Consider the following 72,089-nt stretch of genomic DNA (forward strand, 5'->3'; position numbering starts at 1 on the left):
TAGGACTGCCTGATGTTTTTTATGGTAAACAGCAAGATTTTTTTCCTTTAAAAATGCTTGCTTGTTATATTTTCATTTGAGACCAAGGTCCTCTGGGAATAAATCACAGTGCATTAGTTTTATTATGTCACTTTTGCGCAAAAAAACACAGGGGTGGACCTTTTCTCTCCAACCTAATGATCCATGTTTAAGGTCTGTAGAAGAATTTTTTCTGCTATGGGGCTATTTTATGACGATCCTGATTGAATCTCCTCTGCTGAGGCAGAACTCAGGCGTTTCAATCAGGGGTCAGGTGATGTTGAAAATTATTGCACACACTTCAGAAGATGGGCCTCAGAAGTTAAATGGAATGATCCAGCTCTGAAATGTTTATTTCTTGCTGGTGTGAGTGAAAGGGTTAAGGATTTGCTAATTGCATTCCCTGCACCTGAGACTCTACAGGATGCCATGCAATTAGCTGTTCCTGTGGATAGGTGACTGAGATTTAGACAGAATGAGGTAAAGACTCCTGTAATGCCAGGTCCTAGTCCCCAGAAAATCTGCTCTGACGGCGGAGAACCGATTGGAGGTTGGGGCGAAGTCGCTCCCCTCTCAGGAAAGAGACCGGAGGTTCGCCAAGGGATTGTGTCTTTATTGTGGTAAAGCTGACCATTTGATTAAGTATTGTGAGCTTCGTTTAAGTAAAGAAAAAAAAAAAAAGTCAGTTACGCCCGTATAGCTTGTTTACGCTCTGCAGGAGTATTTCTTTCTGGGAGTACTACTTTGCAGGAAAATTTGATTGAATTTCAGGTATTTGTGGATTGTGGTTCAACACTTAATGTGATTGATGAAAGGTTTTTGGAAAACCTTAAATTGAAATCCAAACCTTTGTCATCATCTATTTCTGTGATTGCAATTGATAACACTCCCTTGAAATGTATTACTCACAAGGTTGCTGCATTTCCCCTCACTATCAGTGGAGTTCACCAAGAAATTTTGGACTTGGTTGTATTATATAATTTACCCTCTCCAGTCATTCTAGGATTGCCTTGGTTAAAACTGCACAATCCTTTGCTGGACTGGTCTACTAATGTGATTAAGTCTTGGAGTCCGAAGTGCTATGATAAATGTTGTAATGGTCGCATTGCGGCTGTGGAAAAAGGGGAATTACCTGTACCCATTCAAGATTTTTGGAGGTTTTTTTCGGAGGAGGAGTCGCAAGTTTTACCTCCTCATAGGGACTATGATTGCACCATTGAGTTTGTTCCTGGAGCTACTCTTCCCAAGAGTTGCTTGTTTAATCTGACTATCCCTGAAAGAAAGGCCTTGGAGGAGCACATACAGACTAGCCTGGCTGCTGGTCACATTAGACCTTCTAAGTCGTCTGTGGCAGTTGGATTTTTCGTTGTTAAAAAAAAGGACGGGGGTTTACTTCCATGTCTGGATTTTCGTGAAATTAATATGATTACCGTAAGCAATTCCTACCCATTGCCGTTAATTCCTGACTTGTTTAACCAGTTGGTGGGGGCCAAGTGGTTCTCTAAAATTGATCTCCGGGGGGCATACAATTTGTTACGAGTGAAGGAGGGTGATGAATGGAAAACTGCTTTTAACACTCCGGTAGGTCATTTTGAGAATCTGGTGATGCCTTTTGGTCTTACCAATGCACCTGCATTTTTCCAGAACCTTATTAATGACATCCTGAGACCTTTTATTGGTAAGAATGTGGTTGTGTATTTGGATAACATTTTGATTTATACACCAGATCTAGAGTCCCATTGACAGAGTGTACGTGAAGTTTTGCAGTTATTGAGTAAATTCACTCTTTGCTAAGCTGGAGAAATGTGAGTTCGCTGTGCAGAAAATTAGTTTTTTGGGCTACGTTGTCTCCAGCGAGGGCTTTGAGATGGACCCGGTGAAGGTTCAGGCTGTGCAGGAATGGCCTAGGCCTATTGGTTTGAAATCTATACAGAGATTTTTGGGTTTTGCCAATTATTACAGGAAATTCATTAAGAATTTTTCTGTAGTTGTTAAGCCTCTAAATGATCTCACCAGGAAAGGTGCGAATATGGTCCAGTGGACTACTGAGGCCATTGAAGAGTTTGAGTATCTCAAAGAGAGGTTCAGTTCTGCCCCTATCCTTATGCAGCCTGATGAGATCAAGCCTTTTTTGGTCGAGGTCGATGCTTCATCGTTGGGGATCGGAGCAGTTTTGTCTCAGAAAAACAAGGGTGGAGTACATCCTTGTGCCTTCTTTTCAAAAAAAATTTCGGAAACCGAACTGAATTATGATGTTGGAAATCGGGAGTTGCTGGCTGTTAAACTCGCGTTTGAACATTGGCGTAAATTTTTGGAAGGCGCTATATTTCCTATTCAGGTTTTCACAGATCATAAGAATTTGATCTATCTGGATGTTGCCAAGCGCTTGAATGCCCATCAAGCTAGGTGGGCACTTTTTTTTTCTCGGTTTCATTTTTCTGTTACCTATATCCCTTGTACTAAGAATGTTAAAGCCGATGCTTTATCTCGCAGCTTCTCTCCTACGGTCGGTGCCGAGGATGAGGAGAGCATTTTACAGAAAGGAGTTGAGGTGGCGGCATTGGACTCCGTTTTGGAGAATGGGATTCTGAAAGCTCAAGATGATGCTCCATCTAACACTCCCCATGGGAGGTTATTCGTGCCTAGAACCTTTAGGAGAGATTTGTTTGTGGAGTGTCAAGAGTCTCGGTTGGCAGGTCATCCAGGAATTTTGGAGACTAAGAGACTTATCAGTCGCAGTTTTTGGTGGCCTGGATGGCAGAAGGAAGTCATGAAGTGGGTGCATCAATGTACTGTGTGTGCTAGGTCAAAGGCTTCACATACTCCTGCTGCGGGGTTGCTTTGCCCTCTGGAGGTTCCTAGTGTGCCTTGCACGCATCTCACAATGGATTTTATTACTAATCTTCCTGTGTCCGAGGGTTTTACTGTCATCTGGGTGGTCGTGGACTGTTTTAGTAAGATGTGTCATTTGGTCCCATTCATTAAGTTGCCCTGCTCCAAGACACTCGCTAAGGTGTTTGTTAAGGAGATTGTCAAGCTCCATGGCGTTCCCACGGATATTGTTTCTGATACAGGACCTCAGTTTGTGGCTCGCTTTTGGCGTGCATTTTGTGACAGGTTGGGAGTCCATTTGTCATTTTCGTCTGGTTATCATCCTGAGTCTAATGGACTGAAAGAAAGAACCAGGATGTTGAACAGTTTTTGCGTTGTTTTGTGGCGGACAATCAAGAGGTGTGGTCTGAGTTTCTGCCTCTCGCAGAATTTGCTCTTAACAATCATACATCCTCCTCTTCTGGGAGTTCTCCTTTTTTTGTTGTACTGGGAGACATCCGTCTTTTGGTTCGTTCTCCAAATTGCGGTCGGCGGTGCCGGAGGAGGAGAATTTTTCCGGTGATTTGGAGAGAGTTTGGACTAATGTACGTTGCAACCTGCAAGAGGCTAACAAGAAGTCCAAGAAGTATTTTGACAGGAAACGTAAGGAGGTTTTGTTTACTGTGGGTGACATGGTTTGGTTGTCCTCAAAGAACCTGTGGTTGAGGATTCCCTCTAAAAAACTGGGTCCTAAGTTTGTGGGTCCATTTAAAGTGCTTCAGGTTGTTAACCCGTCTGCTGTTAGGTTGGATGTCCCTACTTCCTGGAAGATTAATCCTGTGTTTCATGTTTCCTTGTTGAAAAAGGCAGACGTATCAGATAGCGATGCCACTGTCTCAGCTCCTCTTGTGGTGGAAGACTGCGAATATGAAATTTCTCGTATCTTGAATTCTAGATGGCATAGAGGGAGATTACAGTATCTTGTCTCCTGGAAGGGTTTCGGTCCTGATGACAACTCCTGAGTTAGGACGGATGATGTCTCTGCTCCTAGGCTTGTTAAAGCTTTCCACAAGAAGTTTCCGCATAGGCCTGGGCCTGGAGGATCCGGAGGATCCTCATGAAAGAGGGGTACTGTTAGATCCCTCCTTTTTGTTTTTTCCATCTTGTGCTTTGCGGTCACGTGACCATCTGCCTTTATATTCCAGCTCCGCCCTTTTGGCTGTGCTGGACTTCAGTGTTTGACTGTTTCTCTAGCCAGTTGCTTCAGTGACTTTTTCTTTCAGTTCGTTTTGTCCTTCTGGGACCTCTAGTACATTTTGTCTGTTTGTCTTTTTGTGTTCTGCAACAACTTCTCTGTTTAGGAGGTGTCCCATTTTTGTCACAGTCCTTAGTTCTTTTAGGGACCCCTCCCCTTATGCTATAGGTCTTTGCTTAGACTAGCTGAGGACTAAGGCAGGTCTGTTTTCGCTAGGAACAGGCAGCCCGCTACATCGTAGGGATTCAGCTTAGTTTTACAGTAGGGACAGTTTTCCCTTATCTTTCCTTAGTACATGTTGCAGACCATAACAGAATGTTCCTTAACATTTTTTCCAGGAAAATCCATTTTGGCTTTGTTTTTGTATATTTTTTGTATATTTTATTGTCAGTCCGTAAAAGTGCATTAATACTCTGAAAACTTTATTCACAGCAGTGACCTGGGAGTCAGAGATGCTTCCAGGGGTCTTCCCCATGCTGTTCCCATGTCATTTCAGCACTGTTCTCATCGATTTGGGCAATTTTTAGGTCCCCTCAGACCTCTGGGGGGGCCGCCAGAAAAAAAGTTTCCCATTGACTTTATTGGGCTTGTTTATTGGGTCAAGCAGCCGAGCATTGCAATTTGCTTGACCCGAGCAACGAGCACCCAAGCATTTTAGTGCTCGCTCATCACTCGTCACACTAAATATTGACTTGATTTAAATTTCTCTTTTGTTAATTCATTTTGCATTTTGTTAATTGATAAAAATGAACTATTCATTTTATTTTTCAAAGCATTCTCACTTTGCAGATTTTAGTACAAATCCGCTTAATTCTTTTCCACAATACTGTATACTCAGAGTACAGTGTAAATTAATTCAATTAAATATTTTATATATTTAAAGGAGGAAAGGAATTTTACATGGAATTAAGGCTTGCTACCTTCTGTAGAGAGATAACAGGAAATTCCTTCAATGTATACATCGTATTTTCTTATAAAAGCCACAACAGTAGTATTTGTATCATTCACATCTGAAGTGCATATTTATAAGCCATTGAAATCTTGAAGTTAAGATAAAAATTCCATTCTACATGGAGATTTACTTTCTTTTGTATTATCCACATACAATATGATAACAATTTTATTCAATGTTCAAGAGCATTTGCAACTAACATAAAGTGCAGTCCTCTTCTGTCAAGTTGTTAACAATTACAGTATCCTAAGTCATATCTTAGCTATATATTTTTGGAATAGCCAGTATTGTTCAGGAGTTGTCATCTAGATTTTCTATAGCTTACTCCTCCTGCAATTATTAGGGATTGGGGCTATCTTCAATTCAGAAAATTCAACCCCTCAGTGCCACTTTCAATACCAGTATTGGCATATAAAGGGATTCTGTCAGTAGGATCCACTCTCCTAAGCTGTCTATATGGACATGCAAGTCATAGAAAGTGGAATCAAGTGATAACTTTATAGCTGCAATCCAATGTTTTATTCCAGAGTAATCTACATTTTTTAATATGTAAATAAGCTGTTAAGATATATTGGCCAGACCAAAAGATCCCCCTGAGAATCGGCCTCTATAGCTTATTTTAAATAAAAGTCAGCATTCACAGTGTGAGATATGTAATGACTGACAGTCCACTCTTCCAATCCACAAGTCTAACACTGGAATTGCCCCCCATTATTTAAAATGATCATTTACATATTGAGAAAAACATGGATTTCTCTGGAATAAGACATAAGATCTCAGATATCAAGGTATTGTTTTATTCGACTTTCTATTAACTGTATGCCAATATAGTCAGTGTAGGGGTTCACTCTCTCAGTTAGACACTTAGAACACAAAGCCACAGGGTTTTTATCTCAAAAATGGTATAATGTTTATTTCTAATGCTTGCACAGTACTGAAAACAAAAACATAAACATAAAATCTCTAGCCTTGTCCAGGCACTAACCAAGCAATACAGACTCTGGCTATATATACACGGCTGAGCTAGTCTCAGATCGGTCACACAAAACAGCTATTGTCCTTACAACCAGTGATGCTTGCAGTTTGGTGCACACGGTTTGTGCAGTCTCTTCTCAGAGAGATTCTGGCTTATCTCTGTCCAGCTCCAATTCAAACCACTCTTTTCAGCTTCTCAAAGATGACAGACATGTGAACACATGACCTGGTTCTAGTAATGGCTTTCCAGGTGCACCTAATCAGAACCTGTAGTGCTAGGATTTAACTTTAGCCTGCCTGGTTTCCCTACAATGGCTAAGGAGGCTTGATTCTGACAGATTCCCTTTAAAGGCTAGACAGAGGAAAATTGCTGTCTCTGTTACAGCTTTGGGAAATCATAAGGTGTCTATAGCTTGAAAGTTTTTTTATTGTTAAAAGTATACATAAGTCCATCGAGTTCAACTTGACATGTTCTTTGCTATGTTATATAGCAGGCATTTGTCTGTTACTACAGTAACCAGAGCTTGCACCAATCGCTGTAGTCTAACCACTTAAAGGGAATCTGTCAGCAAAATTTCTGATTTTCACATTCCAAATTATTTATATGTCTCACTACAAAATCTGAGGAATCTGCTCCACAGACAGTGAGGGCACCAGGCCTGTGATCTTACATGGATTACATGGGACCATAAATCTTTCAAACTTTCACACTAGTAATCTAATCCAATTAAGGACTCACTCGCTAAACTCAGTTTGTTTGTTTATTTAAATGTCAAAGTATTATGCCATGCATCTGCTTTTCTGTTTCTTCAGATACTTCGTTATACCATGCCTGAGGATTAGACCTAAGTTGTCTCAAAAGCTTGCCTTGTAACATCATTTATTTTACTTTTGTTAGCCATTAAAAGGTATCATTATTACAAGATTATCTTGTTTTTCCCACTGAGACCAAATTGTTTTATGCACATGCAGCTCTTTCAAAACAAGTCGAGCAAAACCTTTTCATGGACAGTCTGTTCTTTCTCTTTTGAGAAAACAGCATTCGGATCAATATGCAAACGAGGCTGTAAATCTGAAACCTCTGTCACTCCTTCTGCTTGATTGACCGCCTCTATGCTGTGTGGTTTCAGGCAAGGAAGCCATCAGTCAAGCAGGAGAAAACGGCACTAGGCATGAAATAGAGCTGGAGTGACACAAGTTTCAGATTCACAGACTCATTTGCATTTCATTTTAAACATTGATTTTTCAAGAACGGAGGAAAGGACAGTTCATGTAAAGTTATTGCTTGACTTGCCTTTGAAAGAGCTATATGTCACTATAAATACTCTGGGTTGTAAAATCCTGTTGACAGATTCCCTTTAAATGCCACCGTCAATCTCTGACAGTGGCATTTGAAGGATGCAAATATCAATGCGTGTTCCTAATGGCTCTCATCAGCCTCCCTGACATGAACACAGGGAACCTATTGGTTACCATGGCCTGCTGAAAGCCTTCCTACCTGCCATCTTGACTCTCCTATGAAGCTCAGCCACTGGCTGAACCTCACAGGAGAAATTCGATTTTAGCATATATTGCAATACTGTTGTGGTAAAGTATTTAGTATAAGCAATTAAATGAATATAAAAAATAAATCAAATATAAAAAATATTAACCCCTTAACAACATTAGACGTACTAATACGCGTCTGTGCCCTGGGACTTAAGAGCCAGACCCATATTAGTACGTCATCGCGATCGCGTGTGCACACAGGCTGTGCGGACGTGATCGCCGCCGGGTGTCAGCTGATTGTCATAGCTGACACCCGGTACTATGTGCAGGGAGCGGTCCCACACCGCTCCCAGCACATTAAGCCCCGCAATGCTGTTTTTTTTTCCACTTTTTCATTTTTACGAATCAATTTGAGAAGCACCTGGGGGTTCCAAGTGCTCACTATGCATCTAGATAGGTGCCTTGGGGGGTCTAGTTTCCAAAATGGGGTCACTTGTGGGGGAGCTCCAATGTTTAGACACACAGGGGCCCTCCAAACGCGACATGGTGTCCGCTAACAAATTGGAACCATGTCGCGTTTGGAGAGCCCCTGTGTGCCTAAACATTGAAGCTCCCCCACAAGTAACCCCATTTTGGAAACTAGACCACCCAAGGCACCTATCTAGATGCATAGTGAGCACTTGGAACCCCCAGGTGCTTCACAAATTGATTCGTAAAAATGAAAAAGTGAAAAAAAACACTTTTTCATTTTTACGAATCAATTTGTGAAGCACCTGGGGGTTCCAAGTGCTCACTATGCATCTAGATAGGTGCCTTGGGGGGTCTAGTTTCCAAAATGTGTTCACTTGTGGGGGAGCTCCAATGTTCAGACACACAGGGGCTCTCCAAACGCAACATGGCGTCCGCTAATTATTCAAGCAAATTTTACAATCAAAAAGTCAAATGGCGCTCCTTCCCTTCCGAGCCCTGCCGTGCGCCAAAACAGTGGTTTTTCCCCACATATGGGGTATCTGCATGCCCAGGGGAAATTGCACAACAAATTTTTGGGTCCATTTTTTCTTGTTACCCCTGTGAAAATAAGAAAAATTGGGTCTAAAGTAACATTTTTGTGAAAAAAGTTAAATGTTCATTTTTTTCTTCCACATTCAAAAAATTCCTATGAAGCACCTGAAGGGTTAATTAAGTTCTTGAATGTGGTTTTGAGCACCTTGATGGGTGCAGTTTTTAGAATGGTGTCACTTTTGGGTATTTTCTGTCATAAAGACCTCTCAAAGTGACTTCAAATGTGATGTGGTCCCTAAAAAAATGGTTTTGTAAATTTTGTTGGAAAAATGAGAAATCGCTGGTCAAACTTTTAACCCTTATAGCTCCCTAACAAAAAAAAATGTTGGTTCCAAAATTGTGCTGATATAAAGTAAACATATGGGAAATGTTATTTATTAAGTATTTTGTGTGACATATCTCTCTGATTTAAGGGCATAAAAATTCAAATTTTGAAAATTGCAAAATTTTAAAATTTTTTGCCAAATTTCCATTTTTTTCACAAATAAATGCAAGTGATATCGAACAAATTTTACCAAAGTCATGAAGTGCAATATGTCATGAAAAAACAATCTCAGAATCAGGGGGATCCGTTGAAGTGTTCCAGAGTAATTACCTCATAAAGTGACAGTGGTCAGAATTGTAAAAATTGGCCTCGTCATTAACGTGCAAACCACCCTCGGGGGTTAAGGGGTTAATTCACCACACTTGGATAGATTTTATCACTGAAAATTACAACTCATCCCACAGCAAATTAGCCTTCATACGGCTACAGTATGTCAATCAAAGAATTAAAAAGTTATGGCTCTTGCAGAAGGAGGGAAAAATTAAAAAATTCCTGAGTTCTTAGGAATTTCTATAAAAAAATTAATAACTTTTATTGTTTTTGTTTTTCATTTATTTTTTTGCTCAAGTGACCACATAATGAACTATTCCAGTCTTCACATTCAGTACAATATTGTCTACCACATGCTTACATTTATTTAAAAAAACTAAAGGTACCTTTAAAGCTACTTATGCACTTTTGTTGCCATATATGATAAAAAAAAAAGCTGTACAAAGTTGTATTATAATAGGTTTCAAATTTAGAGTACAGAATCGGGCCTAAAGTCAGGATAAATCTATATTTGAAGAAGGAAGAATATGAATATGGAAAAGCAAGTACTGTAATTTTATCATATTTTCAGAGACAAATTAACAGATTGCTCATTCATTTCCAAATATAAACGGGATGAGTTATGAGCAGTGATTATCTCAGGGAAACAGCTGGATTTTTGCAGACTTTTAAAGCCGCTCTTTTTGAAAAACATAAATTTCATTGCAAATGCTTGTTGAATAAAGTATCAGCTGTAGAGATACCAATCTCTCACTTTTTATGCAGTGTAGCCATATATTATTTCTTGGGCTGGTTAATATGCTAAAAATAGACAAAATAAGGCTTTTTTTTATTGCGTTTTAGGGCTATAGCACATGAAATGAAAACTGTCATGGAAAAAATGCCACTTGAAGTGTAACATGTAAAACTGTTTTTCCTTTTCAACATATGGGGAAAATTAATCAAAGCAGGGGGAAAAAAGTTCACACACCAACCAATCAGGGACTTAATTTTCATAACACATCCCAAAGTGTGATGCACTTTGAGATTCTGTCATGAGTTTAAAGTGAACCTCCTGTCAGTGGTGTTCTTCTAATGATATTAAAGTACTTTATATTTTATATGCATTTCAGCAGTCGTGTTAAAAACTTACTGTCTCTTTATGTATCTATCTGCTCTATTAATCAACGTTGATGGCTACCAAAATTTCTTCCAGTATCATCCAAACAGTAGTCTTCTTAAAAGCTCCATTGTCACATCCAGTAACTGCACTCTGAGGTTAAAGGGAACCTGTCACCATGAGAATGCAGTCCAATCTGCAGGCATCATGTTATAGATCTGGGGGAGCTGAGTAGATGGATATATAGTTTTGCTCTATAGCATAGTCTCCCTGAACCATCAAGGCTCATTTTGGTGATGAGTAATGCTTTTTTCAGAATGATAGAGCACCATGTCAAAAAACAAATGTGGCAACTATGTGGCTTGGTAAAGAAAGTTTTGGTCCATGGCCTGGAAACTCCCAAGACCTCAATCCCATTGATAACCTGAGGTCAATCCTCAAAAAGGGGTTGGACAGATAAAATCACAGAAATTGTAAGCAACTCACAACACCAATTAGTCAAAACTGGGTTGCCACTAGTGATGATCGAGTATGCCTCATTAACCCTTTTGGCGAGCACGCTGGGTTAACAGGCTAAGTGTCTAACAGCCGTGACACTTGCAGGCGGGGCGACAATGAATGAAACGCCGAGCACGCCAAAATACTCGGCGAGCACCCAAGAGTGCTTACCGAAAGGGTTAATGAGGCATACTTTATCATCACTAGTTGCCACCAGTCAGGATTTGGCACAGAAGCTGGTATCCAGCATGCCAGGGAGAATTGCAAAGGTCTTGAAAAATAAAGGTCAAAACTTTTTGTCTTGTAGACGGTTTTCCCAGTAATGTAGACTGGATGTGAGGTCTGTGCATCCAGTGTACTGCTGCCTTCATTAGCTCATAGCTCAGCACAGTTATTATCCTGCACTTTTTTCCTCTTCATTTGCCTCCAAAATTTTTACATTTGATTTCTCTACCTTCATTAAGACATTATATGTAGTGTTGAGCGAGCACTAAAATGCTCGGGTGCTCGAAGCTCGGGCCGAGCTCGCCGTGATACTCGGGTGCTCGACCCGAGCAGCGAGCCCAATGTTAGTCTATGGGAGACTCGAGCATTTTTGCGGTGGCACCCCCGGCAGTCTTTTAAAAGCCTAACAAGTGCCCAAAACGATAGTGACAGTGCTCAAATGACATGGGGACAGCATGGGGATCGCCCCAGGAAGCATTTCTGACCCCCAGGTCACTGCTGTCAACAACGTGGTTAGAGGTATTAAGCCACTTTTACAGGCTCACAATAAAACGAAAGTGAAACTTTTTTCCTGTGAAATATGTTAAGGAACATCCTTTCCAGGGAAAACACATGTGTATAAGTTAAAATAAATGACCAAAAGCAAAAATACTCCTCCACACCTTCGGCTATGTTCACAAGTAGCATTTTTTATGCGTTTTTGCACTTTTGTATTGCTTTCAACTATGACAAATGCATTCACCGGGAAATGTCATTTTAACATTTTACAACCTTATCTGGCCATGTGCTGTGTGACACATGCATAAAGTGCTGAAAAGACATGGGAACAGCATGGGGAAGACCCCTGGAAGCATCTCTGACTCCCAGGTCACTGTCTAAAAGTGTGCCCATCATAAGTGATCCTTGCCGCATCAGAAGATGCAGACTTGCAACTATCCCCATGCAAGTTCTAGTCCCAGGGCAGTGTTCAATTGTACCTCCCCCATTCCTTGCAATACAAGCGCAAGTATGCAGCCTGCCACCCACCCACCCCCAGGCTGCAATACCATACTGCTTGCTTGCTTGAACTTGAAATTGGGCCTTTTAGGCATGTGGAGGCGGAATCTGGCCACCACGTCATGGCTGTGTTGGCGGCCTGGAATCCATACTCAGTCCCCAGCTGCCCGGCGGCCGGGTGTCCATACTCAGTCCCCAGCCGCCCCGCGGCTGAGTGTCCACACGGTCCCCAGCCGCCTGGGGGCAGTCGGGTGTCCATAAACGGTCCCCAGCCGCCCCCATTTCTCCTTGGAATATCCCCCCACACACTTTTTTTAGCCCGGCCTGCTTTAGGCAGCATTGGACGAGCCCACCAGAGAACCAGACTCCTCTGGTGGGCCCTGACTTCTCCATCGGTGGAGTTGAGAGTGCCAAGGTGAGGAGCATGATGATGATGACAGAAGTTAGCATCTGCTATGTTTTCTTTTAATGCAAGTGTAAGTGTGCAGCCTGCCACCCACCCACCCCCAGACTGCAATTCATACGGCTAGCTTGCACTTGAAATGGGGCCTTTTAGTTTAGAGGAGGCCGAAGCTGGCCACTACCTCATGGCTGCTTCGGCAGCGAGGTATCCATACTCAGTCCCCAGCCGCCCCTATTTGTCCTGGTGTGCCTTATACATAAGATTAAGCGCGTATACCAAAACATTACCTGTGCCCTCCCCAGTGCATTTAGTGGGAAGGAGAGCCTATTCCGCTGTAGTGTGTGCATGCCAAACCCCTGTTCATGGTACATGCGAAGATGCCTCCCACCTTGCACCTGTCGTTGCAGACTTGCAGCTATCCCCATTCAAGTCCTTGTCCCAGGGCAGTGTTCAATTGTACCTCTCCCATTCCTTGCAATGCAAGCGCAAGTATGCAGCCTGCCACCCACCCACCCCCAGGCTGCAATACCATACTGCTTGCTTGCACTTTAAATTGGGCCTTTTAGGCACGTGGAGGCGGAATCTGGCCACCACGCCATGGCTGTGTCGGCGGCCTGGTATCCATACTCAGTCCCCAGCCGCCTGGTGGCCGGGTGTCCCCGCTTGCTCCCCAGCCTCCAGGGGGTGGCCGGGTGTCCATACTCAGTCCCCAGCCACCCCTATTTGTACCGGTAACCTTTCCCACACTTTTCTTAGCCTGTCCTGCTTTAGGGCAGCATTGGCCGAGCCCACCGGACTATCAGACTCCTCTTGTGGGCCCTGGCTTCTCCATCAGGGGAGTTGAGAGTGCCAAGGTGAGAAGCATGATGAGGATGATAGAAGTTAGCATCTGCTTTGTTTTGTTGTAATGCAAGCGCATGTATGTAGTAGCGGCTAGGCCTGAGGAGGTCAGCGTTTTGGCGCATATCCTACCTCCTCCGAGGATTGCTGGATGTTTTCCTGCTACTATCCAAGTTCTATGACTCCCGTTAAAACAAAGCTTCAGGTGATAAATGATGGATGAGGTAGTGGCAAAGGAGAAAGAGCAGGAGGAACAGGGACCATTCACATCAATATCAGGCCAGTCAACCAGATATGTCTTGTAGGATATGTTTCTGTAACAAAAGGAGCGGTTCGGCTACACAGTTATAGGGCATACAGTGAGTGCAATGCCTAACAAAAATTTCGAGGCACTCCAATGCCCCTTGGAAATGACATGGAGGTCAGAGGGCGTTAACTAAACCTTTTTTTCCATTTATAGCAACTGGGTCTCCTGTGCACTGTTGGCCTAAGCAGTGAATGGAATGCTTTCCAAAAATTATGAGGTACTGCAATGCCCCTTACAAGAGCCATGTGTGGCACCCCAGGGGTCTGGTCACCACAGTATTAGAGATTACGTCGGAGAGCAAGTGGGAGGTTTCCTGGTCAGGATCCCTTAAACATGCAACATCCTCCTGCCCCAGTCCTGGGAGGGGAGAATTCTGCCCTTATAAACTGGATCTGGGGTGGGGTTGAGTGAGTCAGCGAGGTATCCATACTCAGTCCCCAGCCGCCCCTATTTGTCCTGGTGTGCCTTATACATAAGATTAAGCGCGTATACCAAAACATTACCTGTGCCCTCCCCAGTGCATTTAGTGGGAAGGAGAGCCTATTCCGCTGTAGTGTGTGCATGCCAAACCCCTGTTCATGGTACATGCGAAGATGCCTCCCACCTTGCACCTGTCGTTGCAGACTTGCAACTATCCCCATTCAAGTCCTTGTCCCAGGGCAGTGTTCAATTGTACCTCTCCCATTCCTTGCAATGCAAGCGCAAGTATGCAGCTTGCCACCCACCCACCCCCAGGCTGCAATACCATACTGCTTGCTTGCTTGCACTTTAAATTGGGCCTTTTAGGCATGTGGAAGCGGAATCTGGCCACCACGCCATGGCTGTGTCGGCGGCCTGGTATCCATACTCAGTCCCCAGCCGCCTGGTGGCCGGGAGTCCCCGCTTGCTCCCCAGCCTCCAGGGGGTGGCTGGGTGTCCATACTCGGTCCCCAGCCACCCCTATTTGTACCGGTAACCTTTCCCACACTTTTCTTAGCCTGGCCTGCTTTAGGACAGCATTGGCCGAGCCCACCGGACTATCAGACTCCTCCGGTGGGCCCTGGCTTCTCCATCAGGGGAGTTGAGAGTGCCAAGGTGAGGAGCATGATGAGGATGATAGAAGTTAGCATCTGCTTTGTTTTGTTGTAATGCAAGTGCATGTATGTAGTAGCGGCTAGGCCTGAGGAGGTCAGCGTTTTGGCGCATATCCTACCTCCTCCGAGGATTGCTGGATGTTTTCCTGCTACTATCCAAGTTCTATGACTCCCGTTAAAACAAAGCTTCAGGTGATAAATGATGGATGAGGTAGTGGCAAAGGAGAAAGAGCAGGAGGAACAGGGACCATTCACATCAATATCAGGCCAGTCAACCAGATATGTCTTGTAGGATATGTTTCTGTAACAAAAGGAGCGGTTCGGCTACACAGTTATAGGGCATACAGTGAGTGCAATGCCTAACAAAAATTTCGAGGCACTCCAATGCCCCTTGGAAATGACATGGAGGTCAGAGGGCGTTAACTAAACCTTTTTTTCCATTTATAGCAACTGGGTCTCCTGTGCACTGTTGGCCTAAGCAGTGAATGGAATGCTTTCCAAAAATTATGAGGTACTGCAATGCCCCTTACAAGAGCCATGTGTGGCACCCCAGGGGTCTGGTCACCACAGTAATAGAGATTACGTCGGAGAGCAAGTGGGAGGTTTCCTGGTCAGGATCCCTTAAACATGCAACATCCTCCTGCCCCAGTCCTGGGAGGGGAGAATTCTGCCCTTATAAACTGGATCTGGGGTGGGGTTGAGTGAGTCAGTGAACAGAGAACAGTCAGAGTCAGAGTGAGAGCAAGGGAAAGTAACAGCAAGGAGCTCTGTAGGAGATAGGAGCTAAAGACAAGGGGCTGGAAGCTGAGCAGAGCTCGCCCTGGCAGAAGACAATAGGAACCGGACACAGGAGTCCGAAGCTGTGAGGACTTATATATCCAGCAGCAGAAACCAGCCGGCAGGGGATTTCAGGTCCTCTGGCCATAGAAGCCCGGAGGCTCAGTCACAAGCAAGGGACCAGCACCGCTGTCGTGAAGCGGAGGCTAACAGAAGGCGCCAAGCCACCAGCCATATGGGTGAGCACTACACGGTACACTCAGGGACGTGGGCTACTTCTACCCGCTTACAGCAAGGTAGCCAGGAAGAGTGCAGACAGACGGGGAGGCCTACAACTCCACCTGGCCAGGGGAACTCCTGCTTGCTCACAGACTGACCAGGCCTATTTTGCTAGCCAGTACTCCCGGGAGGGTCTACCTTATAATCATCAGTAAAGACCCTGAACTGCACTGCAAAGACTCTGAGTCATTCCTGCTGCGCTCGTGCACCATCACCCCCATCATCCACACTCACTGCCCTGAGGCTATACTCCTCCCGAGGGGAGTTATCCCATTTTATGCTGAGCACACAACACCAGCCTCAGCGGTCTGCCTCGCAGCGGTGGTACTCCCTGACCGCAATCCACGGGTGGTGCAGTCGGACAATTAACCTCAAAACCTAAGAAAGATTGCCACTGGTTTGACCAGCCTGAGCCACGGGACCGGGTCACCGCCACGGAGACTACAGACCCCAGAGACCCGGCACCGGGTATCCCACACACGTGTTCACACGGCCCAGGGGGCGAGTCACATGCAGTACAGCATATTTCAAACATAAGTCCCATTATTGGGGAGTGGGTCTCCCATAGTATTTGCTTATGCTTTCCCAGCAAAAGCTGCCAAAAATTAGGACGGAGCAACTTGCAATGCCCCTTACAAGAGCCATGCAGTACAGCATATTTCAAACATAAGTCCCATTATTGGGGAGTGGGTCTCCCATAGTATTTGCTTATGCTTTCCCAGCAAAAGCTGCCAAAAATTAGGACGGAGCAACTTGCAATGCCCCTTACAAGAGCCATGCAGTACAGCATATTACAAACATAAGTCCCATTATTGGGGAGTGGGTCTCCCATAGTATTTGCTTATGCTTTCCCAGCAAAAGCTGCCAAAAATTAGGACGGAGCAACTTGCAATGCCCCTTACAAGAGCCATGCAGTACAGCATATTACAAACATAAGTCCCATTATTGGGGAGTGGGTCTCCCATAGTATTTGCTTATGCTTTCCCAGCAAAAGCTGCCAAAAATTAGGACGGAGCAACTTGCAATGCCCCTTACAAGAGCCATGCAGTACAGCATATTACAAACATAAGACCCATTATTGGGGAGTGGGTCTCCCATAGTATTTGCTTATGCTTTCCCAGCAAAAGCTGCCAAAAATTAGGACGGAGCAACTTGCAATGCCCCTTACAAGAGCCATGCAGTACAGCATGTTACAAACATAAGTCCCATTATTGGGGAGTGGGTCTCCCATAGTATTTGCTTATGATTTCCCAGCAAAAGCTGCCAAAAATTAGGACGGAGCAACTTGCAATGCCCCTTACAAGAGCCATGCAGTACAGCATATTACAAACATAAGTCCCATTATTGGGGAGTGGGTGTCCCATGGTATTTGCTTATGCTTTCCCAGCAAAAGCTGCCAAAAATTAGGACTGAGGAACTTGCAATGCTGGCACCCTGGTGGTATAGTGGTGGTGGAGGCTGAGGATAAGGAGAAGAAGATTAAACAGCCGAAACGAGGAAGCATATACCCATGTGTGGGTGTGAAGCGGTGCATGTGAATACACCTCCGGAAATAACACAGTGGATTTGACTTTATGTTACTCTGCTGTCATTTGGTGGTGATGAGAAGTCTGGCCCAATCCAGCCCTTGTTCATTTTGATAAGGGTCAGCTTGTCAGCATTGTCAGTTGACAGGCGAGTGCGCTTATCAGTTATAATTCCCCCAGCGGCACTAAAAACACGCTCCAATAACACGCTAGCGGCAGGGCAAGCCAGGACCTCCAAGGCGTACAGAGCGAGTTCATTCCAAGTGTCCAGCTTGGATACCCAATAATTAAAAGGCACAGAGGAATCACGGAGGACGCTGGTACGATCGGCAAGGTACTCCCTCACCATCTTTTGAAACTTTCCACTCCTTGTGAGAGTACCCCGCGCCTCAGGGCCTGTAAGCTGGGCGGGTGTCAGAAAACTGTCCCAGAACGTTGACAGTGGTCCCCTGCCTCTGCTGGATTGGAGTTGCATCTCTCTCGCCTGTACGCCTTGGTTGGGCAACGAACTGTGACCTCTGCCGCTAGCGTGTTCAGATGGGAATTTTTTTAAGAGTTCTGCAGCAAGGGCCTTCTGGTATTGCCCCATTTTTGTAGACCTCTCCACCTCAGGAATAAAAGAGTGAAAGTTCTCCTTGTAGCGGGGGTCTACAAGTGTCACCAACCAGTAATGACTGTCACCCAACATTTTGACAACGCGAGGGTCAAGGTTAAGGCAGCGTAACATAAAGTCAGCCATGCGTGCCAGACTGGTAACGGGCAAGATATCCGTGTCCTCACCAAGATGACGACTGACCATGCTCTCCTCCTCCTCCTCCTCTTCCTCCTCCCCCCTGTCCTCAGGCCACCCACGCTGAACCGACGGTATGACACTTGTACAGGTACTACCGTCTACAACGCATGATAGCAGCTCCTGTTCTTCCTCCTCCTCCTCCTCCTCCTCCTCTCCCTCATTGTCCCCCAATGCACGTTGGGATGAGATGAGGCTGGGCTGTGTGTAATCGCCCGCTACGGCTTCTTGATCCATCTCATCATACTCTGGCTGCAATGCCTCCTCTTTAATTCTCTGCAGAGAGCGTTGCAAAAGACAGACAAGTGGGATGCTGACACTAATGATGGCATCATCGCCACTCACCATCTTGGTGGCCTCCTCAAAGTTTGTCAGGATGGTACATATATCAGACATCCAGGTCCACTCCTGAGGTCTTATGTGAGGAGTCTGACCTGAATATCGACGGCCTTGTTGCAGCTGGTACTCCACAACTGCTCTCTTCTGCTCACAAATCCTTTGCAACATGTGGAGGGTAGAGTTCCAACGTGTGGGGACATCACACACCAGTCGGTGTGCCGGAAGCTGCAAACGCTGCTGCAACACAGCAAGGGCGGCGGAAGCTGTAGCCAACTTGCGAAAATGAGCTGAGAGGCGGCGTACTTTCACGAGCAGATCTGGCAACTCGGGGTACGATTTAAGAAACCGCTGAACCACGAGGTTAAGCACATGAGCTAGGCATGGTACGTGTGTGATCTCACCTCGCCTCAGAGCCGCCACCAGGTTACGGCCATTGTCACACACGACCATGCCGGGATGTAGGTTCAGCGGTCTCAGCCACAGATCTGCCTGCTCTTTCACAGCTGTCCACAACTCACAAGCAGTGTGAGGTTTATCACCTAAGCTTATGAGTTTCAGCACAGCCTGTTGCCACTTGGCGGAGGCAGTACTGCAATGCTTCCAGCTTGTAACTGATGTGGTGATATCTGAGATGGAGGCTGAACATGAGGAGGAGGAGGAGGAGGAAGCGCAGGAGCTGTACACTGTGGGGCAACTCTGAATGACATAGGGCCCGCAATCCTCGGTGTGGGGAGGATGTGTTCCGTCCCAAGGTCCGACTGGGTCCCGGCTTCCACTATGTTTACCCAGTGTGCCGTCAGAGAGATGTACCATCCCTGGCCACAAGCACTTGTCCACGTGTCCGTTGTCAGGTGGACTCTCCCAGTAACTGCGTTGTTGAGGGCACGGCAGATGCTTTGGGACACGTGCTTGTGTAGTGCGAGGATGGCACACCGGGCAAAATAGTGTCGGCTGGGGACCGAGTACCGAGGGATGGCCACCGCCATAAGATTGTGGAAGGATTCCGTCTCCACTAGCCTAAAAGGCAGCATTTCCAATGCAAGCAGTCGTGAAATGTGCGAATTTAGGACTGTGGCCTGTGGGGCGGTAGCTGCGAATTTCCGCTTTCGTTCAAAGGTCTGGGATATGGACAATTGAATGCTGCGGTGGGACGTGGACGTGGACGTTGATGCTGTTTCTTGAGAAACTGCCATAACAAGTGAAGACTGAGAGGAGGGGGCATCTTTACATGCAGTATGGACAGGGGATTGCCTTGCACACACAACAGGGGGTTCTATTGCACGCACAACAGTGGAAGAAGCAGTGGTGACACCCGCTGACACTGGTCGTGGACCCTGGGTTTCGCCCCACAAAGTCGGGTGCTTTGCTGCCATGTGCCTGATCATGCTGGTGGTGGTCAGGCTGGTAGTTTTGTCACCCCTGCTGATGCTGGCATGGCATGTGGAACATATGGCCTTTTTGGGGTTATCAGCAGAGTCTTTAAAAAAATTCCAGACTCTGGAAGACCTACCGCTTGTACTGGCAAAGTCCCTCGTGTTGGTGTTATGGGGAACGGTTGCCTGCCTTCTGTCTGCAGCCACCACACTGCTTCTTCCTGCCTGTTGGGGTACTCTGCCTCCCTCCCCCTGTGTGCTGCTGGCCTCACTCTGCATGTCCTCCTTCCACGTTGGGTCAGTTACTAGATCATCCACCACCTCCTCCTCTTCCACTTGCGCACCACGATCCTCCTCCTCACTTCCTGGCAATTGTGTCTCGTCATCGTCCACCTCTTGTGACAGATTGCCAACGTCGACTTCCTGTGGCCGTGGCTGTTCAAATATTTGGGCATCGCAACATGGGATCTCCTCTTCCACCACTTCAAGCGTATCAGGCGAGGGGCCCAAATATGGAAATGGACCAGTGAACAGCTCTTCAGAGTGTCCAAGTGTGGGATCACTTGCTGTCTGACGACACTCGGCATGGTGGGAGGAAGGAGCATCAGGGTGAGGAGGAGTATGCGGTTGAGACTCACGGCTACTAAGAGTTGACCGTGTGGAAGACAGACCGGAGGTGGTGGTGCCCAGGTAACTGGAAGTATTGTCTGCTATCCAATTAATAACCTGTTCACACTGATCAGTTCTCAATACTGGTGTTGTTCTGTGCTTCCCTAGTAATTCGGTCAAGAAGTGGGAGCGAGAAGATGTGGCTGTTGGTTGTGGCACATTTTCACCTTGGCCACGGCCCCGTCCTCTGCACGAACCATCACCAGAACGTCCACTTCCACATCCCTTGCCACGCGCCTTGCCCATTGTAAATGAAGTAAAATAGCTTACACTTGCACTATCAATGGAAAAAGGGTAATAAAGAGTAGATTAGAACCGTGGAAGAGGAAAACCACAGTTATTGTTTACTGGGGTATACCACACTTTTTTAAATAGAGATATTTGCGGCTGAACAGTGAGCGACACACTCAAACTGCTTTTTTTTTAGATACCAAAGGCCCAAAACTGGATAGTACAGCGATTTGACCCATGGAACTGCGAAACCACACTGGGATGTCGGGCCTACACAAGACTATTTTCAACAGATATATTTTTGTGTCACAACAGTCAGGAGACACTACTGTTTTTCTTTACGGAAAAAACTACCAAAACCTGAATAATAGAGATTTTTTACCGTGGAACAGCAAAACCACAGTTATAATTTACTGGTGTATACCAGGCTTTTTAAAATATATATATATTTGCGGCTGAACAGTGAGCGACACACTCAAACTGTTTTTTTTAGATACAAATGGCCCAAAAGTGGATAATACAGAGGTTTGTACCGTGGAACTGCAAAACCACACTTGTATTTCTCGGGCCTACACCAGACTATTTTCAACAGATATATTTGTGCCTGAAAAATCAGGGAGACACTATTTTTTTTTTTTTTACAGCAAAAAATGCAAAAAGCAGGATAATAGAGATTTTTTACCGTGGAACAGCAAAAGCACACTTCTGTCTCTCTGGCCTACACCAGACTATTTTCAACAGATATATTTGTGTCTGAAAAATCAGGGAGACACTATTATTATTTTTATACAGCAAAAAATGCCAAAAACAGGATAATAGAGATGTTTTACCATGGAACATCAAAACCACAGTAATAATTTACTGGTGTATACCAGGCTTTTTAAAATATATATATATTTGCGGCTGAACAGTGAGCGACACACTCAAACTGTTTTTTTTAGATACAAATGGCCCAAAAGTGGATAATACAGAGGTTTGTACCGTGGAACTGCAAAACCACACTTGTATTTCTCGGGCCTACACCAGACTATTTTCAACAGATATATTTGTGTCTGAAAAATCAGGGAGACACTATTTTTTTTTTTTTTACAGCAAAAAATGCAAAAAGCAGGATAATAGAGATTTTTTTACCGTGGAACAGCAAAAGCACACTTCTGTCTCTCTGGCCTACACCAGACTATTTTCAACAGATATATTTGTGTCTGAAAAATCAGGGAGACACTATTATTATTTTTAGACAGCAAAAAATGCCAAAAACAGGATAATAGAGATGTTTTACCGTGGAACATCAAAACCACAGTAATAATTTACTTGTGTATACCAGGCTTTTTAAAATATATATATATTTGCGGCTGAACAGTGAGCGACACACTCAAACTGTTTTTTTTAGATACAAATGGCCCAAAAGTGGATAATACAGAGGTTTGTACCGTGGAACTGCAAAACCACACTTGTATTTCTCGAGCCTACACCAGACTATTTTCAACAGATATATTTGTGTCTGAAAAATCAGGGAGACACTATTTTTTTTTTTTACAGCAAAAAATGCAAAAAGCAGGATAATAGAGATTTTTTTACCGTGGAACAGCAAAAGCACACTTCTGTCTCTCTGGCCTACACCAGACTATTTTCAGCAGATATATTTGTGTCTGAAAAATCAGGGAGACACTATTATTATTTTTATACAGCAAAAAATGCCAAAAACAGGATAATAGAGATGTTTTACCGTGGAACATCAAAACCACAGTAATAATTTACTGGTGTATACCAGGCTTTTTAAAATATATATATATTTGCGGCTGAACAGTGAGCAACACACTCAAACTGTTTTTTTTAGATACAAATGGCCCATAGAACTGCAAAACCACACTTCTATTGCTCTGGCCTACATCAGACTATTTTCAACAGATATATTTGTGTCTGAAAAATCAGAGGCACACTTTTTTTGGGGGGGGGGGGCACCAAAAGGTTAATAAGATGGGTATTTGTACATTGTGAAGGAGGAAAAAAAAAGAGGATTTAGATAAAAAAAAGGATTTTTCCTGGCCCCCGGGACCTGGAGCTAAGTCCAGCAATTTCAGCAACAGGAGCAGCACACAGGACTGTAATGCAGCGTTTGCTGGTATAACCACTGCGTCTCCTATACAGCCTGCCTGCCTGCCTGCCTGATATACCTGGGATGGATATTAGTCCTGAGAAGGACTGTTTGTTTGATCTGGCAGCCTTTACAGACCCTACACTAACTATTTTGCAGGATATATCTCTCCCTAAATCAGCAGCGCTGTCCCTACACTGTCTGATCCGGAGCGACTGTGTCCAAGATGGCGGCGCCCGGTTTTAAATACTCGAGGTGACGCTGTGCGGCCAGCCAATCACTGTAATGCCCACAAACAACATGGCTGTGGCATTACAGTGACTGGCTGGCAATCCCTGCATGTTCATTGGCTATGTAAAGAGCACCAAACATGCAGGGCGGAGACCCGAGCTCCTGCCCGAGTAACCCGGAAATGCTCGGTGCTCGCCGAACATCCCGAGTAGCGTGGTGCTCGGGCGAGTACCGAGCAGTGTCGAGCATGTTCGCTCAACACTAATTATATGCTTTTCTCCCCTGTCCACACTGTGAAGATCTGCGCACAACACCCTTCCCCTCCCTACTAGAGTCTATGGTCGGAGTCACACCAGCATATATTCTCTCTTACATATTTTGGATAAAACATGTAAGGTGGGTTGCACTGCAGTATTTAATCATTTTTTCAACAATGATGATGATAAAAAGGTTTTTAACTCACAACGCATTTCAACGCTGCACTAGCGTATTTATCAAGTGAAGAAAGCAATTTTCAAACAAAACAAGAACTCCAGCAGCGAAGCCCTCTTTACCTGCTCTCACTTACAGTTAATTAAAAAAACAATTCCTTTCTTTTCTTATGATCTGTTCTCCATGGGAACTGAACCCACAACCTGTATCATTGTAGGCAGCAGCTAAAGCTATGAGCCACAACCTGCACTCACAAGTATAAGAGAATTTTCTATACTTGAAGCTGATTTTCAGGCTCTGAACACACAGGCAAATTATACTAATACATAGAGTTAAATCTGTATATAGTAGTGTATTTCTATGTACTTGTATTCTACAGGAAAAATAAAAATCTGATTTTTTTTTTCATATAAAATTACTAAAAAAAATAATGAAAACCAAATCTCATTTTTAATGTACTTTAAAAAAAAAACATTAAACAAATCAGCAACTAGCAAGGACATATTTGGTATCCCTGTAATCATTACAACCATTACCATACAGAGACCAGATCATTTATGGTGATTAGTAAATGATTGTTTTTTTTTCTTTTAAACCCATACAAAGTGTGATAAAAATGTAATGTTAATGTCGTGCTCACATTTAGCATAAATGCTGCTTTTTTCTATTGCTTTTTCTCTGCACATTTTTTTGCTGGTGTACGCACCACAAGATACAATAACAATTTTTTCTAATTATTGCGTGTTTACTACATTTTTATCCATTTCCCCCCTTATATGATGCATTTTTGGTGCAGATTTGAAGCAGCATTTTTAACGCTTTTTTAATAGTACAGAAAAGCTTTGATTCTACACTTGCAAATGCATCAGTTGCTGTTTTTTTTTACCTACATTTCTTTGAAGCTCCATTTAGAAACTTATAGAGAAAAAATGCACCAAAACGGCACAGTGCAACACCGTCTTTAGACACACAGTGGGCAGAATGAAGGTTATATCTACATTGTCTGTATTCAAAGGGTTATCTGTTTATTTGCTTGTTTTGGGGGAGGGGCAAGGGTGGTAGCAAAATGTTTGCCTCCTGGCTTGGGTCCTTTCTGACCCTAACAATGCCACTGGGCTTTGGGCATTGTGATAAGTAGCCGGCATCGGCAAAACCTGCATTTCTCCATGAAGCTCTCAGATAGTAAAGCATGATTCATCATGCCAGAGAACACATTTCCATTGCTCCAGGGGCGGCATACTTTACGTAAGTCCAGCTAATTCGACCTTTATTTGTCTACGGAGATTGAATTGCTATGTGCTTGACTGTATGCATCTATATGCAATGCTTCTGGCTGAAACACTTGAACATGATAATTAAGGGTATGTCAAAAAACTTTTGGCCATATAGTAAAGAGCTTGAAGATTATTGCAAAAATCAGGTTATTTAGTTTGAAGACCAAGTACAAATTGTTTGATATTTATTAGCTTTATATAACTAGACCTGTATAAAAAGAGCACCCATTATGGTGAGATAAAAAAATAATAAATGAAGAAAAATTCAATCAACAATGGTTTATTTCCCAATGTAAGATGAATGGGACTTTCAGCCACAGCATGTTGGGATGGTGGATTCATCTTGTACAATAATTGAGCTTGCTAAACATTTTCATGCCTTTTATAACACGAGTTCCTAAGGTTTTTCATGCTCAATAAAGAAGAGTGAACAGCCTAAGACCCCCACACATACTCTTAACAAATTCCAGAGATACTAATAGTACTTAGTGAATGTATGTCATATACTTATCGATTATATTGTAGCCTCATGAAGCTGCTTCAAATATCTAAGTATGGCATTCCCTGCATATGAGGGATCAGCTATCCGAACCAAGGACTGTAGCTACCGCAGTTATTCTAAGACTAATGTGCAGTGAAGAGGGTATTTATCAATGAGGATTTTAGTAGAAAATAACTAAGTTGTTATTTGTCTATTTCTAGTCTCTGAGAGAACAGAATGCTTCTTTATAAAGTCTTACAGTATGCACATCTCAGAGAGTCAAAGTCCCAGCTCCAGCAGGTGTAACCCTGTACAATGTATAAGAATATTAAAAACAAATGGAGCTCAGAGAGGCCTGTAGTAGGCATACTTCCTCATTTAGAGAAGTAGCATTCTCATTCACTCCAAAGATATCAGAGATAGAGATGAGCGTTGTTCTACTCGAACTGTTCGCCAATCTCAAATTCGAGCTGTCTTGGGCGGTGTTCGAGCCATTCGGCGAACATGAACAATTTGAGAAAAATTCGGCTGTTCGAGGTTATGTTCGATAACTGTTCGTGCACCAAAATCATAACTGGATTTTTTCTCAGTAATGATGAAAATTAATGTTAATACGCAGTTTGAGTGTACAGCGGGGTGGGGGGAGGGGCAGGGGATGGATCTCTGCAGGAACAATGAAGATCTCCATTTTTTTTTCTCTTTCCCGCATTTGCAGTGGGGAGGTGCAATCTGTCAGCCTATCAGCAGCGCACACACGGAGCGAAGTGCTTTTTTTCACACAAGCAAGGGCATGTGTCATTGGCAGTGTATGTCACATGTCCTTGCCCTATAAGACCAAGCCATTTTCCCCGTCGCCACCATTTTCTCACTGCTACAGCTGCGTGTTAGACGGCACCGCTGTTGCTGTGTGCGCTATACCTTGTTAATTTCAAGCCAATTTTCGCACAAATCTACAGATAGCTTGGGAGTAGGGAATAGTTGTGATTGCAGTCCTTTTAAGGACTAGGTTACAGCATTTCCTACAACTTTTATCAGGCAGGTCTGTGCTCTTAAATAGATAGATTGTGGGAGTAAAGACTAATTGTAATTGGAGTCCTTTTCAGGACTAGGTTACATCAGTTCCTATCAGTTTTTGCCAGGCAGGTCTGTGCCAGTGCTGTGCAAGTTTTTTTCACAGCATTTGGCTGAATCTAGCAAAGCTAATCCTTTTTGGCCTATTGGAGAGTGTGTTAGTCAGTGGAGTAGCCTATCTGTGTTGCAAGATATACCACCTGTGTATAGAATACCAATTTTTTTACTGCACCTAGTGAAGTAAAATCTTTTGGGCATAGCATCATTCTATTAGTCCATCTATACTGACCTCCATCAGGTTGCAAATTGAATATAATTTTTTTCTGCATCTAGCTCTGAAAAAATATTGGGCTTCTAGCTGTGTGTGGGACTTGTTCTATTAATCCATCTATACAGACCTCCATCAGGTTGCAAACTGAATATATTTTTTTCTGCATCTACCTCTGAAAAAATATTGGGCTTCTAGCTGTGTGTGGGACTTGTTCTATTAATCCATCTATACAGACCTCCATCAGGTTGCAAACTGAATATATTTTTTTCTGCATCTACCTCTGAAAAAATATTGGGCTTCTAGCTGTGTGTGGGACTTGTTCTATTAATCCATCTATACAGACCTCCATCAGGTTGCAAACTGAATATATTTTTTTCTGCATCTACCTCTGAAAAAATATTGGGCTTCTAGCTGTGTGTGGGACTTGTTCTATTAATCCATCTATACAGACCTCCATCAGGTTGCAAACTGAATATATTTTTTTCTGCATCTACCTCTGAAAAAATATTGGGCTTCTAGCTGTGTGTGGGACTTGTTGTATTAGTCCATCTATACTGACCTCCATCAGGTTGCAAACTGAATATATTTTTTTCTGCATCTACCTCTGAAAAAATATTGGGCTTCTAGCTGTGTGTGGGACTTGTTCTATTAATCCATCTATACAGACCTCCATCAGGTTGCAAACTGAATATATTTTTTTCTGCATCTAGCTCTGAAAAAATATTGGGCTTCTAGCTGTGTGTGGGACTTGTTCTATTAATCCATCTATACAGACCTCCATCAGGTTGCAAACTGAATATATTTTTTTCTGCATCTACCTCTGAAAAAATATTGGGCTTCTAGCTGTGTGTGGGACTTGTTCTATTAATCCATCTATACAGACCTCCATCAGGTTGCAAACTGAATATATTTTTTTCTGCATCTACCTCTGAAAAAATATTGGGCTTCTAGCTGTGTGTGGGACTTGTTCTATTAATCCATCTATACAGACCTCCATCAGGTTGCAAACTGAATATATTTTTTTCTGCATCTACCTCTGAAAAAATATTGGGCTTCTAGCTGTGTGTGGGACTTGTTCTATTAATCCATCTATACAGACCTCCATCAGGTTGCAAACTGAATATATTTTTTTCTGCATCTAGCTCTGAAAAAATATTGGGCTTCTAGCTGTGTGTGGGACTTGTTCTATTAATCCATCTATACAGACCTCCATCAGGTTGCAAACTGAATATATTTTTTTCTGCATCTACCTCTGAAAAAATATTGGGCTTCTAGCTGTGTGTGGGACTTGTTCTATTAATCCATCTATACAGACCTCCATCAGGTTGCAAACTGAATATATTTTTTTCTGCATCTACCTCTGAAAAAATATTGGGCTTCTAGCTGTGTGTGGGACTTGTTCTATTAATCCATCTATACAGACCTCCATCAGGTTGCAAACTGAATATATTTTTTTCTGCATCTAGCTCTGAAAAAATATTGGGCTTCTAGCTGTGTGTGGGACTTGTTCTATTAATCCATCTATACAGACCTCCATCAGGTTGCAAACTGAATATATTTTTTTCTGCATCTACCTCTGAAAAAATATTGGGCTTCTAGCTGTGTGTGGGACTTGTTGTATTAGTCCATCTATACTGACCTCCATCAGGTTGCAAACTGAATATATTTTTTTCTGCATCTACCTCTGAAAAAATATTGGGCTTCTAGCTGTGTGTGGGACTTGTTCTATTAATCCATCTATACAGACCTCCATCAGGTTGCAAATTGAATATAATTTTTTTCTGCATCTAACCCAGCCAATAGTTTTGGCCTAATACCACAGTTTGGCCACTCAGCTCTGCTCTGTTCCCATCCATTGTTTTTTTGTGCAAACAACTCCAGAGTTGTGAATTAGTTAACCACCAAAATGAGTGGAAAAAGGCCTGCTGCTGGTGGAAAGGGGAATAGGCGTGTTGGGAAGGGGAAAAAAGGTTGTGTCCGTGGGGTAGGTGTTAAAGCAACAGTAACATCTGCAGAAGAAAGACCATCTTCCAGCCAAACTAAAATGTCTACTTCTTTTAGCGGACAATGTGATAAGATCCCTTTCTTACGGCCACGCCAATCGCTACAAATTCCAGATGAGGCACAAAAACAGCAGGTGCTTCAACGGATATCAAGTGCTCCTTTAAGTGGGCTCTCCTCCACATCAACTTCAACATCACAAATACTCCAGTCCTCAAAGGTGTCACCCCAATCGCACTTGCTTCCTCACAGCTCCCAAATCTCCAGCTGCCCGTCTGAGTATGAGGTAGAACAGATGCTTGAGTCTGCAGAGCTGTTTACTCATACTATAGCCTGGGAATCAGAGGTCGACTCCAGCGCTTCTGTGAATCCAGAGGAGGAAATGATCTGCACTGATGCCCAGAATCTTTATGAGTCGGATCCAGGACCAGACGCAGAAGGTTCTGACCATAATGTAGACCCTCATTCCCAAACTGTAACTCCTGTTGGTGGAGACAATGAGGAAGACGATGATAAGACTCAAATACCTGATTGGAGCGACAACTTTAGTTTTTTGTCAGGGCAGGAACAGGTTGGCTCTGAGGACGACGGGTGTGATAACGCACAGGGTGATGATGATGAGGTTGGAGATCCCACTTACTGTCAACCCACAGTCAGCCAAGAGATGAGGTCAGCAGAGGAGGTGGAGAAAAATGCTAGTGACGACGAGGTCAGGTTGCGCCTTCCTGGACAGAGACGTAGTACTGGAAGCACGTCAACAACTGCATCCTCAAACACAACTCTGCCTCTCACCACAAGTCGTGGTGGCTCTTCAGGTCGCATGGGTGCTAAGCCTTGCATAGCCTGGGCATTTTTTCAGATCTATAAAGATGACCCAACTCGTGTTATCTGTAACATTTGTCAGCAAAAGCTAAGTAGAGTCCAAAAAATACATAGTTTGAGTGCTTCATGCATGAACCGGCACATGGACATGAAGCATAAGTTGCAGTGGGAAGCTCAGTGTGCTACAATGCGGCCTAACCGGCCGGGCCAACCACCGTCTGCCATATCTTGTGCATCCGCGGCCTCTTCATCCTCTGTGACTGGGGGGACAGCAGTCACACCTGTTTTGGGGCGCAGACCTGCCACCTCTTTACCCGCAACAGCCAGCGTGATTGGCAGGTCATCATTTTCTTTGGAGGTGGTAACACCAGCTGGTGTTGAGCGCTGTCCGACATCGATAGCACCACCTTTGGATCAAGGCAACCTAACATGTCCGCCTGCATCTTCCTCACAGACCGGCAGTTTGCCGGGGACACCCTTATCAACCCCGTCTAAGCACAATAGCCAGCCCACGGTCCCTCAGATGTGGACAAGTAAAAGACCATTTCCTCCTAGCCATGAGAAAGCTAAGAGGTTGAATTTGACCATCTGCAAGCTCTTGGCTACAGAAATGCTGCCTTTCCGTCTGGTGGACACAGAGGATTTTCGAAACCTTATGTCCGTCGCAGTGCCCCAGTACCAGATGCCCAGTCGGCACTACTTCTCAAAGAAAGGTGTGCCTGTGCTCCACCAGCATGTCGCACACAACATCACCGCTTCTTTGAGAAACTCTGTGTGTGACAGGGTGCATTTCACCACAGACACTTGGACGAGTAGGCATGGACAGGGGCGTTACATGTCGCTGACTGGGCACTGGGTAACTATGGTGACAGCAGGACAAGGGGCTGCTGTCCAAGTCTTGCCGTTCCCACGAGTTGTGCGTCAATCCTCTTTATGTCAAAGTTCCTCCACTGCTTCTGCCTCCTCAACCTCCTCTCGGTCTTCCACCTGCACCCAAAGCCTGTCTGGTCATGCCACAAGCTTTCTAACTGCGCAGAAGGGATCCTGCACACCTCCTTACTATGCTGGCAGTAGGGCTCAACGTCATCAGGCGGTTTTTACATTGAAATGTCTGGGAAATGTGAGTCACACAGCTGAGGAGTTGTGGTCAGCTCTGGAGAACCAATTTCATGAATGGTTGTCTCCACTGGACCTGAAACCAGGGAAGGCCGTGTGCGACAATGCTGCAAACCTGGGTGCGGCCCTTCGCCGGGGCAATGTCACACACGTGCCTTGTATGGCTCACGTGTTGAACCTGGTTGTCCAGCAATTTTTAGCCCACTATCCCAGACTAGATGGCCTTCTGCAGAGGGCACGGTCGCTGTGTGCTCACTTCCGCCGTTCGCATCCCGCAGCTCAGCGACTTACATCTCTACAGAAGTCGTTGGGCCTGCCACTTCACCGGCTAAAATGCGATGTGCCTACCCGGTGGAATTCAACTCTGCACATGTTGCAGCGACTGTGGCAGCACCGACAAGCCCTGGTGCAATACGTTCTGACGTATAGCCTGGGCCAACGAGATTCAGAGGTGGGGCAAATCACGCTGGAGGAGTGGTCTCAGATCAGGGACCTATGCACCCTTCTGCACAGTTTTGAAATGGCGACGAAGATGTTTAGTGCTGACGATGCCATTATCAGCATGACTATTCCGGTGATTTACATGCTGGAGCACATGTTAAACAGAATTCGGAGTCAGGTGGTGGCACAAGAGGAGGTGGAGGAAGTAGAGGAGGAGGAGTTGTATGCGGAAGGGCTAACATCTGCAAGGTCCAGACGGTCGGCAGCACCAAGGCGGCAGGCATGTGAGGGTGGGGGAGATGGTTTTACCAGGGCGTATGGTAGCAGCCAAACTAGTGAGGAAGGTGCAGGAGCCCAGGAAGAAGTGGAGGACGAACTGATGGAGAACTCATCAGATGAGGGAGACCTTGATCACATTTCTGTTGTGCGAGGTTGGGGGGAGAGGACAGAGGAAGGAAGCATGATTGTTACCTCGCCACCAACACAACAGGGACTTGGTGCTCCTGGATGCGCAACACACATGAGTGCCTTCTTGCTGCACTACCTGCAACATGACCCTCGAATTGTGAGAATTAGAAATGATCCTGACTACTGGGTTGCCACACTGTTAGATCCCCGGTACAAAAGTAAATTTGCAGAAATTATTCCTGACATAGAAAGGGATGCACGCATGCAGGAGTATCAGCAGAGACTGTTGCAGAATCTTACATGTGCTTTTCCACAAAATACCAGTGGTGCACGTAGTGAATCTCACAGTTCCAACTTGCCAACCGTGGGACCGTCAAGTGTTCAGCACTCAAACCGTAACAGAACCACAGTATCTGCTGGTAACATCAATTTTGCGGAATCATTTCACCACTTTTTTAGCCCATCCTTTGCAAGGCCACAGGAGACAAGAAGTCTGACACATAGTCAACGCCTAGAGACGATGGTACAGGAGTATCTCCAAGTAAACATTGAAGCCACGACTGTGTCACTGGACCCTTGCTCTTTTTGGGCTTCCAATCTGGATAAATGGCCGGAGCTAGCCACTTACGCCTTGGAGATCTTGTCATGCCCCGCAGCCAGCGTTCTGTCTGAACGTGTGTTCAGCGCTGCTGGTGGTGTGCTGACAGATAAGCGCACGCGGCTCTCCACTGATAATGTAGACAGACTCACATTCATAAAGATGAACAAATCATGGATCCGAAACGACTTTTCTACCCCTGTGTCATCCTGGGGAGAGTAAAAGCTTGATGATTGGTTAAAATCACCCTACCAACCGTTTTAAGCTTTCAAATTACTAATCATGTTTATCTGTATCTTGGCTGGAAAATAATTTGGGCTTTGTAGCAGTGTGCAGCACTGATCCTATTAGGCCATCTATACTAAAGCTTCACCAGATTTAAAATTAATAATAATTTTTAGCTGCATCTAGCCCGGAAAATAATTTTGGGGCTCCGAGATGCGCAAGACACATAAGTGCCTTCTTGCTGCACTACCTGCAGCATGACCCTCATATTGTCAGAATTCGAAGTAATCATGACTACTGGGTTGCCACACTCTTAGATCCCCCAAACTTTTCGATCAACCTTTTCATTTTAATAAAGACCAAAAAAATGGTCATTTTTGAAATTATAAGCATTAGCAGGTTGTTAGAAACTGAAATCAAACAGTTTTCAACTCAAAACTTTATTCTAGGTGATGTTACATTTTCACATAGGACCCCTTGTTCGAAAGGAGCTTCTGAACTCTCTCGTCCATTGAATTTGTCAGGTTTTGGATGGTTTCTGCTTCAGTTGTTTTGCATGAGGACAGAATACCCTCCCAGAGCTGTTGCTTAGATGTGAACTGCCTCCCGCCATCATAGACACTCCTTTTAATGATGCTCCAAAGGTTCTGAATGGGGTACAGGTCAGGGGAGCATGGGAGTCACACCATAAGTTTGTCCCCTTTCATGCCCATATCAGCCAGAGATGCAGATGTTTTATGTGCAGCATGAAAAATGATCTTGCTGTGAAATACACGGTTCTTCTTCTTGAACCATGGCAGGAAGTGCTGTTTGAGAAAATCCACATACATTATGGAGTTCATCTTTAGCGCCTTCAGGGATCCTAAAGGGGCCGACAATCTCTCTCCCCATGATTCCAGCCCAAAACATTACTCCACCTCCTCCTTGTTGGCGCTGTAGCCGTGTTTGCGTGGGGTGTCCATCAACCAGCCATCCTCCACTCCATCCATCTGGACCATCGAGCGCTGCACGGCACTCATCCGTGAACAAAACAGTTTTGAAATCAGTCTTCATGTAATGTTTGGCCCACTGGAGCCGTTTCTGCTTGTGTGAAGTGGATAGAGGAGGTCGACAGGATGGCGTATGCACAGCTGCAAACCTCTGAAGGACCCTGCATCTTGTTGTTCGGGGGACGTTGGAGGCACAAGCAGCTTCAAAAACTTGTCTGCTGCTATGACAAGGCTTTTTTGCCGCTGCTCTTTCAACCTGACGTAATTGCCTGTAGGAAAGAGTCCTCAATTTGCCCTTATCAGCACGCACACGTGTGTACTGTGAATCAGCTACATACTTCTTGATTGCCAAGACACTTCATCCTGATCATCGCACAATGTTGATTGTAGTCATGCCTTGACCTAAACACTCCACAATTTGTTGCTTCTCAGCAGCCGACACATCCTTTTTCTTTCCCATTTTGGCAGAAAATGTAGGCTGCTTAATAATGTGAGACAGCCTTCTTAAGTAGTCTTGCCTTTCATTGGACACACCTGCCAAACTAATTAGCACAGGTGTCTGCAATTGCTTACAGTGATATAAAGAGCCCTGACACACATCACCATCAATGAGTTTAACTGACAAACAAACAAATTCTTCCCTTATCACTCCTAAACACTTTTTGCATAATAATTTGGAACGCAGTGTACATGTGCTTTTCCACAAAACACCAGTGGTTCACGTAGTGAATCTTACAGTTCTAACTTGCCAACCGTGGTCTGTATGGAGTTGTTCAATAAAGGGCCCAAAATTAAGATAACATAGATGGGAGAGGTCTCTATGAATAGGAATTTGATACCCTGTGAGGGCCAGGCAAAGGGAAAGTTGGACTGGATGGAATCCTATATGGATTTGGGGAGGGAGACATCGAGGGCCTCAGACTTCGCTGCATTGATTTTAAAATTTGACCATGTAACAAAGTGATCTATTTCAGCCATAACAGCATGGATGGATATATGTGATTGAGTGATATATACTAGGACATCATCAGCAAATAGAGAGCACTTGTACTCGGTGCCTCCCACCTCAATCCACCTAATATTGGGGTTATGGCGAATTGATGAAAGCAGGTGCTCCGTCACTAGGATGTATAAGAGAGGGGACAGAGGACATCCCTGCCTTGTCCCATTGGTGATTGTGAAAGGTGATGAAAATGTTCTGATGCACCCCCTGGGCCTTGTGACACCCGGAGCCGGACCCTTTTTGGTGGATGCTGGTGGTTGTAGTCTTCGTGGCGGCGACCCGGTTCCGTGGCTCAGGGTGGTCAAACCAGTGGCGGAACTATTTATGTGGTTTTGATGTTTAAATGTCCGACTACGCCACCCGTGGATTGCGGTCAGAGTGAACCGCCGCTGCAGGGCAGACCGCTGAGGCTGGTGTTGTGGGTGCAGCAGAGCGTAGCATAACTCCCCACGGGAGGAGTATAGCCTCAGGGCAGTGTATGCGGAGGATGGGGGTGATGGTGCAGGGCAGCAGCAGTAACGACACGGAGTCAGTGATGCAGTCCAGGGCCTTTACTCACAGTTCTTATTATCCAGACCACGTCTGCAGGTAACGGCTGCCCACGTCGTACTGTGCTCACCAGGTGAGGGGCTCAGACAACTCCCAGATAACTTTGGAGCGCTTCACAGAACCCCCTTTGTGTGTCCTTTGTCTGGCCTTTCTTACCAACCCTTCTGTCCGGCTGCCTCGGGCCTCCTCTTGGTAAACTTGGCGCCAGTTTCCCTGACCCTATGTGGTGCCTTCCTAGCGGGTGTAGCGAGGGGCTGCGCCACATAAAATGTCACAGCCTCCGGTTTCTAGCTGAGGGTCGTTTCCTGCCTCCACTAGTTTCGGGGACCGGTCTCCCCCTTTGGCCTGACCCCTCCACGCAGGTGGATTCGGGCGTGCGGTGGTGACTCGCCCGTCCGCACCCCTGGGATCCCTTCATTCCTCGTTCCTGGAGCCTTCTCCGCTCCTCTTCCTTCCTTCTCCCTCTTCCAGGCCTGGGCCTCTGTTACTAGGCCCGCCTCCGGAGCAGAGCTCATGCAGAGCCCCTGCTCCCTGCCACTTCTGCTCAGACTTCTCTGCACTGAACTAAGATGGTGCCCACCTTTTATACTCCCTTCTCAATGCACCCAGGAACTGCTTCCTCCCTGCTCCTGCACTACAGGGTTCCCCTTCCTCAGTGTTCCCTCCCCCCACTCCAGCCAGGGACAGGGACTGTCGTGCCCATCTCAGAGGCATATTGGTCGCCCTGCCCCACGGCAATGTGGTGTAATGCATGCAGGTGTCGGGTCCTGATCCACACTCCATCCTTACCTGAGAGTGAGATATCACACCTCTGGGTGAGGTGCAATACCTCTGTAGCAACCGAGCCCTCAGGGTGCTACAGTTCCATTTATCTTCAGCCTAGGTGACGTATTGTGATACAGGGCCGTGATTTTGGCTATAAAAGGGTCCCCTAGACCCCTACCCCAAGCTTTTTAAGAGAATCATATATGGCATGCCAGGAGACTCTATGGAATGCTTTCTCAGCATCCAACGAGAGTATCTAATTACAAATTTTTAACTGCATCTAGCCCAGGAAATACTTTGTGCCTAGTAGCAGTGTCTGCTAGTCAGCGGATTATCCCGGCTGTTAAGCAAGCTACACCACCTGTAGTTTAGACACTTAATTTTTTCAAAGGAAATGCTTCGGGACCATGGGATACTCAGTGAAGAGCATCAGGAGGCACCCCAAGGCATAGGGGCTGGGACTGGCAGTAGGATGCCTTGCGGTGGACAGCCGAGCTCGATCCTTATAAAAGCTTTTTAACTGCAGCAGCTTTAGTGGACGCTACTGGAGCTGGAATTACGCGGCTGCTGGCATGAGACTTGCCCTCCAATAGATCCTTGTAAATGGATTTAAAGTGTATTCATTCAAATTAGAGAGACAATTTAAATTAAAAAGCTTAGAGCTGCCTCCACCACAGGGGGGCTCGCTCGACCCACCAGCGGACAGGCACCAGTATTGGGAGAGGGGGGCTGGCCATCAGGGTTCACCGCGGCTCTGGCACAAACCCGGCGACACGGAGGTGGCACGGGCAGGAGCGGACTGGCCGTGTCGGCTTCTCACTTTTTGGATTTTAGAAGGGCATGACATGCCTATATCTGTGTCTCCCCCTCCTTTTACTCCTCCACCTCTTTTATTTTCGCATGACTACAGTACAGACCAAAAGTTTGGACACACCTTCTCATTTAAAGATTTTTCTGTATTTTCATGACTATGAAAATTGTACATTCACACTGAAGGCATCAAAACTATGAATTACCACATGTGGAATTATATACTTAACAAAAAAGTGTGAAACAACTGAAAATATGTCTTATATTCTAGGTTCTTCAAAGTAGCCACCTTTTGCTTTGATGACTGCTTTGCACACTCTTGGCATTCTTTTGATGAGCTTCAAGAGGTAGTCACCGGAAATGGTCTTCACTTCACAGGTGTGCCCTGTCAGGTTTAATAAGTGGGATTTCTTGCCTTATAAATGGGGTTGGGACCATCAGTTGTGTTGTGCAGAAGTCTGGTGGATACACAGCTGATAGTCCTACTGAATAGACTGTTAGAATTTGTATTATGGCAAGAAAAAAGCAGCTAAGTAAAGAAAAACGAGTGGCCATCATTACTTTAAGAAATGAAGGTCAGTCAGTGTGAAAAATTGGGAAAACTTTGAAAGTGTCCCCAAGTGAAGTTTCAAAAACCATCAAGCGCTACAAAGAAGCTGGCTCACATGAGGACCGCCTCAGGAAAGGAAGACCAAGAGTCACCTCTGCTTCTGAGGATAAGTTTATCCGAGTCACCAGCCTCAGAAATCGCAGGTTAACAGTAGCTCAGATTAGAGACCAGGTCAATGCCACACAGAGTTCTAGCAGCAGACACATCTCTACAACAACTGTTAAGAGGAGACTTTGTGCAGCAGGTCTTCATGGTAAAATAGCTACTAGGAAACCACTGCTAAGGACCGGCAACAAGCAGAAGAGACTTGTTTGGGTTAAAGAACACAAGGAATGATCATTAGACCAATGGAAATCTGTGCTTTGGTCTGATGAGTCCAAATTTGAGATCTTTGGTTCCAACCACCGTGTTTTTGTGCGACGCAGAAAAGGTGAACGGATGGACTCTACATGCCTGGTTCCCACCGTGAAGCATGGAGGAGGAGGTGTGATGGTGTGGGGGGGGGGCTTTGCTGGTGACACTGTTGGGGATTTATTCAAAATTGAAGGCATACTGAACCAGCATGGCAACCACAGCATCTTGCAGCGGCATGCTATTCCATCCGGTTTGCGTTTAGTTGGACCATCATTTATTTTTCAATAGGACAATGACCCGAAACACACCTCCAGGCTGTGTAAGGGCTATTTGACCAAGAAGGGGTTTGATGGGGGGCTACGCCAGATGACCTGGCCTCCACAGTCACCAGACCTGAACCCAATCGAGATGGTTTGGGGTGAGCTGGACCGCAGAGTGAAGGCAAAAGGGCCAACAAGTGCTAAGCATCTCTGGGAACTCCTGCAAGATTTTTGGAAGACCATTTCCGGTGACTACCTCTTGAAGCTCATTAAGAGAATGCTAAGAGTGTGAAAAGCAGTCATCAAAGCAAAAGGTGGCTACTTTGAAGAACCTAGAATATAAGACATATCTTCAGTTGTTTCACACTTTTTTGTTAAGTATATAATTCCACATGTGGTAATTCATAGTTTTGATGCCTTCAGTGTGAATGTACAATTTTCAAAGTCATGAAAATACAGAAAAATCTTTAAATGAGAAGGTGTGTCCAAACTTTTGGTCTGTACTGTATATGTACTTGTCACTTTTCCATGTGTTATGTCTTCTGAGCAGTTTGTCAGCTTTTGGACACCTTTGAAGGTGTTTTCTATGTGTTTCTATGTGTTTTTGTTTGCCTGCCATTGGTTTTAACGGTGTTCGAAGGTGTTCGACGAACAGTTCGGCGAACACACGGGTGTTCGACGAACCGAACCGAACTCGAACACTACGGGGGTGGCTCAACACTAATCAGAGACTGCAAGTATAGGAGATAAAAAACAAAAAGTTCAACACAAAATAGACACCAATTACAAAAAAAGTTATATTAAATCCTTCATAACATCCACCGTACATAATTCGGAAGGTCATGGCTGTGTGTTACAGCCAGGACTTACCAGTAATAATCGCGGGTGAAGCTCTGCTGTTAACCTGTTAAATGCCTCTGTCAATCTCTGACAGCGGCATTTAACGCTTCCCATCATGGGGTGTGTCATTCAATGCGCCCAACAGCGCGCTCGTGTCATGATCACAGGTCGCCAATGGGTTGAAGAAGACCTAACATGTTGGCCGGGCTTCAAAGGTGCTGTGGCATCGCTGTATATAGCACAAGCGATCAAACGATCACAGCTTCAATTCACCCACTGGGTCTATTAATAACAGTGAAAAGTAAAAAAAAAATGTTTTAGAAATATGAAAAAAATAAAAAAAGCTAAAAGTTCAAATCTCCTCCCTTTGCCCCCAATCAAAAATAAAGATAATTAAAAAATGAAAAAAATACAAATATGTGGTATCACAGTGTAACGACTGTAACACAGTCGTATATGAGTGGGTGTGAGATACGGTGCTGCTATGAATGACTGACTCCGATATGTTACCAAACAAGTTTATTTTTTTTATAACTTGCAATAAATGGCAGTATTTCTCCTCAAAACAAAGTATGGGCTACAGCAGCAAACAATCACAAATACAACTTATACAGCCTGAGAGATCCCAAGTGCCAACTTCATAGTATGGAGAAGGACTACCCCCAGGCTATACCACTCCCAATCTTATCCGATACAGGGCCTACCCGTAGTTCTACTGTGACCATGACATGTGGTCCTCTCAGGAATACAATCTTACACCCGCCTCCCGCCTTAATTACAATAGATTCCGGGTACTCTGCTTTCCCCTTGATAGATATATCTATATTTACACGACAATCACTTGAACCAACACAAAATGTACACAGTGCACTGTCCTCTTTGTGAGCACTTAGGGAGGATGCCCTAACGGAATATCCTCAAACATAAAACAACTGGACTTGTTATGATGACATCCAGTCACAAGATTTGATCAGCTTCCTAGGTCACCAATTTCTTTGTCACAGGAGCAGAAACATTCAGATCAATCCCAGTATTATTTAACAGAGCTCTCCTATGGCGTCTACGTTTACCAGAGTGTTGATATACTGCCGTTCACACAGTCTCCATCAGTCCATCTATATTCTCATTAATAGCAATGTTCCTTGTGAAGCTGTGAATTCTATCTAGCTCTCCCTAACTAACTAAACAGTCAGTGACCGGTCACACATTAGAATTTGCTCACGGAGCCTCTCCCTCTGTATCACACTGTCCAGTTTGGATCACATTAGAGTCCCAGTCCTCCATGTCTCAACCACAGAACCTCTCTTCAAAATCACCTCAGGAAAAACTACCGCTTTTCTCTACTTCCTGTTTTCAGTCTTTTCTCCTCTTGTTCAAAGGTGACCTCTTGTGACCTCTGCTTTCCAGAGCATGGTGCATTTAAGTGGGGTGGCCTCTGGGATGCACACAGTGCTCGGAAAAGCTCCTGAGGATTGGAAATGGGCCCAGAATGACAACAGAGATGTACAGCGGGTAAAACATTGGGTTTAGGCCAATATTTGGCCTCGAACAGAGGTGCGGGCACAGCTGTCCTCAGAGGGGGAAAAACTGTTGCATCAATGGGATAAACTCAGTGTGATTCAGGGCCTTTTATGTCGTGAGATATACTTACCGTCATAGTTGCAGCATCGCCATCAAGTTGTGATTACCATGTCGTTAGGTCCAGTAGTTACTCGTGAAGCCCATGAGAGAGGGGTTCATTTTGGGAGCGAAAAGACTAATGAGTGATCGCCTATGGAAGCCGTTCTCTAAGAGAGATAGAGCGTAATCACGCAAACTATAGTTCATTCAGGCTAGAGCTACTGGCTTTGGTTTGGGCTATGACAGTCCGATTTGCAGTGTACCTAACGGGGGCTGAAGTGGTAGTGATGGCAGACAATAATCCGATGGCCCACCTGGAAAATGCCAAACTAGAGGCACTAGAACAGAGGTGTATGGCGCGGCTGACTCAGTTTAACTACCGTATCAAGTTCCGGTCAGGAATATGTATAGAGAGAAGGTGTAAAGACAAATCATTAGGGACAACTAATTAGGTATCAATCCATTAAGGATATAAAGGTGGATATACATAGCCACGAATAGATTTAAGATATATAACTATTCCATAATAGGAATTCCTCAATGCTGAGGACATAGAGAAAGACAATTTATAGAAATAGGCCCATATTAAGGCAGAGGTCAGAGAAAACACCAGAATTAAGGGGCAAGAACATGGAATATGGGGAGTATGTCCAGTGGGAGACACGGTGAGGGGATACTTCACAGAAAGCATACATATGAGAGTTGTTCATTTAGTCCTTTTGGGGATACTGGCTGTAATTTAAATTTCCGGTTTCTTTTCTCAGAATGGTTTTGTCCAGGTTTCCACCTCTGATCTTAGGTCTAATCAACTCGATCATATTAAATGATATTTCTTTCAGTCATCCCCCATGGACTTCATTCATATGACGTGCAATCGGTGTGTCATGTTTGTTTCTAATGCCTCCCAAATGTTCAACCACTCGTGTCCGAATCTCCCTCCGGGTCTTCCCTACATAGTCCTTGGGGCAAGTACAGGTCGCCTTGTAGACCACCCCTTTTGATTTACAATTACCAAAATCCCTGATTGAAAAGATTTTGTTCATAGACGAGCTTGAGAAGGTTTTACAGACTGCCATCCAATCACATTTACTGCACTTTCCACACCTAAAGTAACCGCAAGATTTTCTCTCCAGCCAGGTCCCTTGTCTTGGAGGTCGTTGATATAGGCTATGGACCAGACGGTCACCTATTTATCTGCCCCTCCTATATGTAATACTTGGAGAAGGAGAGATAAGACCCTTTAAATTTGGGTCTGCCAGAAGAATCCCCCAATGTTTCCTTAGTATACGGGAGACTCTTTCAGACTGATTGTCAAAAGTACCTATTATCCTCAACACCTCCTTCCCTTGTTTCCCATCATTGGTACTAACCAACAAGGACCGTCTATCCCTACTCAGTGCCTCTGAGTACGATTTTTTTAGGACCTGGCATGGGTAACCTCTCTCACGGAACCTATGATATAAATCATTGGCCTGCTCCCTGAAGACTCCAGTCTTGGTACAGTTCCTTCTAATGCGCAGGAACTGACCCTTTGGAATACCCCGTTTAAGAGCCTCAGGGTGATGGCTATCCCAATCAAGAATACTATTTGTAGCAGTAGGTTTGCGATAAGTACATGTGGTGATGGAACCATCCCTCTCCTTGTTTACTCTCACATCTAGGAAGGTGATACTGTTGTTTTGACATGTAAATCTCAGTCCAATATTGTTTATATTGATGGTTTCCATAAATCTTTTAAATTCAGTCTCTGGGCCAGACCAAAACACCAAGATGTCATCTATGTATCTGGCCGAGAGGCCGACATGCGAATGCCATCACCTATCCTCAACTCCAAAGATGACCGTTTCCTCCCAGCAGCCCAGGAGCAAATTGTCATACGTGAGGGCACAGGGGCTCCCCATTGCCGTGCCCCTGAGCTGGTGGAAGTACTTGCCATCAAAAAGAAAGTAGTTGTGAGTACGGGTAAACTGTAGTAATTCCTTCACCAATCCATTATGATCATAGCATTCCACCGCTCTAGTTCTCAGATAGTGTGCAAACACCTGAATGCCGGCCTCGTGGGGGATGCTGCTATATAGGGCCTCCACATCAATGGAGGCCAAGATAGAGTTACTATCTACAGTAACCCCCTCGAGCTGGGAAAGCAGGTTTAGGGTGTCACGAACATACAAGGGTAAGGAAGTGACAAACAGGCGTAGAATTTTATCTTTGTATATTCCAACGTTTTGCATCAGGGAGTAAATGCCGGCGACAATGGGACGACCTTTCAAGGGACTGAGGCCCTTGTGGACCTTAGGAGGGGCATAGAAAGTGGGTATTGTAGGCATCTCAGGTTTAAGATATTTGTATTCATTATTTGATATTAGGCCTTTTTCTAGGATGCCAGTTAATTCCATGGAATATGAAATAGTCAAATTCTCTCGTAGTATTTCATATGTGTCTTTATCATTCAAAATGGCCCAACACATAGTTAAGTATTTGTTATGGTCAAGCAGAACCAGGTTCCCCCCCTTTGTCTGAAGCCTTTATGATCAGCTCTTTATTTTTTTCCAATTTGTCAAGAGCCTGCAATTCCTCACCCGACAGATTGGAACCTTGGTCCTGATTCCTTGAGATTTTATAGAGATCTTGCTCTACCGGATGCATAAATATGTCTACACTGGTAATTTCATTATTGGGGGGTGTCCTAGTGCTTCTCTTCTTTAGATCTGTGAAGGGCCCCTGTCCCCTCTCTCTCATGCCCTCCTTAGTCTCCTCCTGTAATAACCCAGTTGCTTTAATTGGGTTAAGGATGTTAATATTTGTGGACGGAATTTGAAGTTGAAATTGTTTTTTCAGCAATGCGACAGGGAGCAATGCCATCGATAGGGATTTACAGACGACGATATCGAGGGCGTTCGAACTCTTCCTGGATCTTGCAAAGTCATCATACTTACAGGTTCGGAATGCAGAAGGAAAAGACAGTGCCAGCGACGCTGGGTAGTCAGATCTTCATCCTTTCAAATCTTCAGAACATAATCCAGACACAGGGCAGCGCAAGCCATAGACAGTTATGCTAGAAAAGGCTTTTCATTAAACTCACATACATTTATTTTAAAAAAGTAAAAAAGTTGGTCCAGGAAGAGACCGTCATGGAACAACCAGGATAGGGCAAGGACCGGAGTTCCAGGAATTTTTAGTATTTTCTGAGCATTTCTTGAAATAGAGTGTATGCAAGTGTAATAAAAAAGCTTTTTTGGATAAATGTACCTGCCTGGGCTGCCGTATTTTCAGATTATGCTAAGATTTGGAAGGATAAAGTTCTGACTGCCCAGTAACGTGTAATTGCCATCTACATGGGATTATTGTTAATGTGGTGAGGGAGGACTATTCATGAAGATCTTCTGACGGGTTCTAAAGGTCATTGATACAGTAAAGTGCAATTCATTTTTCATGTTTACTGTGGAAGCACCTGGATGGCTGCGTTGATTTTTGCTTAGCGCCGTTCTTCAAGTGTATGTGAAGTGCGGTAGTGCTCAACATACATACACCAAGTTGTGTATTTTCATTCGTTTCCTGTGTTTGTGACATCATATCTCTTGTGACTCTCTACACCTCATATTTATATGTAAAATTACTATAAAAACAGTTTTACAAAAAATGCTCATAGGCTGAATTGTCAGACGCCAGACTCCTGCGAGCTCCATTATAATACAAAACTTTTAGTGAGTGCTGTTTACAGGCCACTGGATGAATGATTTAACATAAAAAACACAGATATAATTTGATATTATTCTGCCTGATGAACTTTATGCAATGTGAAGCCAGACTGGCAAACAAGCCAAAAACATCCAGGAACATAAGCAATTATTTTTACTTGAATACTATGGATAATCATGTGGAAATCCAATTTTGGTATACATTGGCTATACTGAAATATAGTGATTTTCCATTTTATAACATAATTTGACTAGCTTTAACTTTAGACTAACACATCTCCACTTCTTTTTAATTCTCAAATGAATCCCTTGATAAAAAGTGAATGCTATTATGGAGAGATAGCCATAAAAAGGCAAAACAATGTAATATGTGTAACACCAGAATTAGCTTGCAGGCACTATAATTCCGCCATTATATTTTAGAACTTAATTTCTTCAATTTCAGACTTTTACACAAAGCAAGATAATACAGAATATAATAACCATACAACTGCTCAATTAAAAAAAAGGTGCAGTCTATAGCTTTTACATGTCCATTACCAGTATGGGATGTGGTATTGTGTGAATTCAACTGGTATTTTCCTACATTTTATTTTAGAGTTAATAGTACTATGCAGAAAATTTTTCTGCAAGTCATTTTGTAGATGGTTAATGATCCATATGCTGTTTCCCAGGTGCAGTCCATTATAATGTGATCGTACAGTCAAAATACAAATTGCATATATGTATCCATGGTAAGAAATGCCACATTGCCATTGTTACTTCTACCGATATATGTCATAACAACATCTTGAAAATGGATTGGTGTTGTAAGTAAAAAAAAGTTTAAAAGCAGATAGTAAACGCAACCATGTAAAATAAGATTTGTGAAAGATAATTCACAGACAGAATTTCAATTATATGTTGACTTAAGGTACCGTCACACTTAGTGACGCTACAGCGATCCCGACAACGATACGACCTGGCAGGGATCGTTGTTGCATCGCTATGTGGTCGCTGTTGAGTAGTGTTGAGTCACCCCCGTAGTGTTCGGGTTCGGCTCGGTTCGAAAACACCGGGATGTTCGTGGAACTGTTCGTCGAACACCTTAGAACACTGTCGAACACCGTTAAAACCAATGGCAGGCAAATAAAAACACATAGAAAACACCCTCAAAGGTGTCCAAAAGCTGACAAACTGCTCAGAAGACACTCTCTTTAAAAAAGCCGGCCGGCAATTCAGCATCGGTACCCGACAATTTAGAACAGAAAGAATAGAGCATCGCACATAGATTAGATATATATGTGACTGACATGTTTTTATCTAAGAAGTACAGTGACAGTGTTGGTTCCTGTACTTGTCATTTAGTGTTAAAGGACTTATTAAAAAAAAATAATAGTGCACCGTCTCTTTAAAAAAGCCGTCCGGGAATTCAGCATCGGTACCCGACAATTTAGAACAGAAAGAATAGAGCATCACGCATAGATTAGATAGATAGAAACATGTCAGTCACATATATAATAAGTACAGTGATAGTGTTGATTACTGTACTTGTCATTTAGTGTTAAAATAAAGGATTTATTAAAAAAAAATTGGCTTGGGGTTCCCCGTAATTTTAGTCTCTAGCGGAGGTTAAGCCGATGCTGAATTGCCGGCCGGCTTTTTTAAAGAGACGGTGCATGAAAACACTATTATTTTTTTTAAGAAATCCTTTAACACTAAATGACAAGTACAGTAACCAACACTGTCACTGTACTTATTATATATGTGACTGACATGTTTCTATCTATCTAATCTATGTGTGATGCTCTATTCTTTCTGTTCTAAATTGTCGGGTACCGGTGTATGCCACTGCTGAATTGCCGGCTTTTCATGTTTCACTGTGAGCACTGTTCCCATCGATTTGGGCAACCACTGTAATGCCACAACCACCATGGCTGTGACATTACAATGAGTAGCAGTCAATCCCTGCATGATGTGAAAAAATCCAGTTACGCTTTTGGTGCACGAATAGTTATAGAACATTACCTCGAACAGCCGAATTTTTTGCAAATCGTTCGCGTTCGTCGAACGACTCAAACACTGCCCAAAACAGCTCGAATTTAAGATTGGCGAACAGTTCTAGTCGAACACCGCTCATCTCTACTGGTGAGATGTCAAACAGTCAAATCTTCCCAACGACGCAGCAACGATACGGCGACCCGTAGCGACCTGTATAACGATGCAACGCAAATGCACACCTATGTGTCTCAGTTCTGAGTCACCAACGAGGTCGTTGGTAAGGTGTCAAACACACCGATGCATGCTACCCAGCGGGACCTCAACGATCAAAAAATGGTCCAGGCCATTTCGACACGACCAGCGATCTCACAGCAGGGGCCTGGTCGCTGCTACGTGTCAAACATAGCGAGATCGCTGCTGATGTCGCTGTTGCGTCACAAAACTTGTAACTCAGCAGCGATCTTGCTAGCGATCTCGCTTAGTATGACGGGGGCTTTAAAGGAATCTGTCAGCAGGTTCATTCTATGTAATCTGAAGACAGCATGAGGTAGGGATGAAAACACAGATTTCAGCAATGCCTCTCTTATCCAGCTTTGTGGTTTTGTTTGCTTGCAATAATTGTTTTAGCACCAGGAGCTTATCATTGCTGGACACAGCAGCATGTGACTCCTGGTCCGACAACACCCCCTGCTGTGATGAGTACCTCACTGTCTATGGACTTTTTGCATGGAGAGACTGGTGTGGGCGGGGGCAGCATTCTCAGCTCTTTTTAGCTTTCTCATTGCTAAACCTAAAAACTGATTGTGTCAGAATGGCTGCACCCAGTAAACTAAGTGATACATCCTTGAATTCAGCTTCTCTTTGCCTACATCAGGCTGCTCTGAGATGAGGAAGCAAAACCCTGCTGACAGATTCCCTTTAAAGGGGTTGTCCGTCTTCGGGGATATATATTTTTTATTTAAATGCGTATATTTTTGGCTAAAAATCATTTTTGCAATTGGGTTTAGTTAAAAATTTTCCACAGTTTGGCTTTTACAGGCTCTTTGCTTCCTTACGCATTCAATTTTATGTGGTCTGTTGTCATGAATTAGCTGAAAGACGCTCAGAAAAATACAAATAAAAGAGCTACAAACTTCCCGTTAAACATTCATAGCAGGCTGAGTAACGAATTCTTGGATTTTCTTCACCTGGGACAAAGATTCAGTTTGGGCCGCCAAACTGACAACTTTGCAAGTGTTCAGTGGTTCGACAACATATTTCCTTGGCAGCCATGCCCTAGCCTGTTTTAAACAAGTGGCCAAAATAAAGTAAAAGGGAGCCATTATTACATCATGTGTATAGGAAGCAAAAGTTATTTTATTTTTAATACAGGAAAAGATTCTTTAAAGAGTAAGTAAACTTTTTTTTTTGTTAAATAATTTTGTACAGTTGGAAAATTATGAAACTTTGCAAAACACGTTATTAGGGCATTTGTCTTCATTCCTGTAACAAAAATGGCATGTAAGTGGCTTCCAAACCCCTGATTTCCTCCAGTCTATTTGCTTGACTTTAGCTGCATTGCGACTGCACGTCACAGAGCAGGGCAGGGGGGAAATATTTTAATTACCACAGTAGGCAGTGATTTCTTCATGTCCCCAGGCCCACAAGCATCGGAAATTTCTCTGAATAAAAAGCCATTTCACAGCAACGAGACCTCTAATATGAGGTATACAGGTAGGTATAGATTTACATTTCTATCACTTGTATGCCCATATTAGAGGTCAAATAAGTCCCAGCGGGTGACAGATTCCCTTTAAGCTCTGTAATGTATAACAAAAATCACGATCTCCCACGAACAGGCGCTCACAGAACATTCACAATGACAGGCACGGGGGTCTTCTGCAGACCCTTAGCTGTCATGACAACCCATCGACGCCCTCCAATTAAATGACAGGGGGCGGGATCTGTGACACGCTTCCGGCTGGCATGTGTTAAATTATTTAGATGGTTAAGAGCCGCGGGTGGAGTTCCGATTCGCCCACGGCTGTTAAAGGCAGATGACAGCTGATTAAATCAGCTGTCATGTGTGGGGAAAGATGTGGGCTCAGCGACGAAACGTGCATCAAAGTCGGGACACCACATGACGTAAAAACACGTCGTATGTCGTGAAGGGGTTCAGGTGATTTGTACAGTTCCATAATTTTCATGAAGGACAAAATTATTAAAAAAATATATAGTTTAGTTACTGTTTAAAGAGAGCCTGACCACACAATCTTGCAATGTAAAGTAAAGGTGTGGCTGTATTGGAGCTTTAATACTGATTACATTCATACATTTGGTGAAGAAATCCGCTTTGTTGTTCTTCTTTAATAACTCTTTGAAGTTTTATGCTAATTAAATTTCGGTTCACAGGGACCTGACTGTGCACTTGGTTTTATTTTCCCTGTCTGTGATTCCTAGGCCCTTCTGTCTGCTTATGGTCTATAAATGGCAGAGTACTGCTTTTTCAGTAACCTGCCTCCTCTATTTGAAATCTCGCACTGTCGCTGTCATTACCGTTAGCAGTCATGCGCAGATTGAGTTCTCAGGTCAATGATGTCTTTTAGACATGATTGGGCATGCGCTGCTGATGGTAATGACAGCGTCATTTTATTGAAGACTAGCTGGGAACTCAATATGCGCATGCTCCGACAATGTCAATGACAGCGCCGGCGCGAAATTTCAAACAGAGAAGGGAGGTCACCGAAAAGCAGCAACTTGAAATTCAAAAGCCATAGGCAGACAGAGGGGCTGGGGAATCACAGATTTGGAAGGGAAGACCCAGTGCACCGAAACCAAATTAGCATAAACCTTCAAAGGGTGATTAAAGAAAAACCACAAAGCAGTAAGGTATCATTTTAATCAGTAGTACAGCACCATTAGGCTATGTGCCCACGATGTAGAAATGCTCCAGATTTTTCCTGAGCGTTTCTGCATCTCCCTGGCAGAAAAACGCAAGCGCATTTTACATCAACCAGCATGGATTTATATTGTGTGACCAACATAATGTTAAATAAAAAAAGAATTAGAAAGTAAAAAATAAAAAATAACCTTATACTCACCGTCGCTGCTGGCTCCGTGGCGGGTACCGGTAATGTAAAAGGACCTTCCATGACGCCAGCGGTCATGTGACAGGTCACGCGACCACCAACATCAGCGGTCACGTGACCTGTCACATGACCGCTGACGTCTTTTTACATTACCGGTACCCGCCACGGAGCCAGCAGTGATGCCGAGAGCAGACCGAGGCTGCCGTTAAAGTGAGTATAAGGTTATTTTTATTTTAATTATTTTTTTACTTGCAGGTACTATGGTACCCGGGTCTGGAGGAGAGTAAATGGCAGACCTATTACAAGCGATTTTAATGCATTTTCGCGACGTTTTCGCAGCGTAAATACGTTGCAAAAACGCATTAAAATCGCTTTGTGTGCATATAGCCTTACAGCCGTGTCTTTACATTGCAAAATAGTGCTGACAGGTTCATTAAGTCATCTAAGTAAGAGTAGATAAATTTTACAATTTCTGACGGCAAAAGATGCTAGGCGTTTATGTTATGACTACACACGTTATAATTAAGAAGGAGGGGGGGTATTGGTAGGATCCTGGGAAATGATTCCGCTAGCCTTATTCACTAAGACAAGAATTAGAGCACTGGATAAATAGAATTTGTGACAATTTACAGCACGCAAACACATTTTCCTGTTTTCCAAACCATAGAACTGCAGTATGTTCCAACTGCTGCCAAGTGTTCTAAAAGAAAAACCTGTTAAATACGTCTGGAAATGGCTCAAGCTTCATCTATATGGGAGGAAGGTGAGTGACAAGCTTACTGAGGATATTTCATTATTCCTCTTTAAAGCTATGCGGTGATTAAATCTATTTAAATATTTCCAAATCTGCAAAGTGAGAAATAAAAAGCACATTTTTGTGCCAAAATGTTAAAATTGAGATAATAGATGCCTAATGAACTTCCAACTAAATCATATAGGTTTTAAAGAGGAATGCAATCTCTCTGATCCTCTAATACTGTGGGCTGATTGTGTATTTTTTTCATTGGGCTAATGGTGAGTACAATACTGCAGGATAGAGACAGACCCCAATGTTTCCAGCTTTGCCCCTGTCTAATTTGAGGCCTGCTGCACGTAGCGAGATGAACTACAAGAGTTAGCACCATCCTCATTGGGTACACCTTGTCGCGATGGGATGGCTTTTACGCTCTTTTGATCAAAATAGTATCAACTAAGTTCCCTATGTGATTTACATGTACTATTATGATTTACTAACTGAGGGTATATGCTCATCTGTTTTTATCCTATGTTCTGTCCGTTAAATGGTCACAGTGTGAATGTGCACCTACACATTGCACTTATACCAACATGTGGTGTGGCCCATTTCTTCGGTTTTGAAATCATACGTGCCTAATTAACTTCCAACTAAATCATATAGTTTTTAAAGAGGAATGTATTTTTCTTTGTTCCTGTGGGATGAGTGCGTACTCCACTGCAGGATACAGACAGGCCCCAGTAGTATGTGCTACAGATAGAACAGGTGCAAAATACTGATATACTGATGACCACACACTCATCATCAATTAGGGGGGTGGATTCTCAGCATTATAAATGCACCCAGATAAGGCTTATATGAGGTGACAGTTACCCAGTGAATTGTTTTGGAATAATACTCCCATAGGCATTTTTTTATTTATAAAAAGAAAATAAAGATTTATTTAAACTATGTCAAAAGTAGCCATGAAGAGCACCTGTCATTTGGATTCATCTTGAAATGAATTCATCTTCTGCCTTTCAAGTTACCGATACTAATTATAATGATTTGTCTACTCCTACCTAGGTTGTTTCCCCCTCAAAGTGTACAAAATCTGCTGTGCTTCCTTTTAGGTAGGCAATCCCTTTTGTGGGGGAGATGTTGGCAGTGTGAGTAGCCTGCCAACAGTGCGCACATATAGTACTTTCCCTGATCTCCCAAAGTGCATTGTCCCAATGAGACATACACAGAGCTGCTGTGTATAATATCACTGGTGATCACTGTATTACCTGTACATTATACACTATATACAGAGCTGCTGTGTATAATGTCACAAGTGATCCCTGTATTACCTGTACACTGACACTATATAGAGAGCTCCTGTGTACAATGTCACTGGTGATCTCTATATTACCTGTACACTATGCACTATATTCAGAGCTCCTGTTATAATGTCACTTGTGATCTCTGTATTACCTGTACACTGACACAATATACAGAGCTCCTGTGTATAATGTCACTGGTGATCCCTGTATTACCTGTACACTATACACTATATTCAGAGCTCCTGTATATAATGGCACTTAGTATTGTGTTTTTTTTTTATTAATGATCAGTATTGTAATATTTGGTGGTAATATGTGGTCTGGTGATGTGTAGTGGCATTTGTTCCTTGTATGTGGTATTATTTGGTAATTATGTGGTGGTAATATGTGGTCTGGTCATTGTGTGGCGGTATTTCTCCCTTGTATGTGGTATTATTCTGTTTCTATGTGGTGGTAATATGTGATCTAGTCATGGTGTGGTGGAATTAGTTCCTTGTATGTGGTATTATTCAGTTGCTATGTGGTAGTAATATGTGTTCTGGTCATGGTGTGTCGGTATTAGTTCCTTGCATGTGGTATTATTCAGTTGCTATGTGGTGGTAATATGTCATATGGTCATGGTGTGGTGGTATTTCTCTCTTGTATGTGGTATTATTCAGTCACTATGTGGTGGTAATATGTAGCCTGGTCATGGTGTGAAGGTATTTGTCCCTGGCATGTGGTATTATTGGTCATTTTAAAAAAAGTATGTGACACATTCCCTTAAAAAAAAAGAAATAAAAATATACCTAAAAGAGTATTGGATATTATAAGAAATGTTTAATAGGTTAGAGTACAGTAGGGCCTGGCCAGAAGAGTCTACCTTGTCGTGGTGGCGGTTTAATAAATATTTTGGCCAAAACAAAAGCTGTTGGCTCTGTATGCGATATGGTGTTCAATGGGAACTGTTAATGTGTGATAGGTGAGGACGTAGTGCAGAAGTGGAGTTTTTCCAAGAGTGGGCGGTGGGACTGTGGAAGGTTGAAGGGGTGGAGGTGGAGCTGGGGTGGAGGCATAGTTGAGGTGGAGCCTAGGCAGAGTCTCAAGGAGGCCCAGAAACTTTGCTAGTATGGCACTCTGAAATTCCTGGTGGCAGCCTTGGGGGTGACAACATTGTTTTGTTTTTTTAAAAAAACACTTTGAAATTTTGCTCGTTATCAGAGTGAGCATCAGATGAGATTCATTTTCCTGAAATGACAGTGCAAGTCGAACTGTCATTGGCTACAGCAGAACAAAGTGAAGTTTCTGAAGTGGCTATCTCAGTCTCCTGACCTCAATATCATTGAGCCCCGCTGGGGAGATCTCAAGTGTGCAGTTCATGCTAGACAGCCCAGGAATTTACAAGAACTGGAGGCTTTAAACCAAAAGCAATGGGCAGTTTTACCATCTGAAAAATTTAAGAACTTCATCCACAACTACCACAAAAGACTTCAAGCTGTGATTGATGTTAGAGGGGGCAATACACGGTATTAAGAACTGGGGCATGTGAACTTTTGATCAGGGTCATTTGTATGTTTTTGGTTGTCATTAAGATTTAAAAAGAGGAAACACAGTAGTTTGACAATAAATGGCTTCACCCAACCAATAACCATGAGTGGATAAAAAGTTTTTTTGTTATTATTCATATTTTCTGAAACAAGGCCAAGAAAGGAAAAATTCTGCCGGGGTATGTAAACTTTTGAGCATAACTGTACTTACAATATTGTAGGGATGGTACTCACTCAGGTGCGGTTTGAGGCAGACAGGAGGCATGTTCGTTTAAATGTCCATAGTGGTTTATTGGCTTCATAAACCGTTCAAAAGGAAAATGCAAACACAATAGCCTTTAGTGCAGGTAAAAGCAAAGATAGCACTCCTTATAGCAAAGCCTCTGGATGGCCAGCGCTATGGTCACACAGGCTGGTGTAACGTCCAGTGTCCTGGCTTGGTCTGGAGGCAAAACATACACAGGAGGCCTTCTCCCTCCACACACACAGACGCTGTGACAAACTACAGCCTCCATTATATAGGCTGGAAACCACACTCAGTGGTGAGGTATATGGGTTGCTGGACCCTCCCATCTCTCCAAGCAACCCCTATCCCAGCTCCCAGGTGCAACAATTAGACCTCTAAGTGCAGGTATGCACTAGAGAAAATACACCGGGTTACATCACAGAAACCAGCCATCTCGGCGATACATACCTCCCATCAACTACACGACCATTAGCCACCTTACATACCTCCCCCTCTGCCTAAAGACGTGGGGCTTGGCACCTTCTACCACTAGACAGGAGATTCTCGAGAGAGCATTAGCATTACCATGTAGCTTCCCTGCTCTATGTTCTACATGGAAGTTGAAATCCTGTAGGGCTAAAAACCAGCGGGTGACCCTGGGATTTTTCCCCTTTGTTTCCCTCATCCATCTGAGTGGGGCATGGTCTGATACCAATCTAAATTTTCGACCTAGCAGATAGTACCACAATATGTCCACCGCCCACTTTATGGCCAAGCACTCCTTCTCTATGACCGCATAATTTTTCTCGCAGGAGGACAGCTTCCTACTCAGGTAGAGGACAGGGTGCTCCTCCCCGTGTATCTCCTGGGAAAGGACTGCTCCCAAACCGACATCTGAGGCATCTGTCTGGAGTATAAACACTTTCTTGAAGTCAGGGGCAACCAGGAGTGGTTGCCTACACAGAGCCACTTTCATCTCTTCAAAGGCCGTCTCCGCCTCTGCAGTCCACTTGGCCATGGCTGATTTTGTCCCCTTAAGAAGGTCAGTCAGGGGTGCGGCCATCATGGTGAAGTTTGGGATGAACCTTCTGTAGTATCCCACGATCCCCAGGAAGGCTCTCCTGTTATTTTGACAGCAGTCTCGGCCAGGTTTGGATTGCGTCCACTTTACTGATTTGGGGTTTGATCTCGTCTCTATCGACCACATAACCCAGATATTTGGCTTCTTTTATCCCCATGGCACATTTCTTTGGATTCATTGAAAACCCTGCCTTCCTGAGAGCATCAAACACTGCCTGGACCTTTTCCAGATGACGCTCCCTGTCTGGGCTGAAAATAACAATATCATCCAGGTATGCCACGGCGTATTGCTTATGGGGTGCAAGAATTCGATCCATAGCTCTCTGGAAGGCTGCTGGGGTCCCCTGCAGTCCAAACGTCATCCGGACAAACTGGAAGCATCCATCTGGCGTAGAAAACGCAGTCTTCTATTTGGATCCCTGTGCCATGGGGATCTGCCAATATCCCTTCGTCAAATCCACGTTGGTTATGTACCTTGCTGGCCCAAGTCGCTCGATCAGCTCATCAAAATCGGATACGCATCGAACTTGAGGACCTCATTCAACTTCCGATAGTCATTGAAGTACCTCCATTCCCCATCGGATTTTGGGACCAGGACAATCAGGCTCCACCACCCACTCTTGGATTCCTCAATGACTCCGCGTGCCACCATGCGCGTGGCCTCTTTGGAGATCAACACTCATCGGGCCTCAGGTAACCGATAAGGCTTCAAGTTCACCCACACATGTTGCTCCCTCAGAATCTCATGTTCTATGACCCTTGTGCAACCCGGCAGTTCCAAAAACAGATCCCTGTTCTTCTGTAGCAACTCCCGACACTGCTGTTTCTGGGCCTTCGTTAGCGTTTCCACTATTGCGACTCCTCCAACATCACATCCTGGTTTTCCCAGCAAGCATGGAGTCTCCACTGCCTCTCTGTCTTGCCAGGGATTGATGAGGTTGACGTGGTATATTTGATATGGCTTACGTCATCCTGGTTGATGAACCTTGTAGTTCACTTCACCAACTTTTTCCACCACTTCATATGGCCCTTGCCATTTGGCAAAGAACTTACTCTCCACCATAGGTATTAGCATGAGGATTAGGTCTCCCAGATTGAATTGCCTCACCCTGGATGACTGGTTGTACTACCTGGCCTGAGCTTCATGTGCCTGGAGGAGATGTTCTTTTACGATGGACCTCACCTTCGCAATCTCCTCTCCTGCATCAGAGCTCGATGATGCTCTTGTGGGGCGTGACCTTGACTTCGCAGGTTTCCTTTGCAACATCCAGGAGACCACGCGGATGTCGGCCTTACAGGAGTTTGAATGGTGAGAACCCCGTAGAGGCCTGTGGAACCTCTCAGATGGAGAACAATAAATACGGAAGCAGGCAGTCCCAGTCTCTACCGTCCTTTTCTTCAGAGTCTTGTTAAACCTTTCCGCAAGGCCATCTGTCTGGGGATGGTATACTGAAGTCCTCAGTTGGGAGATTTGCAGGACTTTGCATAGCTCTCTCATCACCTTACTCATAAAGGGAGTTCCCTGGTCAGTCAGTATCTCCTTTGGTAAGCCTGTTCGAGAAAAAACATGGACCAACTCGCTGGCTATACTCTTTGTAGGAGGAGTTTCTTAGTGAAATCGCTTCAGGACAGCGTGTGGCATAGTCGAGGATGACCAATATACACTGCTCAAAAAAATAAAGGGAACACTCAAATAACACATCCTAGATCTGAATGAATGAAATATTCTCATTGAAAACTTTTTCAGTACAAAGTTGAATGTGCTGACAACAAAATCACACAAAAAATCATCAATGGAAATCAAATTTATTAACCAATGGAGCCCTGGATTTGGAGTCACCCCCAAAATTAAAGTGGAAAAACACAATACAGGCTGATCCAACTTTGATTTAATGTCCTTAAAACAAGTCAAAATGAGGCTCAGTATTGTGTGTGGCCTCCACGTGCCTGTATGACCTCCCTACAATGCCTGGGCATGCTCCTGATGAGGTTGTGGATGATCTCCTGTGGGATCTCCTCCCAGACCTGGACTAAAGCATCCGCCAGTCTGTGGTGCAACGTGACGTTCGTGGATGGAGCGAGACATGATGTCCCAGATGTGCTCAAACAGATTCAGGTCTGGGGAATCCGTAGGCCAGTCCATAGCTTCAATGCCTTCATCTCGCAGGAACTGCTGACACAATCCAGCCACATGAGGTCTGGCATTGTCTTGCATTAAGAGGAACCCAGGGCCAACCGCACCAGCATATGGTCTCACAAAGGGTCTGAGGATCTCATCTTGGTACCTAATAGCAGTCAGGCTACTTCTGGTGAGCACATGGAGGGTTGTGCGGCCCTCCAAAGAGTTGCCACCCCACACCATTATTGACCCACTGCCAAACCGGTCATGCTGAAGGATGTTGCAGGCAGCAGATCGCTCTCCACGGCGTCTCCAGACTCTGTCACATCTGTCACATGTGCTCAGTGTGAACCTGCTTTCATCTGTGAAGAGCACAGGGCGCCAGTGGCAACTTTGCCAATCCTGGTGTTCTGTGGCAAATGCCAAGCGTCCTGCACGGTGTTGGGCTGTTAGCACAACCCCCATCTGTGGACATCGGTCCCTCATACCACCCTCATGGAGTCGGTTTCTAACCGTTTGTGCAGACACATGCACATTTGTGGCCTGCTGGAGGTCATTTTGCAGGGCTCTGGCAGTGCTCCTTCTGCTCCTCCTTGCACAAAGGCGGAGGTAGCGGTCCTGCTGCTGGGTTGTTGCCCTCCTACGGCCCCCTCCACATCTCCTAGTGTACTGGCCTGTCTCCTGGTAGCGTCTCCAGACTCTGGATACTACGCTGACAGACACAGCAAACTTTTTGCCACAGCTTGCATTGATGTGCCATCCTGGATGAGCTGCACTACCTGAGCAACTTCTGTGGGTTGTAGAGTCCGTCTCATTCTACCACGAGTGTGAAAGCACAACCAACATTCAAAAGTGACCAAAACATCAGCCAGGAAGCCATGGAACTGAGATGTGGTCTGTGGTCCCCACCTGCAGAACCACTTCTTTATTGAGTGTGTCTTGGTAATTGCCAATAATTTCCATCTATTGTCTATTCCATTTGCACAACAGCATGTGAAATTGATTGTCAATCACTGTTGCTTCCTAAGTGGACAGTTTGATTTCACAGAAGTTTGATTTACTTGGAGTTATATTCTGTTGTTTAAGTGTTCCCTTTATTTTTGAGCAGTGTATATTGATGACCATGAGCAGATTTAACCAGCGGACCGACCAGGTCTATAGAAATTCTCTCAAACGGCACTTCAATAATGGGCAATGTCACGAGGGGACTTTGAAAGTGAGAGGTGGTGGCGGTTAACTGGTAAGACCTGCAATACTTCAGTATTTCTCAGTGACACCCGGGCCAATAAAACCTTTGCACGATCTGTTCCTGCATTTTTTCCACTCCCAGATGTCCCCCCAAGACATGTGAATGGGCCATGTCCAACACCTTCCGTCTATAGGGTCCTGGCACTATTAACTGCTTCACATGCTCCTCCCTCACTTTCGTGACATGGTACAACAACTCCCCACTCATCATAAAATGGGGAAACCTTATATCAGCCCCCGGCTCCTGTGCAACCCCCTTTATGACAGTGACATTATTAAAGGCTTCCTTCAGAGTTAGGTCCCTATGTTGTGCAGACCCAAAAATTTCGCTGGTCATCCCTAACTCTCGAATGTCAGGCTCAGGGGACACTACCTCCTCATCCCCCACAAAAACACAAAAGGGAAACCTGTCTGATTCTGTGTGTGGTGATATCTCTTCAGGGTTACCTGGCTTCTCAACCACGCCAGTGAACTCTGAACCCTCCCCCACAGATCCCAAAATAAACAAAAGTCCCAGTCTATAATGATAGGGTGCAACAAGTCCTGAATGACGCCAACCTAGTGTGACTCGGTACCGTGGGCTGTTTCAATGTCTACTCTAGCCATCGGATAGTCCTTAGCATCGCCATGAATGCACTGTATGCCGACTTTTTTCCCTGGGATCAGTTGGAGGGGAAGAGTGGCCCTCACAAGGGTCACCAGACTCCCGGAGTCTAGCAGTGCTGTTACCTGCCACCTGTTCACTTTCACAGGACTTGCTTGTGGCCCCTCGCTGGGTGGACAGTTCACACTGCAGGCCAGATACGCATAATAGGAACAAGGGCATCCTATGCTGCAGTCCATCTGCTCGGGGGTCAGGGGACAACGGGCGTCTATATGGCCTGGGCCGTTGCACCTCCAGCAGATCACATCATATGTAGGGACCTTGGGCACCACCTCTCCCGCCCCTTTGGACCTTGGACACCCCACCCACTTTTGTGCCTCCGCCCCTTGCTGGGCCCCCCAGTATGGAGTGGGCTGCCTCCCCAAGGAACCCTCAACATGCTCGAATCTCAGTTTTTAGCATGCCATACTCTTTGGCGTCCTGCAAAGCTAAATCATAGTACGCCTTATGGTGCTCTCCCGTCAAGGATGGCGCCAGTACCTCTGCCCACTGCTCTGGCAGAAGTTTCTCCCTCTCGGCGACCCTTTCAAACACCGTCAGGAAGGTCTCAACATCATCCCCCGGGGTCATTTTCTGCAAAGCCCGTCTTACCGCCTTCTGGACAAGGGAGTCATCAGCTGGACTCGGGGTTGGGGCGCTCGTCCTGCCATGGATGGCGGTTGCCAGAAGCAGCATCTGCTTCCGTTTTTCCTGCTGGTGCTGCTGGATCTGCTGTAACAACAGCCGGTTGGTCTCCTGTTGCTGCTGCTGTGACTGGACCAAGTGTTTCAGCAGGTCCTCCATTTTGTCTGGCAATGCTTGCTGGCTTGCGACAGACTTGACCCAGGGCATGCAGACCTTCCTGTAGCAGTTACACGTCTCTGCTGGGAACGCTGCCCACATGTCTAACACCAATTGTAGGGATGGTACTCACTCAGGAGCGGTTTGAGGCAAACAGGCGGCATGTTCATTTAATTGTCCATATTGTTTTATAGGCCTCATTAAATGTTCAAAAGGAAAATGCAAACACAACAGCCTTTAGTGCAGGCAAAAGCAAAGATAACAGTCTTTATAGCAAAGCCTCTGGATGGCCAACGCTCTGGTCACACAGGCTGGTGTAGCATCCAGTGTCCTGGCTTGGTCTGGAGGCAAAACATACACAGGAGGCCTTCTCCCTCCAGACACACAGACCATGTGCCAAACAACAGCCTCCATTATCTAGGCTGGAAACCACACCCAGAGGTGAGGTATGTGGGTTACTGGACCCTCCCATCTCTCCTAGCAACCCGTACCCCGGCTCCCAGGTGCAACAATTAGACCTCTTAGTGCAGGTGTGCACTAGAGAAAATACACCGGGTTACATCACAGAAACCAGCCATCTCTGCGATACATACCTCCCATCGACTACATGACCATTAGCCACCTTACAATATATACATATATAAATCACTGCGGAAAATAGAGTTGATGCCAGCTGTTGTATTTTATTTCCTATCTAAACCCAATCTGGAGAGTATATTAATCCCAAGAATATGTAATCTTCATATTCCTAAATGGACGCTTGAAGGGATTTGGCGCTTTCCAAACACAACTTTTTTTCCATTTAGCTGAACTTTTCATTCATGCAAAAGAATATGGCTTCACTCTGAATTTACACATGCATTTTTTGAAACAGTTCTCTGAGCCCTGAGGGCTCGGTTGCTACAGAGGTATTGCACCTCACCCAGAGGTGTGATATCTCACTCTCAGGTAAGGATGTAGTGTGGATCAGGACCCGACACCTGCATGCATTACACCACATTGCCGTGGGGCAGGGCGACCAATATGCCCCTGAGATGGGCACGACAGTCCCTGTCCCTGGCTGGAGTGGGGGGAGGGAACACTGAGGAAGGGGAACCCTGTAGTGCAGGAGCAGGGAGGAAGCAGTTCCTGGGTGCATTGAGAAGGGAGTATAAAAGGTGGGCACCATCTTAGTTCAGTGCAGAGAAGTCTGAGCAGAAGTGGCAGGGAGCAGGGGCTCTGCATGAGCTCTGCTCCGGAGGCGGGCCTAGTAACAGAGGCCCAGGCCTGGAAGAGGGAGAAGGAAGGAAGAGGAGCGGAGAAGGCTCCAGGAACGAGGAACGAAGGGATCTCAGGGGTGCGGACGGGCGAGTCGCCACCGCACGCCCGAATCCACCTGCGTGGAGGGGTCAGGTCAAAGGGGGAGACCGGTCCCCGAAACTAGTGGAGGCAGGAAACGACCCTCAGCTAGAAACCGGAGGCTGTGACATTTTATGTGGCGCAGCCCCTCGCTACACCCGCTAGGAAGGCACCACATAGGGTCAGGGAAACTGGCGCCAAGTTTACCAAGAGGAGGCCCGAGGCAGCCGGACAGAAGGGTTGGTAAGAAAGGCCAGACAAAGGACACACAAAGGGGATCCTGTGAAGCACTCCAAAGTTATCTGGGAGTTGTCTGAGCCCCTCACCTGGTGAGCACAGTATGACGTGGGCAGCCGTTACCTGCAGACGTGGTCTGGATAATAAGAACTGTGAGTAAAGGCCCTGGACTGCATCACTGACTCCGTGTCATTACTGCTGCTGCCCTGCACCATCACCCCCATCCTCCGCATACACTGCCCTGAGGCTATACTCCTCCCGTGGGGAGTTATGCTACGCTCTGCTGCACCCACAACACCAGCCTCAGCGGTCTGCCCTGGAGCAGCGGTTCACTCTGACAGCAATCCACGGGTGGCGTAGTCGGACATTTAAACATCAAAACCACATAAATAGTTCCGCCACTGGTTTGACCGCCCTGAGCCACGGAGACTACAACCACCAGTATCCACCAAAAAGGGTCCGGCTCCGGGTGTCCCAAGGCCCAGGGGGCGCGTCAGAACATTTTCATCACCTTTCACAATCACCAATGGGACAAGGCAGGGATGTTCTCTGTCCCCTCTCTTATACATCCTAGTGACGGAGCACCTGCTCTCATCAATTCGCCATAACCCCAATATTAGGTGGATTGAGGTGGGAGGCACCGAGTACAAGTGCTCTCTATTTGCTGATGATGTCCTAGTATATATCACTTAATCACATATATCCATCCATGCTGTTATGGCTGAAATAGATCACTTTGTTACATGGTCAAATTTTAAAATCAATGCAGCGAAGTCTGAGGCCCTCGATGTCTCCCTCCCCAAATCCATATAGGATTCCATCCAGTCCAACTTTCCCTTTGCCTGGCCCTCACAGGGTATCAAATACTTAGGAATTCCTATTCATAGAGACCTCTCCCATCTATGTTATCTTAATTTTGGGCCCTTTATTGAACAACTCCATACAGACCACGGTTGGCAAGTTAGAACTGTAAGATTCACTACGTGAACCACTGGTGTTTTGTGGAAAAGCACATGTACACTGTGTTCCAAATTATTATGCAAAAAGTGTTTAGGAGTGATAAGGGAAGAATTTGTTTGTTTGTCAGTTAAACTCATTGATGGTGATGTGTGTCAGGGCTCTTTATATCACTGTAAGCAATTGCAGACACCTGTGCTAATTAGTTTGGCAGGTGTGTCCAATGAAAGGCAAGACTACTTAAGAAGGCTCTCTCACATTATTAAGCAGCCTACATTTTCTGCCAAAATGGGAAAGAAAAAGGATGTGTCGGCTGCTGAGAAGCAACAAATTGTGGAGTGTTTAGGTCAAGGCATGACTACAATCAACATTGTGAGATGATCAGGATGAAGTGTCTTGGCAATCAAGAAGTATGTAGCTGATTCACAGTACACACGTGTGCGTGCTGATAAGGGCAAATTGAGGACTCTTTCCTACAGGCAATTACGTCAGGTTGAAAGAGCAGCGGCAAAAAAGCCTTGTCATAGCAGCAGACAAGTTTTTGAAGCTGCTTGTGCCTCCAACGTCCCCCGAACAACAAGATGCAGGGTCCTTCAGAGGTTTGCAGCTGTGCATACGCCATCCTGTCGACCTCCTCTATCCACTTCACACAAGCAGAAACGGCTCCAGTGGGCCAAACATTACATGAAGACTGATTTCAAAACTGTTTTGTTCACGGATGAGTGCCGTGCAGCGCTCGATGGTCCAGATGGATGGAGTGGAGGATGGCTGGTTGATGGACACCCCACGCAAACACGGCTACGGCGCCAACAAGGAGGAGGTGGAGTAATGTTTTGGGCTGGAATCATGAGGAGAGAGATTGTCGGCCCCTTTAGGATCCCTGAAGGCGCTAAAGATGAACTCCATAATGTATGTGGATTTTCTCAAACAGCACTTCCTGCCATGGTTCAAGAAGAAGAACCGTGTATTTCACAGCAAGATCATTTTTTTGCATGATAATGCACCATCTCATGCTGCACATAAAACATCTGCATCTCTGGCTGATATGGGCATAAAAGGGGACAAACTTATGGTGTGACCCCCATGCTCCCCTGACCTCTACCTCATTCAGAACCTTTGGAGCATCATTAAAAGGAGTATCTATGATGGCGGGAGGCAGTTCACATCTAAGCAACAGCTCTGGGAGGGTATTCTGTCCTCATGCAAAACAATTGAAGCAGAAACCATCCAAAACCTGACAAATTCAATGGACGAGAGAGTTCAGAAGCTCCTTTCGAACAAGGGGTCCTATGTGAAAATGTAACATCACTTAGAATAAAGTTTTGAGTTGAAAACTGTTTGATTTCAGTTTCTAACAACCTGCTAATGCTTATAATTTCAAAAATGACCATTTTTTTGGTCTTTATTAAAATGAAAAGGTTGATCGAAAAGTTTGGGGGATCTAAGAGTGTGGCAACCCAGTAGTCATGATTACTTCGAATTCTGACAATATGAGGGTCATGCTGCAGGTAGTGCAGCAAGAAGGCACTTATGTGTCTTGCGCATCTCGGAGCCCCAAAATTATTTTCCGGGCTAGATGCAGCTAAAAATTATTATTAATTTTAAATCTGGTGAAGCTTTAGTATAGATGGCCTAATAGGATCAGTGCTGCACACTGCTACAAAGCCCAAATTATTTTCCAGTCAAGATACAGATAAACATGATTAGTAATTTTAAATCTGGTGGAGCTTATTATAGATGGCCTAATAGGATCAGTGCTGCACACTGCTACAAAGCCCAAATTATTTTCCAGTCAAGATACAGATAAACATGATTAGTAATTTTAAATCTGGTGGAGCTTATTATAGATGACCTAATAGAATCAGTGCTGCACACTGCTACAAAGCCCAAATTATTTTCCAGCCAAGATACAGATAAACATGATTAGTAATTTGAAAGCTTAAAACGGTTGGTAGGGTGATTTTAACCAATCATCAAGCTTTTACTCTCCCCAGGATGACACAGGGGTAGAAAAGTCATTTTGGATCCATGATTTGTTTATGAACGTGAGTCTGTCTACATTATCAGTGGAGAGCCGCGTGCGCTTATCTGTCAGCACACTACCAGCAGCGCTGAACACACGTTCAGACAGAACGCTGGCTGCGGGGCATGACAAGATCTCCAAGGCGTAAGTGGCTAGCTCTGGCCATTTATCCAGATTGGAAGCCCAAAAAGAGCAAGGGTCCAGTGACACAGTCGTGGCTTCAATGTTTACTTGGAGATACTCCTGTACCATCGTCTCTAGGCGTTGACTATGTGTCAGACTTCTTGTCTCCTGTGGCCTTGCAAAGGATGGGCTAAAAAAGTGGTGAAATGATTCCGCAAAATTGATGTTACCAGCAGATACTGTGGTTCTGTTACGGTTTGAGTGCTGAACACTTGACGGTCCCACGGTTGGCAAGTTGGAACTGTGAGATTCACTACATGCACCACTGGTATTTTGTGGAAAAGCACATGTAAGATTCTGCAACAGTCTCTGCTGATACTCCTGCATGCGTGCATCCCTTTCTATGGCAGGAATAATTTCTGCAAATTTACTTTTGTACCGGGGATCTAACAGTGTGGCAACCCAGTAGTCAGGATTATTTCTAATTCTCACAATTCGAGGGTCATGTTGCAGGTAGTGCAGCAAGAAGGCACTCATGTGTGTTGCACATCCAGGAGCACCAAGTCCTTGTTGTGTTGGTGGCGAGGTAACAATCATGCTTCCTTCCTCTGTCCTCTCCCCCCAACCTCGCACAACAGAAATGTGATCAAGGTCTCCCTCATCTGATGAGTCTTCCATCAGTTCGTCCTCCACTTCTTCCTGGGCTCCTGCACCTTCCTCACTAGTTTGGCTGCTACCATGCGCCCTGGTAAAATCATCTCCCCCACCCTCACATGCCTGCCGCCTTGGTGCTGCCGACCGTCTGGACCTTGCAGATGTTAGCCCTTCCGCATACAACTCCTCCTCCTCTACTTCCTCCACCTCCTCTTGTGCCACCACCTGACTCCGAATTCTGTTTAACATGTGCTCCAGCATGTAAATCACCGGAATAGTCATGCTGATAATGGCATCGTCAGCACTAAATATCTTCGTCGCCATTTCAAAACTGTGCAGAAGGGTGCATAGGTCCCTGATCTGAGACCACTCCTCCAGCGTGATTTGCCCCACCTCTGGATCTCGTTGGCCCAGGCTATATGTCAGAACGTATTGCACCAGGGCTTGTCGGTGCTGCCACAGTCGCTGCAACATGTGCAGAGTTGAATTCCACCGGGTAGGCACATCGCATTTTAGCCGGTGAAGTGGCAGGCCCAACGACTTCTGTAGAGATGTAAGTCGCTGAGCTGCGGGATGCGAACGGCGAAAGTGAGCACACAGCGACCGTGCCCTCTGCAGAAGGCCATCTAGTCTGGGATAGTGGGCTAAAAATTGCTGGACAACCAGGTTCAACACGTGAGCCATACAAGGCACGTGTGTGATATTGCCCCGGCGAAGGGCCGCACCCAGGTTTGCAGCATTGTCGCACACGGCCTTCCCTGGTTTCAGGTCCAGTGGAGACAACCATTCATGAAATTGGTTCTCCAGAGCTGACCACAACTCCTCAGCTGTGTGACTCACATTTCCCAGACATTTCAATGTAAAAACCGCCTGATGACGTTGAGCCCTACTGCCAGCATAGTAAGGAGGTGTGCAGGATCCCTTCTGCGCAGTTAGAAAGCTTGTGGCATGACCAGACAGGCTTTGGGTGCAGGTGGAAGACCGAGAGGAGGTTGAGGAGGCAGAAGCAGTGGAGGAACTTTGACATAAAGAGGATTGACGCACAACTCGTGGGGACAGCAAGACTTGGACAGCAGCCCCTTGTCCTGCTGTCACCAAAGTTACCCAGTGCCCAGTCAGCGACATGTAACGCCCCTGTCCATGCCTACTCGTCCAAGTGTCTGTGGTGAAATGCACCCTGTCACACACAGAGTTTCTCAAAGAAGCGGTGATGTTGTGTGCGACATGCTGGTGGAGCACAGGCACACCTTTCTTTGAGAAGTAGTGCCGACTGGGCATCTGGTACTGGGGCACTGCGACGGACAAAAGGTCTCGAAAATCCTCTGTGTCCACCAGGCGGAAAGGCAGCATTTCTGTAGCCAAGAACTTGCAGATGGTGAAATTCAACCTCTTAGCTTTCTCATGGCTAGGAGGAAATGGTCTTTTACTTGTCCACATCTGAGGGACCGAGGGCTGGCTATTGTGCTTAGACGGGGTTGATAAGGGTGTCCCCGGCAAACTGCCGGTCTGTGAGGAAGATGCAGGCGGACATGTTAGGTTGCCTTGATCCAAAGGTGGTGCTATCGATGTCGGACAGCGCTCAACACCAGCTGGTGTTACCACCTCCAAAGAAAATGATGACCTGCCAATCACGCTGGCTGTTGCGGGTAAAGAGGTGGCAGGTCTGCGCCCCAAAACAGGTGTGACTGCTGTCCCCCCAGTCACAGAGGATGAAGAGGCCGCGGATGCACAAGATATGGCAGACGGTGGTTGGCCCGGCCGGCTAGGCCGCATTGTAGCACAATGAGCTTCCCACTGCAACTTATGCTTCATGTCCATGTGCCGGTTCATGCATGAAGTACTCAAACTATGTATTTTTTGGCCTCTACTTAGCTTTTGCTGACAAATGTTACAGATAACACGAGTTGGGTCATCTTTATCGATCTGAAAAAATGCCCAGGCTATGCAAGGCTTAGCACCCATGCGACCTGAAGAGCCACCACGACTTGTGGTGAGAGGCAGAGTTGTGTTTGAGGATGCAGTTGTTGACGTGCTTCCAGTACTACGTCTCTGTCCAGGAAGGCGCAACCTGACCTCGTCGTCACTAGCATCTTCCTCCACCTCCTCTGCTGACCTCATCTCTTGGCTGACTGTGGGTTGACAGTAAGTGGGATCTCCAACCTCATCATCATCACCCTGTGCGTTATCACACCCGTCGTCCTCAGAGCCAACCTGTTCCTGCCCTGACAAAAAACTAAAGTTGTCGCTCCAATCAGGTATTTGAGTCTTATCATCGTCTTCCTCATTGTCTCCACCAACAGGAGTTACAGTTTGGGAATGAGGGTCTACATTATGGTCAGAACCTTCTGCGTCTGGTCCTGGATCCGACTCATAAAGATTCTGGGCATCAGTGCAGATCATTTCCTCGTCTGGATTCACAGAAGCGCTGGAGTCGACCTCTGATTCCCAGGCTATAGTATGAGTAAACAGCTCTGCAGACTCAACCATCTGTTCTACCTCATACTCAGACGGGCAGCTGGAGATTTGGGAGCTGTGAGGAAGCAAGTGCGATTGGGGTGACACCTTTGAGGACTGGAGTATTTGTGATGTTGAAGTTGATGTGGAGGAGAGCCCACTTAAAGGAGCACTTGATATCCGTTGAAGCACCTGCTGTTTTTGTGCCTCATCTGGAATTTGTAGCGATTGGCGTGGCCGTAAGAAAGGGATCTTATCACATTGTCCGCTAAAAGAAGTAGACATTTTAGTTTGGCTGGAAGATGGTCTTTCTTCTGCAGATGTTACTGTTGCTTTAACACCTACCCCACGGACACAACCTTTTTTCCCCTTCCCAACACACCTATTCCCCTTTCCACCAGCAGCAGGCCTTTTTCCACTCATTTTGGTGGTTAACTAATTAACAACTCTGGAGTTGTTTGCACAAAAAAACAATGGATGGGAACCGAGCAGAGCTGAGTGGCCAAACTGTGGTATTAGGCCAAAACTATTGGCTGGGTTAGATGCAGAAAAAAATTATATTCAATTTGCAACCTGATGGAGGTCAGTATAGATGGACTAATAGAGAAAGTCCCATACACTGCTAGAAGGCCAAATATTTTTTCAGAGCTAGATGCAGAAAAAAATATATTCAGTTTGCAACCTGATGGAGGTCTGTATAGATGGATTAATAGAACAAGTCCCACACACAGCTAGAAGCCCAATATTTTTTCAGAGGTAGATGCAGAAAAAAGTATATTCAGTTTGCAACCTGATGGAGGTCAGTATAGATGGACTAATACAACAAGTCCCACACACAGCTAGAAGCCCAATAATTTTTCAGAGGTAGATGCAGAAAAAAATATATTCAGTTTGCAACCTGATGGAGGTCTGTATAGATGGATTAATAGAACAAGTCCCACACACAGCTAGAAGCCCAATATTTTTTCAGAGGTAGATGCAGAAAAAAATATATTCAGTTTGCAACCTGATGGAGGTCAGTATAGATGGACTAATACAACAAGTCCCACACACAGCTAGAAGCCCAATATTTTTTCAGAGGTAGATGCAGAAAAAAATATATTCAGTTTGCAACCTGATGGAGGTCTGTATAGATGGATTAATAGAACAAGTCCCACACACAGCTAGAAGCCCAATATTTTTTCAGAGGTAGATGCAGAAAAAAATATATTCAGTTTGCAACCTGATGGAGGTCAGTATAGATGGACTAATACAACAAGTCCCACACACAGCTAGAAGCCCAATAATTTTTCAGAGGTAGATGCAGAAAAAAATATATTCAGTTTGCAACCTGATGGAGGTCAGTATAGATGGACTAATACAACAAGTCCCACACACAGCTAGAAGCCCAATATTTTTTCAGAGGTAGATGCAGAAAAAAATATATTCAGTTTGCAACCTGATGGAGGTCTGTATAGATGGATTAATAGAACAAGTCCCACACACAGCTAGAAGCCCAATATTTTTTCAGAGGTAGATGCAGAAAAAAATATATTCAGTTTGCAACCTGATGGAGGTCAGTATAGATGGACTAATACAACAAGTCCCACACACAGCTAGAAGCCCAATATTTTTTCAGAGGTAGATGCAGAAAAAAATATATTCAGTTTGCAACCTGATGGAGGTCTGTATAGATGGACTAATACAACAAGTCCCACACAGAGCTAGAAGCCCAATATTTTTTCAGAGGTAGATGCAGAAAAAAATATATTCAGTTTGCAACCTGATGGAGGTCTGTATAGATGGATTAATAGAACAAGTCCCACACACAGCTAGAAGCCCAATATTTTTTCAGAGGTAGATGCAGAAAAAAGTATATTCAGTTTGCAACCTGATGGAGGTCAGTATAGATGGACTAATACAACAAGTCCCACACACAGCTAGAAGCCCAATAATTTTTCAGAGGTAGATGCAGAAAAAAATATATTCAGTTTGCAACCTGATGGAGGTCTGTATAGATGGATTAATAGAACAAGTCCCACACACAGCTAGAAGCCCAATATTTTTTCAGAGGTAGATGCAGAAAAAAATATATTCAGTTTGCAACCTGATGGAGGTCAGTATAGATGGACTAATACAACAAGTCCCACACACAGCTAGAAGCCCAATATTTTTTCAGAGGTAGATGCAGAAAAAAATATATTCAGTTTGCAACCTGATGGAGGTCTGTATAGATGGATTAATAGAACAAGTCCCACACACAGCTAGAAGCCCAATATTTTTTCAGAGGTAGATGCAGAAAAAAATATATTCAGTTTGCAACCTGATGGAGGTCAGTATAGATGGACTAATACAACAAGTCCCACACACAGCTAGAAGCCCAATAATTTTTCAGAGGTAGATGCAGAAAAAAATATATTCAGTTTGCAACCTGATGGAGGTCAGTATAGATGGACTAATACAACAAGTCCCACACACAGCTAGAAGCCCAATATTTTTTCAGAGGTAGATGCAGAAAAAAATATATTCAGTTTGCAACCTGATGGAGGTCTGTATAGATGGATTAATAGAACAAGTCCCACACACAGCTAGAAGCCCAATATTTTTTCAGAGGTAGATGCAGAAAAAAATATATTCAGTTTGCAACCTGATGGAGGTCAGTATAGATGGACTAATACAACAAGTCCCACACACAGCTAGAAGCCCAATATTTTTTCAGAAGTAGATGCAGAAAAAAATATATTCAGTTTGCAACCTGATGGAGGTCTGTATAGATGGACTAATACAACAAGTCCCACACACAGCTAGAAGCCCAATATTTTTTCAGAGGTAGATGCAGAAAAAAATATATTCAGTTTGCAACCTGATGGAGGTCAGTATAGATGGACTAATACAACAAGTCCCACACACAGCTAGAAGCCCAATATTTTTTCAGAGGTAGATGAAGAAAAAAATATATGCAGTTTGCAACCTGATGGAGGTCAGTATAGATGGACTAATACAACAAGTCCCACACACAGCTAGAAGCCCAATATTTTTTCAGAGCTAGATGCAGAAAAAAATTATATTCAATTTGCAACCTGATGGAGGTCAGTATAGATGGACTAATAGAATGATGCTATGCCCAAAAGATTTTACTTCACTAGGTGCAGTAAAAAAATTGGTATTCTATACACAGGTGGTATATCTTGCAACACAGATAGGCTACTCCACTGACTAACACACTCTGCAATAGGCCAAAAAGATTCAGCCAAATGCTGTGAAAAAAACTTGCACAGCACTGGCACAGACCTGCCTGGCAAAAACTGATAGGAACTGATGTAACCTAGTCCTGAAAAGGACTCCAATTACAATTAGTCTTTACTCCCACAACCTATCTATTTAAGAGCACAGACCTGCCTGATAAAAGTCGTAGGAAATGCTGTAACCTAGTCCTTAAAAGGACTGCAATCACAACTATTCCCTACTCCCAAGCTATCTGTATATTTGTGCGAAAATTGGCTTGAAATTAACAAGGTATAGCGCACACAGCAACAGCGGTGCCGTCTAACACGCAGCTGCAGCAGTGAGAAAATGGTGGCGACGGGGAAAATGGCTTGGTCTTATAGGGCAAGGACATGTGACATACACTGCCAATCACACATGCCCTTGCTTGTGTGAAAAAAAGCACTTTGCTCCGTGTGTGCGCTGCTGATAGGCTGACAGATTGCACCTCCCCACTGTAAATGCGGGAAAGAGAAAAAAAAATGGAGATCTTCATTGTTCCTGCAGAGATCCATCCCCTGCCCCTCCCCCCACCCCGCTGTACACTCAAACTGCGTATTAACATTAATTTTCATCATTACTGAGAAAAAATCCAGTTATGATTTTGGTGCACGAACAGTTATCGAACATAACCTCGAACAGCCGAATTTTTCTCAAATTGTTCGTGTTCGCCGAACGGCTCGAACACCGCCCAAAACAGCTCGAATTTGAGATTGGCGAACAGTTCGAGTAGAACAACGCTCATCTCTAGCTATTAGCTTCAGTGAATTGAAACCGGTAAGTCTTATCCAGCCTGTTATGTGCTGAGAGGGTTAATCAGCCATTTTAAAAGGGCTTGTTTTTTTGTGAATGGCGGGTGGGAGGCCATTCACCATATCTCCACCCCAGGGTGTGGTCCGGCCTGTAAATAGTCAGCCTTGTGACTCAGGTGTGGTTCAGTATCTGGAGAGGCTTGCTCCAGAGAGGAGCTTGCATGTGCTGTGCTAAAACTGAACCTTGTGCAGTTAACCCTGAGCAGCCGGACCAAGGCTGATTTATGGACTGTGCTGTATCTTTTTATTTTGTTTTGCCATTAAGCCGAATGGGCTGTGTTTACATTATGAACTCTAGGCTGGTTTATAATAAACCAACCCGAAACTTAAACAGACAGTGTTCCGTGTCTACCTCTGTGTACAGCTGAGCAAACCGTTTTACCACAGGTGGTGTAAGAATTGCAGGCAACATTCCCAGCGAACATGTGTGACTGTTACAAGAGGTGCTGCATATCCTGGGTGAAGTCTGCCATATGCCAGCAAGTGACGCCAGACAAAATGGAGGAACTAATTAAGCATCTGGTGCAAGTACAGCAGGCACAGTACAAGCAGCACTAGCAGCAGCTACAGGGAGCATAGGGAGCAGCAGCAGCAACAGATGGCACAACAGGAGACCACTAAGCTGCTTATGCAGCAGCTCCAGCAGCAGCAACAGGACCAGCGCGGACAACAGCAGTAGCAAATTGATTTGCTCACTGAGGCGATTTGTGGCACAGCGACAGCTCCAACTCTAAGGTGGACAACTTTTTTATCCGGAGGGCATTAAGGGGAGCTCTGCAGTCCTCTACCCCTAAACTGGTTGGTCTGGTCGAGAGGTATCATGGGGGCAATAGTTCCTTGGGAAAGCAGCCCACTCCATACGGGGGGACTCACCAGGGGGCGGAGGCCCAAAAAGGGGTAGGGAGTCCAAGGCCCAAAGGGGCAGGGGAGGTAATACCTAAGGTCCCTGTGGGAGATAATATATGTTGGAGATGTTACAGCCCAGACCATATAGCCAAGCGCTGCCCCCTGACGCCCGAGCAAATGAACTGTAGCCTGGGATGCTGGTGTTCTTACTATGCCTACCATGCCTGCAGTGTGGACTATTAGCCTGGTGAGGGGCCACAGCAGGGCCAGCGTCAGCACCCGGCGCACCCGGGCAAGTGCCGGGGCCCTGAGCAGGCGGGGGGGCTCACCCGCCGCGCTATGAGACCCATGAGCGGAGGAGAGCGGTGTCAGCGCCCGCTCACCCCCCATTTGCTCAGGGCCCATTCAGCTGGCGGTACAATACTTACCTCTCCCCATGCCTCCGCAGCAGGTCCGATGTCTTCCGCAGCTGCAGCACTGTGACGTCTCAGATCAGAGGGTGCGGTGACGTCTTTCCACCGCGCTCTCTCCTGAGCCGTCACAGCGCAGAGTGGGAGAACGCCGGCGATGCTGGAGTCCGGAGCAGCGGCAGCAGGTGAGGAGTGAGGTGAGTATTTTATTTTATTTTTTTTTAATGTATGGAGGCATGGGGCATTATAAGGGAGGGGGGTGACATCCTGCATGGGGCATTATAAGGGAGGGGGGGTGACATCCTGCATGGGGCATTAAAAAAGGGGGGGAGTGACATCCTGCATGGGGCATTATAAGGAGGGGGAATGATATCCTGCATGGGGCATTATAAGGGAGGGGGGGTGTGACATCCTGAAAGCGGGAAATTAAAAGGGGGGGTGGTGTGACATCCTGCATGGCGCATTATAAGGAGGGGGAAGTGATATCCTGCATGGGGCATTATAAGGGACGGGGGGTGTGACATCCTGCAAGCGGGAAATTAAAAGGGGGGGTGGTGTGACATCCTGCATGGCGCATTATCAGGAGGGGGAAGTGATATCCTGCATGGGGCATTATAAGGGACGGGGGGTGTGACATCCTGCAAGCGGGAAATTAAAAGCGGGGGTGGTGTGACATCCTGCATGGGGCATTATAAGGAGGGGGAAGTGATATCCTGCAT

The sequence above is a fragment of the Phyllobates terribilis genome, unplaced genomic scaffold, assembly GCF_046119375.1.
Source record: "Phyllobates terribilis strain yellow unplaced genomic scaffold, ASM4611937v1 Scaffold_2__4_contigs__length_985480577, whole genome shotgun sequence".
NCBI classification, from domain to species: domain Eukaryota; kingdom Metazoa; phylum Chordata; class Amphibia; order Anura; family Dendrobatidae; genus Phyllobates; species Phyllobates terribilis.